The sequence below is a fragment of the Herpailurus yagouaroundi genome, unplaced genomic scaffold, assembly GCF_014898765.1.
Source record: "Herpailurus yagouaroundi ecotype Mexico unplaced genomic scaffold, PumYag 163, whole genome shotgun sequence".
Classification (NCBI taxonomy): domain Eukaryota; kingdom Metazoa; phylum Chordata; class Mammalia; order Carnivora; family Felidae; genus Herpailurus; species Herpailurus yagouaroundi.
Window position 1 is genome coordinate 423,800 of NW_024412404.1, and position 72,089 is coordinate 495,888.

The 72,089-nt window shown below is 37.2% G+C and overlaps 1 long non-coding RNA gene across 1 annotated transcript; it reads left to right on the plus strand.

The window, feature by feature from the left end:
* The first annotated feature begins 11,096 nt into the window (after positions 1-11,096).
* Positions 11,097-39,376, plus strand: LOC121036655 (uncharacterized). Its single transcript, XR_005793424.1, has 4 exons — positions 11,097-11,577; positions 11,813-11,922; positions 12,668-12,736; positions 37,945-39,376. It is a non-coding gene; the product is annotated as an uncharacterized LOC121036655 (long non-coding RNA).
* Positions 39,377-72,089: the final 32,713 nt, after the last annotated feature.

Sequence of the window (72,089 nt, forward strand, 5' to 3'; positions counted from 1 at the left end):
ATACCCTATGTCTTTTGGTTGGCGCATTTAGTCCATTTATATTCAGTGTTATTATAGAAAGATATGGGTTAGAGTCATTTTGATGTCTGTAGGTTTCATGCTTGTAGCAATGTCTCTGGTACTTTGTCTCACAGGATCCCCCTTAGGATCTCTTGTAGGGCTGGTTTAGTGGTGATGAGTTCCTTCAGTTTTTGTTTGTTTGGGAAGACCTTTATCTCTCCTTCTATTCTAAATGACAGACTTGCTGGATAAAGGATTCTCGGCTACAGATTTTTTCTGTTCATCACGTTGAAGATTTTCTGCCATTCCTTTTTGGCCTGCTGGCCTGCCAAGTTTCAGTAGAGAGATCCATCACTAGTCTTATCAGTCCCCCTTTATATTTTGGAGGGTGTTTATCCCTAGCTGCTTTCAGAATTTTCTCTTTATCTTTGTATTTTGCCAGTTTCACTATGATATGTCGTGAAGAAGATCGATTCAAGTTACATCTGAAGGGAGTTCTCTGTGCCTGTTGGATGTCAATGCCTTTTTCTTTCCCCAAATCAGGGAAGTTCTCAGCTATTATTTCTTCAAGTACACCTTCAGCAGCTTTCCCTCTCTCTTCCTCCTCTGGGATACCAATTATGCGTAGATTATTTCTCTTTAGTGCATCTTTAGTTCTCTAATTTTTCCCTCATACTCCTGGGTTTTTTTATCTTTCTTTTTCTCAGCTTCTTCTTTTTCCATAATTTTATCTTCTAGTTCACCTATTCTCTCCTCTGCCTCTTCAATCCGAGCTGTGGTCATCTCCATTTTATTTTGCAGCTCATTAATAGCATTTTTTAGCTCCTCCTGGCTGTTCCTTAGTCCCTTGATCTCTGTAGCAATAGATTCTCTGCTGTCCTTTATACTGTTTTCAAGCCCAGCAATTAATTTTATGACTATTATTCTAAATTCACTTACTGTTATATTGTTTAAATTGTTTTTGATCAGCTCATTAGCTGTCATTATTTCCTGGAGGTTTTTTTGAGGGGAATTCTTCCATTTAGTCATTTTGGGTAGTCCCTGGAGTGGTGCGGAACTTTGGGGCACTTCCCCTGTGCTGTCTTGAATAACTTTTGTTGGTGGGCGGAATCGCAGTCAGACCTGATGTCTGCCCCCAGCCCACTGCTGGGGCCACAGTCAGACTGGTGTGTACCTTCTGTTCCCCTCTCCTAGGGGCGGGATTCAGTGTGGGGTGGCATGGCCCATCTGGGCTACTTGCCCATTGCCAGGCTTGTGGTGCTGGGCATCTGGTGTAGTAGCTGGGGTGGATCAGCAAGGTGCACAGGGGCAGGAGGGGCAGGCTCAGCTCGCTTTTCCTTAGGTGATCCACTTCGGGAGGGGCCTTGCGGCACTGGGAGGGAGTCAGTCCCGCATGGAGGATGGATCCGCACAAGCACAGCGTTGGGTGTTTATGTGGTGCAAGCAAGTTCCCTGACAGGAACTGGTTCCCTTTGGGATTTTGGCTGGGGGATGGGTCAAGGAGATGGTGCTGGCAAGCGCTTTTGTTCCCCACCAACCTGCGGTCTGTTTTCCGGGGCTCAACACCTCTCCCTCCCATTGTCCTCCAGCCCTTCCGCTCTCTGAGCAGAGCTGTTAGCTTATAACCTTCCAGATGTTAAGTTCCACTTGCTGTCAGAACACACTCCATCCGGCCCCTCCGCTTTTGCAAGCCAGACTCAGGGGCTCTGCTTTGCCAGGAGACTGCCCTTCTGCCCCAGCTCCCTCCCGCCAGTCCATGTAGCGCGTACCGCCTCTCCGCCCTTCCTACCCTCTTCTGTGGGCCTCTCAACTACACTTGGCTCTGGAGAATCCATTCTGCTCGTCTTCTGGTGGTTTTCTGGGTTATTTAGGCAGATGTGGGTGGAATCTAAGTGATCTGCAGGACACGGTGAGCCCAGCGTCCTCTTATGCCGCCATCTTCAAGCCAGCACTGTGACTCTTGCAGGTATTTCCAGTGCTTAGCAGTGTAAAAGGCACCTGTGTCACTTTTAAGTATGCTGACCTCCTCAACAAGTCCTTAGCTTGGGATGAACGCACTTCGCTTCCCCAATTTCTCTAATTCTTAAATTGTGCTCTTTTGCCTTAATCTCACTCTTTTTTTCTGCTTCATTCCCTATAAGTTTGTCCTCTATATTGCTGATTCTCTGTTCTGCCTCATCCATCTTTGCTGCCACTGCTTCCATCCGTGATTGCAGCTCAGTTATAGTATTTTTAATTTCATTCTGGCTATTTTTTACTTCTTTTATCTCTGCAGAAAGGGATTCTAATCTATTTTTGACTCCAGCTAGTATTCTTATTCTCGTGATTCTAAATTCTGGTTCAGACATCTCATTTGTATCTGTGTTGGTTAAATCCCTGGCTGTCATTTCTTTGTGCTCTTTCTTTTGGGGTGAATTCTGTTGTTTTGTCATTTTGATGGGAGAAAAGGGATTAATAAGGTAGAAAAATTAAAATAAAAAATATTAAAATTAAAAAAATATTAAAATTAAAAAATTAAAAACACACACACAAATGAAATAGATGATGCTAGATTCTAGGTGTGTTTTGGTCTGGGTGTTGAAAGTGGTTTGACAGATTAGGGGAAAAAAAGAGGGGGAGAAAAAAGGGAAATCGTTTGAGAATTTGAAAAAATGAATACACGAATAAACGAAGTAGGCTAAATGAGATAATAGGAGTAAAATAGAATTTGAAAAATAACATAAAAGTAAAGAATAAAGTAGAAAAATTAAAGAAAATTTATAAAAATTAAAAATAAATTTGAATCTTTTCTTTTCCTGTACTCAAGATAAATAAAAGAAACAAAAAAGAGAAAAAAGATTTTAAAAAAGAAAGAAAAAAAGGAAATCGTTTGAAAATTTGAAAAATTGAATACACTGTAGTAGACTAAAATAAAATTATGGAAATAAATAGAATTTGAAAAAATTTACATAAAAGCAAAAATAAAGTAAAAAAATTAAAGAAAAATATTTTTAATAGAAATTTAAAGTAAAAATGAAGTTTTTCTCTTTCTGCATTCAAGAAAAAGGAAAAAAAGGAAGTTGTTTGAAAATTCGAAAAGGTGAGTACACTGAAGTAGACTAAATAAAATGATGGAAGTAAAGTAGAATTTGAAAGAATTTACACAAAAGTAAAACATATAGTAATAAAAATTAAAGAAAGGTATTTTTAATAAAAATTCAAAGCAAAAATGAATTTTTTCTCTTTTTGTATTCAAGAAAAAGAAAAGAAGTGTAAAAGATTTAAAGGAAAAAGAAAAAAAAAGAAAGAAAATTGAATAGATGAACCTAACAGATTGAAGTAGGACTGAAATTGCTTCGTTTTCCCCTAGAAGTCAGTCTATGTAGCTCTTTATAGTCCGTAAATTAAGCCAGGGGTGAGACTTCTTGAAGAGTGATGTTGGCCCAGTTGGGTGGGATTCAGTGTAACAGCTCCGCTCTCCACTAGATGGCGCTGCTATCCTACTGGGGTGGATTGTTGTGGCACTGGTAGGAGCGTATGCGCATGTTCGGGAGCGGTGAAAATGGTGCCACCCAGCTACCAAGTCTGTTCTCCCGGATCAGCAATCATGCACCTGTCATCTGTCTTTAGCTCTTGTCCACTCCCAGCTTTTTCACTTTCTGTGGCCAGGCCCCAGGCAGTACCTTTCTCCCAAGTTTTGTCTCAGATGCAGCTATTTTCTCCGGCTCCTTACTTCTGAAGGACTGCGGCTTTGACCCCTTCCGCCCCACTGAGGGAGGGTCTCACCAAGAAACGGCTGAATGCTGGCTGCACCCAGGAACGCTTGCTGGACCTTGCTGCTGTCGGTGCCCTGAGACTGCGGCCAGGTGCCAGCCCAACCCAGAAAAATTTCACAAGATAGTGTAGCAGCAGCAGCATTTCAGGGATTATGAAAAATCACAACACACATCTGGTACCAGGCTTCACCCTTAACGACCTTGCCCCAGCACCAGTGAATGTAGCTGTTTTCTGGGGTCTACTGGGACCACGTGGCTTCAACAATCTCTACCAAATGACCTTCCAGCAGTGGAACCTTTTTTTCCTGTGTGGCCCGAGAACCTCCCAGACCCCACTCTGTTCCTGGGGATTCACTCTTTCCATCAGAGTACCACCAGGTATCAAACTGTGGAGTTGCAGCCTTTGCGCTCCCCTTGTTTACAGTCATAATACAATTTAAACCCTCTCCTTCCTCCTTTCTCCATTTTTAGTTTAGTCCCTGCAGCTGTTTCCAATTTTCCACTTTCTCTCCAGCTGCTTTTGGGGTGGGGTGCTTTTCCCATATTCTCTCCCCCTCCCAAGTCTCAGTCCTCTCTCCACTCACAAAAGCAGTTCCCTACCTTTCATGGCTTCTCGCTCCCCATGTTCAGCTCTCTGCACTGTGTACCTGCTGAACTCTGTGGTTCAGGTTGTGCAGATTGTTGTGTTAATCCTCTGATCAGTTTTCTATGTGTGTGGGATGGGCTAGTGTTGGTCTGGCTCTATTTCATGGATGTGAGACACACAAAAAGCTTCCATGCTGTTCTGCCATCTTGGCTCCTCTGGCACCTTCATTTCTATGTGGTGTTTGTTCCCTGCCACCCCTCTCTACCCTGAATCCTGGCACTGCCTATTGCATTGTTTTCTGGTTGCAAGTGTAATATAAGTGTTTCCAGCATCGTCCTCATACTACATTCAAGTATTTTATTTATGCTATTTTTCCTTTATTACACAGTGAACCCATGGCATCTTTATCTTTGTACTGTCAGATGCCTGACACCATATGTGACTAGTAAAGCTGTGGTGAAAGGAAGGGTGAAGAGCAACTTCCATCTTCCCCCAATATGTATTAAATATCTGTTGTTACCTTACCATTTGGCAACAGCTAAGAATGACAGCTGCCAAATGGTGTACAAGAATATGTCTAAATGTTCCATGGGGTGTAATAAATTACACTAGTGTAGAACCATTCTATTTAACCTTGTAAAGAGTATTCACAATTATCTTCTTTGACCCTCACAAGTGTGAAATAGGCAAATTAGTAGCTTTAGCCCTGCTTCACATATAAGTAAATACATGTAAATTTAGCCCGAGAGACTAAATAATTATCTAAGACTATATGGGAGTGTTTGGCCAAATATGGGTTAGAGTCCAGGTCTCTGGACATTTAAATCCAGGCTCTTTTCAATACACCAATGGTTCTCAAAATCTTGGTCTTAGAGGCTGCCACTGAATGAAGATATGAAATAAGATGGAGGGTGAAAGACCAGGGATCCGAGCCCCGCAGTTTTGCTTTTTCCCTTTCACATATTAGTGCTGCAAATAATTTTTCATTTGGAAAGTAGCTCTGTTGCTGTTAACAACATGAATCCGCTAGTCATTAAGCATGCATTTGCTTTCTGGTGCCATGTGATATTTCAGGTTTATTTTGTACACTCCTTATCCTAGACCCGGTATCAGACATTTCTCCAGGTAGCTCTGTTCCTTTTAGCTGGGATTGAGATTTAGTATATAACGTCTGGGCTCTAAGTGTGCTCATTGCTACTGGGGCCTCATTGTTTCTAGCTACCAGGAAATTCCCTTAAAAAAATCCCGAGTTCTTGCTGATACTTCGAATTCAGATCTAATACCACAGGGTTACTTGCTATCTTCTCTCATTCCATTTTGGTATGTCTCTTTTTCCATAGTGAAAACCCTGCTTCCCAAGCAACACCACAAACATTTATACATTTGCTCTATTCTACACTGCACACAAAACAGTTTTAGAGCAGTACCGTTATTCAAAACAAAACTAAATCGAATTCCAAATTTATTTGCAGCACTTTTTTATCCTCTATCATACAAAAGGTGAACAGTCAGGTAATTCTGTTTAAAATTTACTTGAGGGGCGCCTGGGTGGCTCAGTCTATTGAATATCTGACTCTTGATTTTGGCTTAGGTCATGATCCCAGGATTGTGGGATTGAGTCCTGCATTGGACCCTGCACTGAGCATGGAGCCTGCTTAAGATTTTCTCTGTCTCTCCCTCTGCCCACTCCCCTGCTTGCACCCTTGCTCTCAAAAGTTAAAAAAAAAATTTACTTGAATTATTTTCCCTGTGTGGTTAAGTGTTCTATCAATTTGACTTATAGGTAGAGTCATATGTTTCTGTTTGTGTTCAATTTTAGAGTTTGGGTTTTAAAAAAATCATCTTTACTTAACTTTAAAAATATTTATATGTTGACAGAATATATATATTTACTATATATTATTAACAATATATAATAAGATGAATCATTAATAATTAACTGTTAGCTCAAAGAAGTCATGATCTCTATTTCTTCACTCTTCATCCAGTTCCCAACCACTCTACTCCATGTAGATAGATAATCATTTTCATCTGTTGGTTATCTTTTCTCTGCTTCTTTTACAACAATAACTATATACACTCTACTTTCTCTTCTTATAAAAATGGTAGTGTACTCTGTTATATCTAGCTTTAAAATTTTTTAAATACTTTCAAATTTGTCAGTTTATAATTTTGTGTTTAGTACTTTTTGTTTCTTGTTTAGAATTCTTTATCAGCCAAAAGGTCATGAATATTTTCTGGTATAGTATCCTCTAAAATTTTTAAATTTTTGCCTTTTACATTTAAATCTTTAATCAGTATACAATTGACTGCATGTGTGGTATGAGAGAGTAATCCTTTTTTTTTTTTTTTTTTTAGTGTAGATATCTATTTTTTACCCACTGGTCTTCAATGTCAGTTCAGTTCTATATCAAGTATCTACACTTTCATGAATCTGCTTCTGGGCTTTTTATTTTGTTTTATTTTTCATGCCATCTATTCCTGAGAAAAAAATCTCTTATTTTTAAATTTCATATGTATTTTCTATTCTAAAGTTTTTTATTAAAAAAAATAGTTACTATTTCTCTGCTGGAGGATTTTCTACTTTTTCATTCATTATGAATATGTTTTCATCTATGTTCTAGTTTCTTCTAGTTTCCTCTAGGTACAATAACATTTTTTATAATTCCAACATCTGATCTATTAGTCTCCACTAATTGCCTTTACTCTTCAGTATGCATTATTAAATTATTCTATTTTTATATGTCTAATAATTTTGGATTATATCCTAGACACTGTAAATGATATTTTGTAGTTTCTGAATTCTGTTATATTCCCCTGAAACTGTTGGTTTTGCAGGCAATTAATTTTGCTGACCTCATACTCCTAATCTGTCTACCTTGCAGGTGAAAATCTCTGTTTAACCCCTTTAGCCTTAGCAGGAATACTTAGTCTCCTTCATACATGCACAGTTTAAGGGTCAGCCAGAGGTTTGGGGAAAATTTATATGCAGAATTTGGGACTCTCCCATTCTGGATCTTCCCTTTCCTGGGTTTCTCCCCTTACTTTTCAGCTACTGTGTTTGCCCCAAACTGTTATTTTGTTTTCAAGCCACTAAGATTATAGGCTTCTACTTGAGTTTTAGTGAACTAATGCTTGCCCTCAAATAAAAATCCATTTTCAAATGGAAAATTCAGTTCATTTATCTTCATCTAAGTGTAAATTTCTCTCCAGTTTCCACCTGATTTTAGTTGCTTTTCAGTTATTTCAGGGAGTTTTTTTTTTCTTTAATAGTTTTTACAGAATTTTAGTTGTTATATGTGGAGGGTTAGCCTGATAGGAGCTACTCAATCATTACTGGGAGCAGAGTACCCACATTATTTTATTTATTTTGGCTTGTAAATTAGTCTTCTATCTTGTATAACAAATTCCTCACCTTAGTCTAATTCTTCAGAAGTGTCTTAGCTATTCTTGTGTGGAACCTAAAGTCTTACCAAGACACTCTTCTATCTCCCAGGAACAAATGGAAGGATTTCAGAATGAGACATGTCAAAAAAACATAAAGCTGCTTATGTTTTATACATGCATCTCTAATATCAGGGACGATGGCAATCCAAGGCACAGACATGATATACATGTACATGTCTGGTGGGTTGAGGGAAGGTTGTTTGATTACCAGGACTGAATATTTAAGAAAAATAAATATTAGTTGAATGGACAAACACCTGTGAAGTCTGAAAATGGAGATATGGGTGAATTAATGGGTGCAAGAAGCGGGTGAACTGAGAAGCTAAACTAAAGCATATTAGTGAGGGTGCAGAAAGAGACCAGATTTGAAAGAGAATTTAAAACTGATAAGCCAGTATTTGGTGAAATGGTACTGAAGGAGATATTTATAAGGTTAAGAAACATTTTCTCCCGTTACTCAAATCACAGCATGTGTTAACTTCTTACTTTGTTTACACATGTAACAACACTATAGAGGGTAGAAAAAAATCACTAAAATTTTACTACTTTTATAAAACTACAAAATTTTATATTCTCTTTCAGACCTTACTCAGAAACAAATGTGTATTTTTAATAGATGTAATTATACCCCAAGTTAAATGTCTTTGACACATCATAATTTTGTATTATTTCTATCATCTCACATGAATAGGCTATTTTTATCTTGCTGATCTTTATAATTATATTCTTCTTAATGCCTGCATTCCATTTTTTTCATGTACCTTGGCTTTTTGAACCATTATTCCATTTGTTAGGCATTTATATTGCTACCATGAATAATGTTCCATGACCATGTTTATATATATAGTCTTTCCCTTTTGTGGAGGATAGATTGTCAGCAGTAAGATATTTGTGATAGAGTAGACACATTTAATATTGTTTCATGTATCTTAATATTTACTCATTATAGACCTGGCATTACAAAACATTTGGAGTTATGTGTGTGAGAATCTTTGTATTTCAGATCATTGCTGAAAGCAGGGACTTTGCCTAGTTTATGGTTGTAGCATCTAGTATAGTGCATATTATTAGACTAATAATAACTGTGTTTTAAATGAATAAATCAGTGGATGAATGAGTGATTAATTCAGTTGTCAGATAAAGAGAGTTTCAATTCATTTCTTGCCATCTGGATGAAGTTTGATTTCAAGTGTACCCTATGATATTGGCAAGATCTGGAGAGCTATTAAGATAAAGAGTTACTCCTGTGATCTGGATCTTAGAAAAGCCTGGAATGTTGCCCTGAGAACACAATCTGCAACAGTGACTGTCTGGGATGTTTGCTTTTGCTTTCTGGATGACTACACACCCAAGTATTTCCATGGGCTGCTTTCTGAAAAATGGACTGTGATCTTTTCTTTCTAAAGGAAACTTTCCCATTATTTTTTACCTCAATGCAACAGGCCCTTGCAGGGCAAATTAAACTTGAGCCACAATGTTTGGATGTCTGGATTTTATTCTCTCCTGGGCTTCAGAAAACAACTAAGTTCATGATCAACTTAAACTAGATCACCCTGTTTCATTGTTTGGTGTTTTTGTTTTGTTTTGTTTTGTAAAGGGAGAATAATTTTTATTGAGATCAAAACGTAAAAAAATCAGTTTGTTTTTGGATTTAGCTAATTAGCACCATATAATAATGCGATAGAGATCTTATATCAATGCCATTTGTCTTTTACCAGCTATAATAATTACTATTTATGGTGCTTTGTGATTTCCATATATTACTACACATAATTTAATTATTACAGCAACCCAATGAAGTAGATATCATTATGTGCATTTTCTGAATTAGGAAAGTAAGGTAAAAAGTCTTAAGTCACCTTTCTATGAGCACATGGAAGTGGGGGGGGGGTCAGGGTTCAAAGCCGATTCTGTCTGATACCAATGTCTATGCTTGTATATCCATTTAAAGCACTTTTATGTAAATTCTACTCTCTAATTCATGGTTACAACACCAGAAGAAGACTGTTATTTGTCTTGTCTGCAAAGGTGGAGAGAGATTTGGGGATTATGTTCTTTCCCATCCAAGTTTTCGCAGGAATGAATGATCATAGCTAGGATGTGAATGTGGACCTTCTGGTTCTTCATCCCATACTTTTCCACTGCTCCCATTCTAGATCTTCTTTCTGAATCCTTCACTCTATAGTGGAAGAAACTGGGTCCCAGAATATTGTGATGATTTGCTAAAGTCATATGGCTAGTTAGCAAATTAAGACTACAGGCCATATTTTCTGCCTTTGAAGCTAGTGTCATGTCTTATCCCTTATGTCTATGTGGCAAACAAAAGCTTGCTGTTAAAGAATGTTCAGTGTGAGTTATATTCCAAACTAGAATGTACATTAACATAGGCCCTCCAATGCAGAGACCTTTAATTCATCATTTTCATTTTGTTAAAATGTCCTCCATCATTTGAGCTATCTAGTCAATCTGTTAATCATCAAATATACACTGAATGATTAGTATAAATGTGCCTAGCACTAGAGATCAGTCCCTCAGTGGGGTCTCTGTCATCAGTATATGAAAAGTCTCAGGATTTGCAACTCTTCCTCCCCCAGTATAGACCTCAAAAGAGCCAAAGTAAATAAAATTTTCTGCCTCAACAGCTGTATTTATTTTGGGCTGTTTCTCCACCTACAATGTCCATTTTCTGTCCTCAGAGCTTCTGAACCTGTTTATTTTCAACCTCCCAGAGGCAGCCAGCTGTTGTATTCCTGTGTCATGGCACAAAGAAGTCAATAAGTTCTTCTGGAGGGAAGCAAGCCATTTCAAGGGATTAAAGCATATAACCCAAAGGGGAGTTTACCAATTGTGGCTATTTCCTGAGCAAGACACCAACCCTGCTCTCAAATATCTTACTCAAGTAGCTTAACAAAATATAATTGGAGACAGAACTTGAGCACTAAAAATTACACAATAAAATAAAAAGAGTCAAGGAGTAATATAAGCTCTGGGCTTAAATGGTATCGAGTGAATGTGGTTAAATAGAGTCTCCTAGTTGGTGGTCTGGACTAAGCTTTTTTTGTTTTAGTTCCAAGTTGTTTGTGTATGCTTTTTAAATTTATTTTTTAATTATTTTAATGTTTATTTATTTTGGAGAGAAAGAGAGAGAGAATGAGTGATGGAGGGGCAGAAAGAGAGAGAGAGAGAGACAGACAGACAGACAGACAGAATCTGAGGCAGGCTCCAGGCTCTGAGCTGTCAGCACAGGGCCTGATGTGGGGCTTGAACTCAAGAACCATGAGATCATGACCTGAGCCGAAGATGGACACTCAGCGGACTGAGCCACCCAGGTGCCCCCGAGTATGTTTAAGTGAGCCAACAGTTAAAAGTTGAGAACGTTTACCTAAAAATCCAAATATATGACTTCTTTTAGGAAAAATCAGATCTGTTAATATGGGGCAACTATGGGCTGGAGTGGTAGGTGTGTTAGATGAAACACACACTTCCTGGTTTGCCACAGTCCTCAGCATTTACTATTTTCTTCCCAATGTTGAGGCCAACTTTTAATTGCTTTGTATCCGGAAAATTGCAGTGTTCTTTTTCTTATACTCATTGACTTCAGTTATGTGCTGGGCCCACAGGCATGTAAGTGTTCCATTCCTGCCAGAGCCATCGCATGCTGTGAGTTCAGAGGATGATGAGACCTTGAATGGCTGGAGTGGATGTCACACTTGTTAGGTGGCTGCTATAATGTGATGAGCACTGTGTAAGCATGGTATCTCACTGACTACTCACAGAAGGCTCCATCAGGTAGGTATTATCATTCTTATTTTAAAAATGGAAAAAGTGAGACTCACAAAGGTTTGTGGTCAGTCAGAAGTCATCTAGTTAGTGAGTAGTTAGGATTCAAAACCATCTGGATGCAGGTAAGTTCATCTCCTTAGATGCTGCTTCCCAGAGAACTAGGAAGTAATAAAACTGGGTTCTGAACCCAGACTGTCTGTCTCCAAGCCTAGTGGCCATTTTAAATGTTATTCTCTTCCAGAGGCACAGGCCCTACTGTTTGCAAATGGATAGCAAGCAAATATCTCATGACGAATCAAGAGGAGCAAGAAGAAAGAAACATTTCTCCTGGGAAATGACTTACATGTCCAGGTATAGGCTCTGAAATACATTGTGACAAATAATACATTGGGATAGTCTTTAAATTATAAATAGGCCAGCCCATAACCGAGCAGCTGGATTTGTGCTTCTAGGGTAGATAGAAAGTTTTGGCCATTAGCAGAGTATTAAGCTACTTGAAAGCACCATTAGGTATTTCAATGTGAAAGATCAAATCCTGTGAAGAATCTCAACAAAGACTACACATTCCAAATAGCCTAGGAAGATAAAGGAGAAGTAAAACCTATATTCTAGATCTTGAAGGGCAGATCTAGGTCAACTATCCCCTGGGTAGGGGCTGGACCGCAAAGAAATTCAAGTCCTATGTCAAAACTCATCACTTTGCCTTAAGCTTATTCTGGGCACTGGAAATTCAAAAGATTTAAATGTTACTTATTCCGTTTTCTACTTAAAAAAAAAGTTTTGGTAAGTTGCAAATATTGGATTTAAGTCCAGGATTTCTTGGGTTATTTCCATTATATGCTGCCTTCCAGAAAACAGATGGTAGAGAGGGGAAGGGAAGGCATTACAGGTACAGGCTTGCTGTGTAAGGAAATTTCAGATTCTGTTTGGGTAGAGAAGGAAATAAAATAGCAGAGGTTGAAGCCTCTGACAACAGTTACCAATTCATCACTTACTGTTACCACAGATTGCAGAGGACTGACAAGTGGTCCCCACTGAGGTTCCCAAGGGCAATATCTCTAATGACCACTCTGCCTTTTAACTTTTCTTTCCCCAGTCATGCCATTTAGTCCCACCTTCAGGACCCACCCAACTCCAGGCTTCTGGGTCAATTCTCTTGGTCAAGGTAAGTTGCAGGCTAATATGTAAACCACAAACAATCTTTGAGTAATGTTAAACAGCAACAAAACCCAAAATGATAATTCTATAACAGTAATAATAGCAATTACTTTTATTGAGCTATTTTTGTGTTCTAAACACCTTGTTATGTAATTTATATATTTTACTCCATTTAATTATTATATCAGCCTGTGAGATATATATCATAATGAGACAGTTCTCTGTCAGTCTCTTACATTTCTGCACATCTTGTGAGTGAGGCACTGGTTCCCATTTGTTTCAGACTAATTTTTGAAGGATGCTTGTACAGCAAATAGTTTTGGAAGATAGAGATAATGTCTTCTGTCAGGTTTCTTTTATTTATTTGTTTATTTTATGTTTTTAGTGTTCTTATTTTATTTTTGAGAGAGAGAGAGACAGAGCGTGAGGAGGGGAGGGGCAGAGAGAGAGACACAGAATCGGAAGCCGTCAGCTTCTGAGCCGTCAGCACAGAACCCAACGCAGGGCTTGAACCATGAACCGTGAGATTATGACCTGAGCTGAAGTTGGACACTTAACCAACTGAGCCACCCAGGTGCCCCTTCTGTCAGGTTTCTTAAACTCAGCGTTCCCCTTTTGTAAAGAACCCTCTTTTTGCAGCTCCCTTTTGGAAATGGGCCTTGGAGACTAAGCACAGATATGCTGGCTCTGTGGCTACTGCTGTTGCCATAAGTCATATACTGTTCTTTGTCTCTGAACCAGGGATTTTGTGTCTTCTAGCATCCATTAAACTGTAGCAGGCTAATCTATTAGCATGCAAGTTGGGTAGCATCTTAGACCCCCACATTGTCCTTTGAAAGAGTTTTTTCCCCTTAAAACAACTTTATTTGAAGACCACCCCACATGGAAAACCTGTATCACTTGCCATCATTAGAAAGGAATCATAAAAATAAATTGATTGCAAACTAAACAGTATAACTGAAGTTTTGCTTTGTAAGGTAGCTGGAATGTTCCAAGCCTGCAGACTGCTCTGTCTTTATTTTTTTAATTAATTAATTAATTTTTAAATTTACATCCAAGTTAGTTAGCATATAGTGCAACAATGATTTCAAGAATAGGTTCCTTAATGCCCCTTTCCCACTTAGCTCATCCCCCCACCTCCCACCACCCTTCCAGCAACCCTTTGTCTCCATATTTAAGAGTCTCTTACATTTTGTTTCCCTCCCTGTTTTTATATTATTTTTGCTTCCCTTCCCTTATGTTCATCTGTTTTGTATCTTAAATTCCTTATATGAGTGAAGTCATATGATATTTGTCTTTCTCTGACTGACTAATTTTGCTCAGCATAATACCTTTTAGTTCCATCCACATAGTTGCAAATGGCAAGATTGCATTCTTCTTCACCCTGAGTAATACTCCATTGTATATATAAACCAAATCTTCAACCATTCACCAGTTGATGGACATTTGGGCTCTTTCCATACTTTGGCTATTGTTGATAGTACTGCTATAAACATTAGGGTGCATGTGCCCCTTCGAAACAGCACACCTGTGTCCCTTGGATAAATACTTAGTAGTGCAATTGCTGGGTCGTAGGGTAGTTCTATTTTTAATTTTTTGAGGAACCTCCATACTGTTTTCCAGATTGGCTGCACCAGCTCGCATTCCCACCAGCAGTGCAAAAGAGATCCTCTTTCTCCGCATCCTCGCCAACATCTGTTGTTGCCTGAGTTGTTAATGTTAGCCATTCTGACAGGTGTGAGGTGGTGTCTCATTGTGGTTTTGATTTGTATTTTCCTGATGATGAGTGATGTTGAGCATTTTTTCATGTGTCTGTTACTCATCTGAATTTCTTCTTTGGAGAAGTATCTCTTCATGTCTTTTGCCCATTTATTCAGTGGATTATTTGCTTTCTGGGTGTTGAGTTTGATAAGTTCTTTATAGATTTAGATACTAACCCTTTATATGGTATGTCATTTGCAAATATCTTCTCCCATTCTGTCGGTTGCCTTTTAGTTTTGCTGATTGTTTCCTTCACTATGCAGAAGCTTTTTATTTTCATGAGGTCCCAATAGTTCATTTTTGCTTTTGTTTCCCTTGCCTCTGGAGACGTGTTGAGTAAGAAGTTGCTGCGGCCAAGATCAAAGAGGTTTTCGCCTGCTTTCTCCTTGAGAATTTTGATGGCTTCCTGTCTTGCATTGAGGTCTTTCATCCATTTTGAGTTTATTTTTGTGTATGGTGTAAGAAAGTGGTCCAGATTCATTTTTCTGCATGCTCTTGTCCAGTTTTCCCAGCATCATTTTCTGAAGAGACTGTCCTTATTCCATTGGATATTCTTTCCTACTTTGTCAAAGATTAGTTGCGATATGTTTGTGGGTCCACTTCTGGGTTCTATATTCTGTTCCATTGATCTGAGTGTCTGTTTTTGTACCAGTATTACATCTTGTAAGTACAGGATTGTGATGCCTCCAGCTTTGGTTTTCTTTTTCAAGATTGCTTTGGCTATTTGGGGTGTTTTCTGGTGTTATTTTGATAGAGATTGCATTGAATATGTAGATTGCTTTGGATGGTATTGCCATTTTAACATTTGTTCTTCCAATGGGGGATGTTATTTTTTTTTTAATATTTATTTGTTGTGGGGGGAGGGAGGCAGAGAGAGATGGGGACAGAGGATCTGAAGCGGGCCCTGCACTGACAGCAGAAAGCCCTATATGATGCTCGAACCCATGAACAGCGAGATCATGACCTGAGCTGAAGCCAGAGGCTTAAACGACTGAACCACCCAGGTGCCTCTGAAAGATGTTATTTCCATTTTACAGGATAGAAACTGAGATTTTAGAAAGTGTTTTAAATTGTAGTGTTTATTATGTCTGATCTTATACTTCAGTATTCATCTTGATATTCTGCCTTGTTATAAAAATTAAATCCCCAATTTGGAACATACTTCTGGCCCCCAAGTCCTAGTTTTATTCTCTATTCCTGATATAGTCATCTATTCATTGATCCCAATGTTTATTCAGCTCATAATATTGATTTTGTTTTCATCAGTTATCCTAGGGAATGGCATCTTTCTTGGAACCCAAATTCCCATTACTAATAATATCATGGTGGAAATTAAGTAAAAATAATGGATGTAAAAGTATCTAATACAAATGATTCTCAAACCTTAGGTTGCATCTGAAATACTGGAATATTTCTTTTATATACAGATCCCCAGGCCTCATACCAAGGGATTCTGAATCAGCAGATTTAGCTTAAAATCAAAACTCAGATTTTGTTTGTTTGTTTGGTTTTTACAAAAGTCTCAAGTAATTCTGGTACATGTGGATCCTTGGCTTCTTTGAAAAGCATTGCTCTATGGGACAAAATGAAGGTCCTTTAAAAGGTAACTTAGAATTTCCACTACTTACTCCTCTTATGTAATTGTTCCTTACTCTGTGCTTTACATTCTAGCTACTACTACTATCTCAAAATTCTTTCTACTTCTACTCTTCTGTACTTTGACAGTCTTTCTTCTCTACCTAGAATAATAACCTCCTACTCATTCTTTAGGTCATGTGTCTCCTCCTCTAGGAAGCCTTCCCCATCTTAAGAGGGTATATCATTTCTCTCCCAAAAGTTTTCTGTGCTTCCCTCTATCATTTACTTCTACCTTTTATTAAAATCATGTGCCTGTCTCCACCACCAGAATATAAAATCCTTGAGGGTAGGTAAAATGTCCTTTTGACTTTTATACTTTATATGGGAAGACTTTATAGGATACCACAGTATCTGGTTCATAATAGGTACTCAACTTTGAAATCCAATTTTGTTGGGGCGCCTGGGTGGCGCAGTCGGTTAAGCGTCCGACTTCAGCCAGGTCACGATCTCGCGGTCCGTGAGTTCGAGCCCCGCGTCGGGCTCTGGGCTGATGGCTCAGAGCCTGGAGCCTGTTTCCGATTCTGTGTCTCCCTCTTTCTCTGCCCCTCCCCCGTTCATGTTCTGTCTCTCTCTGTCCCAAAATAAATAAACGTTGAAATCCAATTTTGTTGAATGAATGAAAGAATGAATAAGTTGCAGAATTAATTAAGTCATTTGTTTGCAGATAACTTTTGATATAAAATCCTATTAATGGTACATTCTTGATTTTCTTAAAAATATTTATTTCATCTGAGATAACATCAGGAATGTGAGGAAAGGGATATAATACAAGAAGTAAGATTTTAGCATGGCTAGAGAGAATAACGGCAATATACCCCAGCCTCATTTTACAGAAAAGGAAACTGAGGTTCCGAAAAAAAAAGTGAGTAACCCAACATCACACAGCTTGTTAGTGGCAAAGCAAGATTGGAAGCTTTATCTCTTTCCTCTCAGTCTTAATCTATCTATCTATGTATCTATCTATCTATCTACCTACCTATTCATTCATTCATTAAAATTTTTATTATAATCACCAGGTGCTCATCACAAGTGCACTCCTTAATCCTCATCACTTATCTCACCTATCCTCCCACCCACCTCCCCTCTAGTAACCATCAGTTTGTTCACTATAGTTAAGAGTGTGTTTCTTGTTTTTCCTCTCATTCTTTTTTTTTCCTTTGCTTGTTTGTTTTGTTTCTTTAATTACACATGTGTGTGAAATCATATGGAATTTGTCTTTGACTGACTTATTTCACTTAGCATTATACTCTCTAGCTCCATCCATGTTGTTGCAAATGGCAAGATTTCATTCTCTTTTATGGCTGAATAATATTCCATTGTGCACACACACACACACACACACACCACATCTTCTTTATCCATTAATTTATTGATGGATACTTGGACTACTTCCATATCTTGCCTATTATAAATAAGGCTGCTATAAACATAGGGGTGAATGTATCACTTTGAATTAGTGTTTTTATATTATGTGGGTAAATTCCCAGTAGTGCGATTGTTGGATCACAGAGTAGTTCTAGTTTTAACTTTCTGAGGCACTTCCATTCTCTTTTCCACAGTGGCTGCACCAGTTTGCATTCCCACCAACATACACGAGGGTTCCTTTTTCTCTGTCTCCTTCCCAACACTTGTTTCTTGTGTTGTTGATTTTAGCCATTCTGATATGAGGTGATATCTCATTGTAGTTTTGATTTGCATTTCCCTGATGGTAACTGATGATAAACATCTTTTCATGTGTGTGTTAGACATCTGTGTGTCTTTTTTTTTAAATGTTTTTATTTATCTTTGAAGGAGAGAGAGAGATAGAACATGAGTGGGGGAGGAGTAGAGAGAGAGGGAGACACAGAATTCGAAGCAGGCTCCAGGCTCTGAGCTGTCAGCACAGAGCCTGATGTGGGGCTCGAACTCGTGAACTGTGAAATCATGACCTGAGCTGAAGCCGGACGCTTAACCGACTGAGCTACCAAGGCGCCCCCTGTATGTCTTTTTTGAAGAAATGTCTGCTTATGCCCATTTCAATGGGATTATTTGGTTTTGGGGTGTTGAGTTGTTTAAGTTCTTTACATATTTTGGATATTAACCCTTTATTGGATATGTCATTTGCAAATATTTTCTCCCATTCAGTAGGTTGCCCTTGAGTTCTGTTGATTGTCTCCTTCTCTATGTAGAAGATTTTTATTTTTATATAGTCCTAATAATTTAGTTTTGATTTTGTTTTCTTTGCCTCAGGAGACATGTCTAGAAAGAAGTTGCTACTGCTGATGTCAGAGATTACTGACTGTGCTCTTTACTATTTTTAAAAATGATTTTAGGTCTCACATTTAGGTCTTTATCCATTTTGAATTTATTTTAGTGTATGGTGTAAGAAAGTGGTCCAGTTTCATTCTTTTTCATCTAACTTTCCAGTTTTCCCAACACTATTTGTTGAAGAGACAGCCTTTTTCCCATTGGATATTCTTTTCTACTTTGTTGAAGATTACCTGACCATGTAGTTGTGGGTTTATTTCCTGGTTTTCTATTCAGTTCTGTTGATCTATATGGCTATTTTTGTGCCAGTACCGTACTGTTTTGTTCACTACATCTTTGTAATATAACTTGAAGTCTAGAATTGTGAGGTCTCCAGCTTTTCTTTTCTTTTTCAAGCTTGCTTTGGATATTCGGAGTCTTTTGTGGTTCCATACAAATTTTGGATGCTTTGTTCTAGCTCTGTGAAAAATGCTGTTGGTATTTTAAAATTTTTTTTTAATGTTTATTTTTGAGAGAGAGAGAGAAACAGAGCATGAGCAGGGGGAGGGGCAGAGAGAGAGGGAGACACAGAATCTGAAGCAGGCTCGAGGCTTCAAGCTGTCAGCACAGAGTGCCATGCAGGGCTCAAACTCATAAACTGTGAGATCATGACCCGAGCCAAAATCGGATGCTTAACCAACTGAGCCACCCAGGCGCCCCAAAAATGCTGTTGGTATTTTGATAGGGATTGCATTAAATGTGTATATAGCATTAGGTAGTATAGACATTTTAACCATATTTGTTCTTCCAATCCATGAGCATGTAATGTCTTTCCATGTCTTTGTGTCATCTTCAATTTCTTACATCAATGTTTTCTAGTTTTCAGAGTACTATTCTTTCACCTCTTTGGTTAGGTTTATTCCTAGGTATCTTATTATTTTTGGTGCAATGGTAAATGGATTTTTTTTCTTAATTTATATTTCTGCTGCTTCATTACTGGTGTACGGAAATGCAACAGATTTCTGTATGTTGATTTTGCATCCTGTGATTTTACCAAATTCACTTATACATTCCAATAGGTTTTTGGTGGAGTATTTTGGGTTTTCTATGTATAGTATCATGTCATCTGCAAATGTGAAAGTTTTACTTCTTCCTTACTGAATGCTTTTATTAATTGTTTGACTGCTTTGGGTAGGACCTCCAGTATAATGTTTGATAAAAGTGGTGGAAGATAAAGAAGACATCCTTATCTTGTTCCTGACCTTAAGGGTGAACTCTCACTCCCCCCCCCACCCCCATTGAACATAATGCTTGCTGTAGGTTTTTGATAGATGGTGAGGTATGTTCCCTGTAAATCTACTTTGTTGTAGGTTTTTATCATGAATGGATGTTGTACTTTGTCAAATGCTTTTTATGCATCTATTAAAATGATCATATGGTTTTTATCCTTTCTTTTTTTAAAAATATTTTTTAAAGTTTATTTATTTTTGACACACAGAGAGAGCAAGCATGAGCTAGGGAGGGGCACAGAGAGAGGGAGACAGAATCGGAAGCAGGCTCCAGGCTGCCTGTCCAAGCCTGATGAGGGGCTTGAACTCACAAACCATGAGACCATGACCTGGGCCGAAGTCAGACGTTTAACTGACTGAGCCACCCAGGTGCCCCTATCCTTTCTTTTATGGATGTGATGTATCACATTGGTTAATTTGCAAATATTGAACTACTCTTGGATCCCAGGAATAAATCTCCCTTGGTCGTGGTGAATGATTTTTTAAAAATATATTGTTGGATTTGGTTTGCTAGTATTTTGTTGAGGATTTTTGCATCTATGTTCATGAGAGATATAGGCTTGTAGTTCTCTTTGTTTTTGGTGTCTATCTGGTTTTGATATTAGGGTGATACTCACCTCCTAGAGTGAATTTTGAAGTTTTCCTTCTTCTATTTTTAGAATAGTTTGAGGAGAACGGGTATTAACTATTCTTTAACTGTTTGGTAGAGTTCATCTGTGAAGCCATCTGGCCCCGGACTTTTGTTTGTTGGGAGTTTTTGATTACTGATTCAATCTCCTTGTTGGTAATCAGCCTGTGCAAATTTTCTATTTCTCCCTGCTTTAGTATTGGCAGGTTATATGTTTCTAAGTATTTATGCATTTCTTCTAGGGTGTCCAATTTCTTGGCATATAGTTTTTCATAATATTCTCTTACAGTTGTTTGTATTTCTCTGGTGTTGATTGTCATTTCTCCTCTTTTATTTGTGATTTGTTTATTTGAGTCCTTTCTCTCTCTTTCTCTTTCTCTCTCAGTCTAAGTAGAGGCTTATCAATTTTCTTGATCTTTTCAAAGAACTAGCCTCTGGTTTCATTGATGTGTTATATTTTTCTTTGGTTTCCATATCATTGATTTCTGTTCTAATCTTTATTATTTCCTCCCTTATATTGTTTTTGGATTTTGTTTGTTCTTCATTTTCTAGCTCCTTTATATGTAAGTTTAGGTTGTTGCTTTGAGATTTTTCTTGCTTCTTTATGTAGGCCTGTATTGCTATAAACTTCCTTCTTAGAACTACTTTTGCTGTATCTCAAAGATTTTGAACTGTTATATTTTCATTTTTGTTTGTTTCCATGTAATTTTAATGTCTTCTTTGATTTCTTGGTTGACCCATTCATTGCTTAGTAGCATGTTATTTAGCTTCCACGTATTTATGGTTTTTCCAATTTTTTTCCTGTGGTTGACTTCTACTTTCATAGTATTGTGGTCAGAAAAGAGGCCAGCTATGACTTTGATCTTTGTGAACTTGTTGAGGCTTGTTTTGTGACCTAATATGTGATCTATTCTGGATAATGTTCCATGTACACTTGAAAAGAAATGTGTACTCTGATGTTTTAGGATGGAATGTTCTGAATATATCTGTTAAATCTATATGGTCCAGCATGCCATTCAAAGCCAATTGTTTCCTTGTTGATTTTCTGTGTAGATAATTTATCTATTCTTGTACGTGGGGTGTTAAAGTCCCCTACTATTATTGTATTACTATTGATAACTTCCTTTATGTGTGTTATTAACTGTTTTATGTATTTGGGTGCTTTCATATTGGATGCATTAATATTTACAATTGTCATATATTTTTGTTAGATTGTCCCCTTTATTATTATATAGTCTTGGTTTCTTGTTATAGTCTTTGTTTTAAAGTCTATTGTTCCTCGGGGCACCTGGGTGGCTCAGTCGGTTGAGCGTCTGACTTCAGCTCAGGTCACGATCTTGCGGTCCGTGAGTTCGAGCCCCGCGTCAGGCCCTGGGCTGATGGCCCAGAGCCTGGAGCCTGCTTCCGATTCTGAGTCTCCCTCTCTCTCTGCCCCTCCCCCGTTCATGCTCTGTCTCTCTCTGTCTCAAAAATAAATAAATGTTAAAAAAAAATTAAAGTCTATTGTTCCTGATAATACTGCTACCCTGGCTTTCTTTTTACATTGATTTTCATGATAAATGTTTGTCTATCCCCTCACTTTCAGTTTGCAGGTGGATTTAGGTGTAAAATGTGTCTCTCATAGGCAACATATAGATAGGTCTTGTTTTTTACCCTTTCTGTCAACCTATGTCTTTTGGTTGGAGCATTTCGTCCATTAACATTTGAGATAATTATTGATAGATATGTATTTACTATTTTTTTCCTCTTTCAGCTATTTCTTTTTAATTACAGTTTTGGTTCAATGACAATCAATTTCACAACATGAGAAAGTACTATGAATCAAAGCAGAAATATGGAAATACAATATACAATCCAAAATAGATATACAGCATTCATGTAGGAAACAAAATGAAATTTTCATTGGCACAAATAGTAGCTTGGGATCTGTTGGGTATAGTTGTTCTGGTGTAGGTTCCTAAAGATAGGAAACAATAGTATTGGTTATCATTGGTTATCAAGATTACTGTGGCCATATTAGATATTAGAGCATCTTAGCATCAATATGTGACCATGTGAACAGAAGACCTTACAGTATCTATATATAAAGCTTTATGTGCACTGAGACAGTTGTGAAAAGAGTTACTTTCCAGAATCAAGCCCACTTTAGGCTTAAGACCAAGTTTTAACTACCTAAAATTATTGACTAACAGAAAGTGTTCCAAATGTGGTTATTCTAATTCAGAATTAAAAAAAAAGTATTTGCAAAAAGAGTATAAAAGCTTTTCTGAATTTAATGTAAGCCTCCAGTCTTCACTTTACAAATACTTGATTTACAGTTTTGGCTGCTGCACATATTTTGCCTTTTTAATTTTAAGATTTGTCAATTTTACCTTCAAAACAGATCACTTTTTAAATTGTAAAAAGTTGGGCTTGAAAACAGTATAGCTGACAGCAGAGAATCTCTTGCTACAGAGATCAAGGGACTAAGGAACAGTCACGAGGAGCTGAAAAACGCTTTAAATGAAATGCATAACAAAATGGAAACCACCACGGCTCGGATTGAAGAGGCAGAGGAGAGAATAGGTGAACTAGAAGATAAAGTTATGGAAAAAGAGGAAGCTGAGAAAAAGAGAGATAAAAAAAATCCAGGAGTATGAGGGGAAAATTAGAGAACTAAGTGATTCACTAAAAAGAAATAATATACGCATAATTGGTATCCCAGAGGAGGAAGAGAGAAGGAAAGGTGCTGAAGGGGTACTTGAAGAAATCATAGCTGAGAACTTCCCTGAAGTGGGGAAGGAAAAAGGCATTGAAATCCAAGAGGCACAGACAACTCCCTTCAGACGTAACTTGAATCGATCTTCTGCACGACATATCATAGTGAAACTGGCAAAATACAAGGATAAAGAGAAAATTCTGAAAGCAGCAAGGGGTAAACGTGCCATCACATAAAGGGAGACCTATAAGACTCGTGACTGATCTCTCTTTTGAAACTTGAAGGCCAGAAAGAATTGGCACGAGATTTTCAGTGTGCTAGACAGAAAAAATATGCAGCCGAGAATCCTTTATCCAGCAAGTCTGTCATTTAGAATAGAAGGAGAGATAAAGGTCTTCCCAAACAAACAAAAACTGAAGGAATTTGTCACCACTAAACCAGCCCTACAAGAGATCCTAAGGGGGACCCTGTGAGACAAAGTACCAGAGACATCACTACAAGCATAAAACATACAGACATCACAATGACTCTAAACCCACATCTTTCTATAATAACACTGAATGTAAATGGATTAAATGCGCCAACCAAAAGACATAGGGTATCAGAATGGATAAAAAAACAAGACCCATCTATTTGCTGTCTACAAGAGACTCATTTTAGACCTGAGGACACCTTTAGATTGAGAGTGAGGGGATGGAGAACTATTTATCATGCTACTGGAAGCCAAAAGAAAGCTGGAGTAGCCATACTTATATCAGACAAACTAGACTTTAAATTAAAGGCTGTAACAGAGATGAAGAAGGACATTATATAATAGTGACAGGGTCTATCCATCAGGAAGAGCTAACAATTATAAATGTCTATGCGCCGAATACCAGAGCGCCCAAATATATAAAACAATTACTCATAAACATAAGCAACCTTATTGATAAGAATGTGGTAATTGCAGGGGACTTTAACACCCCACTTACAGAAATGGATAGATCATCTAGACACACGGTCAATAAAGAAACTAGGGCCCTGAATGAGACATTGGATCAGATGGACTTGACAGATATATTTAGAACTCTGCATCCCAAAGCAACAGAATATACTTTCTTCTCGAGTGCACATGGAACATTCTCCAAGATAGATCATCTACTGGGTCACAAAACAGCCCTTCATAAGTTTACAAGAATTGAAATCATACCATGCATACTTTCAGACCACAATGCTATGAAGCTTGAAATCAACCACAGGAAAAAGTCTGGAAAACCTCCAAAAGCATGGAGGTTAAAGAACACCCTACTAACGAATGAGTGGGTCAACCAGGCAATTAGAGAAGAAATTAAAAAATATATGGAAACAAACGAAAAAGAAAATACAACAATCCAAATGCTTTGGGACGCAGCGAAGGCAGTCCTGAGAGGAAAATACATTGCAATCCAGGCCTATCTCAAAAACAAGAAAAATCCCAAATACAAAATCTAACAGCACACCTAAAGGAAATAGAAGCAGAACAGCAAAGGCAGCCTAAACCCAGCAGAAGAAGAGAAATAATAAAGATCAGAGCAGAAATAAACAATATAGAATCTAAAAAAACTGTAGAGCAGATCAACGAAACCAAGAGTTGGTTTTTTGAAAAAATAAACAAAATTGACAAACCTCTAGCCAGGCTTCTCAAAAAGAAAAGGGAGATGACCCAAATAGATAAAATCATGAATGAAAATGGAATTCTTACAACCAATCCCTCAGAGATACAAACAATTCTCAGGGAATACTATGAAAAATTATATGCCAACAAATTGGACAACCTGGAAGAAATGGACAAAGTCCTGAACACCCACACTCTTCCAAAACTCAATCAGGAGGAAATAGAAAGCTTGAACAGACCCATAACCAGCGAAGAAATTGAATCAGTTATCAAAAATCTCCCAACAAATAAGAGTCCAGGACCAGATGACTTCCCAGGGGAGTTCTACCAGATGTTTAAAGCAGAGATAATACCTATCCTTCTCAAGCTATTCCAAGAAATAGAAAGGGAAGGAAAACTTCCAGACTCATTCTATGAAGCCAGTATTACTTTGATTCCTAAACCAGACAGAGACCCAGTAAAAAAAGAGAACTACAGGCCAATATCCCTGATGAATATGGATGCAAAAATTCTCAATAAGATACTAGCAAATCGAATTCAACGGCATATAAAAAGAATTCTTCACCATGATCAAGTGGGATTCATTCCTGGGATGCAGGGCTGGTTCAACATTCGCAAATCAATCAACGTGATACATCACATTAACAAAAAAAAAGAGAAGAACCATATGATCCTGTCAATCGATGCAGAAAAGGCCTTTGACAAAATCCAGCACCCTTTCTTAATAAAAACCCTTGAGAAAGTCGGGATAGAAGGAACATACTTAAAGATCATAAAAGCCATTTATGAAAAGCCCACAGCTAACATCATCCTCAACGGGGAAAAACTGAGAGCTTTTCCCCTGAGATCAGGAATGCGACGGGGATGCCCACTCTCACCGCTCTTGTTTAACATAGTGCTGGAAGTTCTAGCATCAGCAATCAGACAACAACAGGAAATCAAAGGCATCCAAATTGGCAAAGATGAAGTCAAGCTTTCGCTTTTTGCAGATGACATGATATTATACATGGAAAATCCGATAGACTCCACCAAAAGTCTGCTAGAACTGATCCATGAATTGAGCAAAGTTGCAGGATACAAAATCAATGTACAGAAATCAGTTGCATTCGTATACACTAACAATGAAGCAACAGAAAGACAAATAAAGAAACTGATCCCATTCACAATTGCAACAAGAAGCATAAAATACCTAGGAATAAATCTAACCAAAGATGTAAAGGATCTGTATGCTGAAAACTATAGAAAGCTTATGAAGGTAATTGAAGAAGATTTAAAGAAATGGAAAAACATTCCCTGCTCATGGATTGGAAGAATAAATATTGTCAAAATGTCAATACTACCCAAAGCTATCTACACATTCAAAGCAATCCCAATCAAAATTGCACCAGCATTCTTCTTGAAACTAGAACAAGCAATCCTAAAATTCATATGGAACCACAAAAGGCCCCGAATAGCCAAAGTAATTTTGAAGAAGAAGGCCAAAGCAGGAGGCATCACAATCCCAGACTTTAGCCTCTACTACAAAGCTGTCATCATCAAGACAGCATGGTATTGGCACAAAAACAGACACATAGACCAATGGAATAGCATAGAAACCCCAGAACTAGACCCACAAACGTATGGCCAACTCATCTTTGACAAAGCAGGAAAGAACATCCAATGGAAAAAAGACAGTCTCTTTAACAAATGGTGCTGGGAGAACTGGACAGCAACATGCAGAAGGTTGAAACTAGACCACTTTCTCACACCATTCACAAAAATAAACTCAAAATGGATAAAGGACCTGAATGTGAGACAGGAAACCATCAAAACCTTAGAGGAGAAAGCAGGAAAAGACCTCTCTGACCTCAGCCGTAGCAATCTCTTACTTGACACATCCCCAAAGGCAAGGGAATTAAAAGCAAAAGTGAATTACTGGGACCTTATGAAGATAAAAAGCTTCTGCACAGCAAAGGAAACAACCAACAAAACTAAAAGGCAACCCACGGAATGGGAAAAGATATTTGCAAATGACATATCGGACAAAGGGCTAGTATCCAAAATCTATAAAGAGCTCACCAAACTCCACACCCGAAAAGCAAATAACCCAGTGAAGAAATGGGCAGAAAACATGAATAGACACTTCTCTAAAGAAGACATCCAGATGGCCAACAGGCACATGAAAAGATGTTCAGCGTCGCTCCTTATCAGGGAAATACAAATCAAAACCACACTCAGATATCACCTCACGCCAGTCAGAGTGGCCAAAATGAACAAATGAGGAGACTATAGATGCTGGAGAGGATGTGGAGAAACGGGAACCCTCTTGCACTGTTGGTGGGAATGCAAATTGGTGCAGCCACTCTGGAAAGCAGTGTGGAGGTTCCTCAGAAAATTAAAAATAGACCTACCCTATGACCCAGCAATAGCACTGCTAGGAATTTATCCAAGGGACACAGGAGTACTGATGCATAGGGGCACTTGTACCCCAATGTTCATAGCAGCACTCTCAACAATAGCCAAATTATGGAAAGAGCCTAAATGTCCATCAACTGATGAATGGATAAAGAAATTGTGGTTTATATACACAATAGAATACTACGTGGCAATGAGAAAAAATGAAATATGGCCTTTTGTAGCAATGTGGTTGGAACTGGAGAGTGTGATGCTAAGTGAAATAAGCCATACAGAGAAAGACAGATACCATATGGTTTCACTTTTATGTGGATCCTGAGAATCTTAACAGGAACCCATGGGGGAGGGGAAGAAAAAAAAAAAAAGAGGTTAGAGTGGGAGAGAGCCAAAGCATAAGAGACTGTTGAGAACTGAGAACAAACTAAGGGTTGATGGGGGGTGGGAGAGAAGAGAGGGTGGGTGATGGGTATTGAGGAGGGCACCTTTTGGGATGAGCACTGGGTGTTGTATGGAAACCAATTTGACAATAAATTTCATATATAAATAAAAAAAAGAAAAAAAATAAATTGTAAAACGTATTCAACATAAGCAAAAATTAAAAAAGCATTTTTAAATTAGTTGAGGTCAATGTACTTCTACTCTTTGGAATCAGTTTAGCTAAATGAATCTGGCACTATTGTTGAATAGGAATAGGTGATGAGTATGTAAGCAAAATTTGGATTCCAACACATCATTGCCCTGGCACATGTAAATTACTATATAAAAAATCAAATGCAATGTGAAATTCAAAGCCTCAGAGACGAGAGTTCAGTTCCCAAGAAGGAATGATAGCTTAATAATATAAAACTTTATCTAGAGTCAATAGGCATTAAATTAATATGTTGAAACAATGCATTGAGGATTTGCTATAACACCTGGAAGTTCCTTCTAATGTGCATATAAATAAAATCATGGAAGCTTTTTGTATTACCTGAGTTATGGTCTTAAAGATTTAATGAACCAAATGAAAACTGAATCTGTTTATATCCTATCCTTTAGATACAGGTAAGATAAAATGTATTCTCATTTTCAAGGTAGAATTTTGTATGTCCATAATCTTAAGCCACATTTAAAGAAATCACCTCTTAACTAATCTTGGATGTTGTCTTCTTGTACATGAAATTCCAGTAGATTTAGTAGATATTCATCATCTAGTCAACCCCTTCACATGTCTTCAATGAAATTTGGAATCCTCAACATTTATTGAAATGTGGAGTTAGCAGATTCAATGAAGATCTGTTTTTTCCTTATCACACTGGATATCTGGACACCATTTGGATTGGGTTTAGAATATTGGGTGGTACAGATGTTTTTTTGGCCTGAGTCTCTTAGCAGTAGAGATGTAGAAGGAAGAATGAGATCACGAAGAGACTGGCTGTGGACTGCAGAGCACTGCCAGTTGCTGTGGACAGGCATTAGCTGGGAGCAGTTACTTGAAAGTGTTACAACAGTTGTTTGATTTGAATAAATCTATGTGGGTTGTACTAGTGCCAGAAGCAGCAACACCAGTCTGAGGCTGGCCACCACCATTCTGCCCATGTCCACTCTGTCTGCATGGGTGTGTGGTTCACCTCATTGGATGCTGGGCAAAAAGGAAATTGTTGGCTCAGGGCAGGTGCTGGCAAGGTTGTATTTATTGCCATTTATTAATTGTTTTGTGGTCATTTCTGAAGATTTTCTCTGATCCTTTCTTGTCTTTCTCTCTCATGGTTTGTTGGTTTTCTTTAGTGATGTATTTGCATTTCTTTCTCTTTATTTTTTTGCATATTTGTGGTTTTTGATTTGTGGTTACCATTAGGTTTGCATATAACATCTTCTGCATATAACAGTTGGTAAGAAATTGATGGTCGTTTAAAGTTTAAACCCATTCTTTACTCCTCTCCATGTTTTATGTATATAGTGTTATTTTACATCCTTTTTTGTGAGTTCTCCGACTGATTTTTTACAGAAATATTCAGTTTTACTGCTTTTATGTTCCTTACCTTCATACTGTCACTTTTGGTCTTTCCTTTCCACTCAGAGTCCCCTTTCATATTTCTTGCAGGATTGGTTTAGTGGTAACAAACTCCTTTAGGTTTTGTTTGTCTGGCAACTCTTTATCTCTCCTTTTCTGAATGATAGCCTTGCTGGATAGAGTATTCCTGGCTGCAGATCTTTCCCATTCAGCACTTTGAATATATCATACCATTCCTTTATGGTTTGGAAAGTTTCTGCTGAAAAATCCTCTCATAGCCTTATGGGGTTTCCTTTGTATGCAATTGTCTTATTTTGTTTTGCTGCTTTTAATATTATCACTATATTTTGCCATTATGATTACAATATATCTTGGTGTGGACCTGTTTTTGTTGTTTTTGTTGGAGGTTGTAGCCTCCTGGATCTGGATATCTGTTTCCTCCCCCGGATTAGGGAAGTTTTCAGCTATTATTTCTTTAAATAAATGTTCTGCCCCCTTTTCTCTCTCTTCTTCTTCTGAGATTCCTGTAATATGAATGTTATTATGTTTGATAGAGTCATTGAATTCTCTAAGTCTATTCTCATTTTACATAATTCTTTTTTTCTGTCTTCTGTTCAGTTGGATTACTTTCCATTACTCTGTCTTCTAGGTCATCAACTTGTTCCTCTGTTTCTTCCAGCCTGCTGTTCATTCTATTAAGCATGTTTCTCATTTTATTCATTGAGCCCTTTATCTCTGCTGTTATTTCTTATCTCTGTGTTACCTGCTAATAACTCACTCATGTCCTCCCATGTCCTCCACTCTTTTCTCCAATCTAGTGAGCATCCTTATGATCATTGCTTTAAATTCTTCATCAGGCATGTTACTTAAACCTGTTTTGCCATGGCCTTGTCATGTTTTTCATTTGGTACAAATTCCTCTGTCTTTTCATTTTATCTCAGTCTCTGTATCTGTTTCTATGTGTAAGGAAAGTCTGCTATGTCTCCTGTTCTTGAGGGTAATGACTTATGAAGAAGTGGTCCTGTAGTGTCCTGCAGTGTAGTGCCCCCTTTCCTCAGGGCCTGGCACTTCTGAGAATGTCTCCACTGGGTGCTGCATAGGCTCTCCTGTTGTGTTATGGCTGCCTTCTCCTTCAGGCCAGTCATCTGCAGAGGCTCTCTTTCCCTGCTGTAGGTAATGTCTGGTCCCTGACCTGAATGTGACATATTTTAATTAGGTGTTGTCTGGTCTGCTTGTGCAATGAGACCTGTCCCTGCTGCCACTGGAACTGAGGCCTCACAAAACTTCTGGGTAAGGAGACATAGTGTTGGCAGGCATTCAGGCCAGTCTTCTGGAGTAGGGGGCCTGCTGCACTGGGATTGAGGTAAATGTGACTGGAAAGGGCAGTTCTTCCAGAGCACAGGGGGCAGGGCTTGGTGTAAGCAAGTTAGGTAGTGAATGTAGGCATTGCACTGGTTCCTACAGGTGACCCTGTGCTTATGCTTTGGAGCAGGGATGGAAATGGTGCCTGCCAGTTCCTTTGTACCCAGTGGGGCCTCTCCATGAATGCTGCCTCTGGAAGATGCTCCAAGATGAGTGACTAAGCTCCCACTGTGTGCCTTAGGTGTTCCTTAGATTGCTGTTTCCATACTGTATGTCTGTGGGATGTTTGCCCTGCTTTTTCTTCAAGAGCAATCCAACATCCTCCAAACTCTTCCAGGACCAAACATGCTCACTTTTAAAACTCCAGGCTTTAAGTACCATTGATGGCAAGAACTCATGAAATTTGGCTCCTCTAGCTTTTCAAGCAAATTGTTATGGGGATTCATTTTCCCTGTGTGGGTTCTCTGCCAGTCCACAACCATGGCTCCCTCCCCACCACAGCAGCCATGATCTGTTTCTCTCCCAAGCCATGTCTCCACATTTCCTGCCTTCTTTGATGTGGCCTCTTCTCTACCTTTAGTTGTAGAGCTTGTTCTTTCAGTCTTTATATAGATTTCTGGAGGTATTTAGGATGACATGATAGTTATCTAGTTGTATTCATGGGATGAGGCAAGCCTAGGGTCTTTCTACTCCACCACCATCTTCCCCTTCCCAAGTTGTTTAAATTAATCATAGTCCTTCCCTTCCACTAAGTTACAGACCTACTCAAAGTCCAGGTAAAGTTTTCATCATCTTGGCTTTTTTTTTTTAACCTCATCCGATATTGGTGCTGTTATTTCATACTATCTGAATAATTCTTATGCCATGTTTTCTTCATATAAATTTGCTTTCTTTGATATACATCATATTAGGGTATTTTAAAAACATTTATTGTGTTTATTCTTACTATTTAATTAAATTTTTGTTTTCATATCCTGTGAATCAAATTTGCCTCCTCCTTTTGAATGACTGACTTTGATCTGATGGATTTTTCTAGAGAAATCTCTCCTTGACTAGTGTTTAGGGGATGGAAATGTGGTATATTAAAAAATAAAACCCTTCTTTTCCCAAAATTATGCAAAGCACAATCAACTCCATGTGTGTTCCTCCTTTCACTTTTATAATTAGATGCAAAAAATATTTAACATCCCATTGAGTCCTCCAGTTTAAATCAGTCCACATGATAAATTTCATTGGGGTGTTTAATTTGCCTTGCAATGGAAACCTTTATCTTTTCCCTGTGTCTTGATTATAGTTTAGTAAAATAAAAAAGAGGCCCTTTGAATTGATTTTGTGCAACATGGTGTCCTAACCAGGTCTATTAATAATTTGTCAGGTAAAGATCTTGTTTCTGTTTATCAAATAATATTTTGGAGACCATTAGGGCTAGACCTGTGCAGTAGTCATAAAGTCCTTCTTGAGTTCCAGCTAGGAGCATGCAGAAAATTGTTGTTGCTATAACTGCTCAAACATATGGCTAGGTTCAGGGGAATCTGCTAACTTCTTGTGTTGTGTCCAAAAGTTTCCAATTATCAACAAAAGATGGCATACCAGCCCAATTACTCCTGATATATTCCAGTCAAGGACTCCAAGTAATCACAGTTGTGTGGGTGTATGTGGTCTGAAATAACAGGAATCAGTGAAATTTTCAAGCATAAATACACTGTGGAGATCATTTACATATCACAACCAGACAAATGCATCCCACTGAGCTGAATGTGCTTTCGACAGGAAGCAGGAATTTTGGGCCACCTCCCAACCCCTGATTCACAGCCTTTGTAAACTATTTGAGATACATTTTGTTTCCAGTTTTGCAACAAACTTCTCCAACAGCTTATTTGCTTCATATGTCAACAAACTTGAGAAAAGTATTGCCTCTTATGTAAGATAATGAGAAATGTGAAAAGCTATTGTTAGGACCTGGTTACCCCCAAAACTTGGACAAAGATATTACAGACTGTGACATGGAAGCAGGCCTATCTTGATGAACTTTAGTATGCATCTTCAATTCCTAGATAACTCTTACACTCACTGGAATGAGCGGGCTGGAGATCTTTTCAAAAGTTGCTTATATTTAGTGACTCTATGAGCCAAAAAATAGCAAAGTAAGAAAGGGAAAAAGGACTTGGCGTAGCTTCAGGAAAATACATACTGTCTGCTTTGAAGGCAAATCATCCCCAGAGATGAGGCTGCAGGGAGATCTCTGAAGGCAAATTCCTGACTGCCCAGGTTCTGTGGCCACAAACAGCATTGCCTTCATCTAGTCATATCAGCAAAAACTACCAAACCTGTCAGTGAAAGTAGCCATAATTCAAGCTTGATCTTCCCCAAATGCAGCTCAGATCATGTCACTGAATTTCTATTGCTTTGTCATCATTTATAAAACCACATACAGAAATACCTGGGTGATTCAGTCCATTAAGTGTTGACTTCTGATTTTTGGCTCAGGTCATTTTCTCAGTTTTGAGATCAATCCCTGCGTCAGTTTCCACACTGGGTGTGGAGCCTGCTTAAAATTCTCTCTCCCTTTCCCTCTGCCCCTCCCTCACTCAGACACTTGCATGAACTTCTCTCTTAAAAACAAAAACAAAAAACAAGTGCAAACTCCTCAGCATGGTTCTTAATGCCCTTATAATAATTTTGCAATCTTCCATTAATCACAAAGATTTTAATAAAAACCAAGTTACTGGCTAATCCATGAAATAGCTATAGTCTTTTCTGTTTTGTTGTCTTTGTTCATGTGGTACTATAAATATTATTGATAACAATACTGTTATTAACTGTAGCATTGAGTACTTGACTGTGTGTCAGGCACCATGTGATGACTTTCCATGCATTGTCTTATTTAATTCTTGTTACTAATTAGCTGCTTAAGACCATAGAAACTGCAAAAAACAAACAAACAAAAAACAAGACAAAACAAAAACAAAACAAAAAACAACCACAGAACTTCAAATGACAGAGTAAGGGCTTTGATTCTCTCATGTCACATGTCTGATGTAAGAGACCTCATTATACTGCATCTGAACTTTTGGAAATAATCATATCTCCAAGTGGGTTCATTTTCTCTGCATTTTTAAATAATCACTAAGCAATATTTCTGATTCCCTACTCCACTATAAGGTGAGCTGGTGGAGAGTGAGGATCACAACTGTGCGTTTTCTGTGTTCCACACAATACCATAGTAGGTATATAGTAGGTCTTCCATTTGTTCTAGGCAAAGCCCCTGATTAGCCAGGGAGCAGAACAGGATTCCAAAAAGCAAAGTGGATTAGACCAAAAGGAGGATTTGGTGAGGTTGATCTCTAGCATCCCAGCCTTCTTTCTTTTCTTCCTGCTGAGAGAAGGTTCCATTCTCCAGGGCACCACCAGAACTAAGAGACAGAGGATGTAAGGGTTCTATCAGGGCCAGGCATTTTGTGCTGGAGCTGGTTTGTACTAGCTCTTGAAGGTTAGTAATAAGTATGTTTTCTAAAACATGAAAGCTTTAAATTGGATACATGGGAGTATTTGTACCATGGAAATTAGCAAACACTACAAGTCCGTTCTTCCTGTGCCCCTCCAATACATTAGGTTTGCCAATACACTAAGACCTGCCCCAAATTGAGAGAGACCCATGATCCCAATTGCCTTTTGCCTTTTCCCTGCTCCCTTTGACCCTCTTAACTTTTGCATCTACCATACTCTGCCTGGTGATATGAAGAATACCATGATTACAGCTATCTAGTTCCTCACTGAGGAAATAAGGGATAGAATAACATGAATAATTACTAAGTATCTCATCTGGTCTTTTATCTTCATTTGTTTTTAAATTGAAAATATGCATATTTCATATATGGAAGTACAGAAAAAAATGTAAGTGCCAAGAGGACAGAGACTTTACTTTTCACTACTGCTACCTCCATGCTGCTTAAATGAAGTGTGAGCCATGTGATAAGTGTTAAACAGTGAGTGAACAAGATTACACATAGAAAAATGACAAGAATATAATAAAATACTAATAATGCTTACCTCTGAATAATGTGTTCGTGGATCATTTTAATTTTCTTTTTTTCTTTTTGTTTTGGGTGGGGGCCTTATATATATTTTCACACATTGGCTTATAATGTGCATGTATTACATTGAAAGCCAAATAGAAATAAAAGAAAAAAACAACTGAACTTATGCAAAATTACAAACATTAACAAGAAGTCACAGAGACATGTCTTACTGGTATACTTAATTCCAGGAGAGTTTTGTGGGAAGACTTCTTGAACAAAGTGAGGCTTCTTGAACAAAGGAGGTTTAAAATCTCCTTCCCTAGAGTCATGTTAAGCTAACTATCACAGGGGAAAAACAGGTAAAATAGTTCCCACTATGGGCTGAATGGCATCTGATGATGCTATCCCTCCCAGGCATCAAAAATCCAAACTGATGGATTATTCAGTAAATTATTCTATAGATTTACCAATTTTTCATTTGCTTCTTTACCGATTACTAAGAAATGTACATTAAAATCTCTCATTATTGAGTTGTTGGGTTCTCTTTCAAAGTGCTTCATTCTGTGTAATTTTTCAAATCTATTTTCCAGATCACTAATTTTCTCTTCGTCTGTTTCTAAACCAATGTTTAAACTTCCCTATGAGGTTCATTTTTAATTATTAATTTTTTTATCTTTAAACATTTTATTTGTTTTTTTTTTCCACTGGCCTACCAATGGCCTACCAATGTTCATACCTTAAATACTGCTGTAAAGTTCTTTATGCTTAATTTTATATTTGATATCTAGTAATTCCATTATCTTCTGTCTGTTTAGGGGTGATTCTGTAGAATATTCACATCATGACAATGATTATTTGTTTCCAAATAGGCTTAGAGACTTTTAAAATCCCTCTGGGGTATCTTTGAGGTCTGCCTTTAAGATTTTAAAAATTTAATTCAAGAAAGAAAAGGCTTTTGCTTCTCTTGGGTGTTTCATGGCACCATCAACCTGAGAGTGCTTGAATAGTATGGGTTCTAACTCCAAACCTGTGTGAAGGTGGGCTCATTGTGAATTACAAATTATAAGGGGAATTTTTTTCTCTCTTATTTTGCTCCATATAAAACTAAGGATAAAACAGCACAGTATTCCCTCCACTCATTCCTTTATTATTTTTACCCATTATTCCATTATCTTCTAGGGGCTACTGAATTTATACAGTGGTCTATAACACAGCCTCCCACATTGCACTGGTTTCAGGATTTGTCTTTTGCCACTTGAGCATAAACCATTAAACCCAAATTGTTAGCTACTAGAGACTTGTAAATGAGCCTCTAGTACTTGCTTCCTTCTTTGGATTGTACTTTTTTGTTATTTTCTCTTCTTTCCTGCTGGTTCAGCTTTGAATTTAAAAATATGAATGTTATATTTTAGAAAAAATGTATTAGATGTTCTGTACCGGGATGGCTTCTCTGGAAGCCAGATTGCCTTAATGCCAAAAAATGGTTTCCTGTGTCTGGACAAGAACTTGCTACAATAATTAAGAGGAATCACTGTTCATTACCCTTCCCCTCCTCCACAAATTTTGTCCATCCTCATCCTGTCCTCAACATCTCATCTCTTTCAAACAAAAATAATAAAATCTCACATTTATTTGAACATTTGTGCCAGTATTGCTCTATGTTCTTCACATGATTTGTTTCACTTAGTTGCAAAGGTCCTGTGATATAGGTAAGATTTTAATCTTTATCTTAGAGGAGCCTCAGGTTCTGAGAGGTTAAGCTCATGTGCCCATAGAAATCTGCATGCTTGCTCTCCAAACTATACTATCTGTCATGACTGACTGATGGGCAAACTAATGTGAAATTCCCAAGTAAGTGTTTTGAACTCGAATACGTTTAGGAAACACAGTTAATGAAAATTAAAGGGGTTTATTAGCAGAGGAATCTCAGAGACTTTAATATATTAAATATGCACTGTGAGTCTTTAAGGGAGTAAATTGCGTAGTTTTTGCTAAACTGTTTTGACCACACAACTCTATTTTCCAAGGGAACATCTCCAGCATCTGTAGGGCCATAGAAAACATCTTGGGAAATGCCCTAAAATAGTGAAATGTATCCCGTTTCTTGAATCATCAGAAGTATACATTACCCTGTCTCTTTTCTTTAATCATCAAAAGTTTGGAAATTCCAGAGGAAGGTGAAAAATAGTCTTTAAGCTTTACAGTAATGATAATAATGATAATAATTCCAAAACAGGTACCCACCTTGATCATTCTAATCATACAGATTTGTCTTCAAATGACTTTTCCAATATTTACAAGCAGACTCAGATGACTTACCACCAAGGGCATTCAAAAGGCTGTCATAGGGGCGGCTGGGTGGCTCAGTCGGTTAAGCGTCCGACTTCAGCTCAGGTCACAGTCTCGCGGTCCATGACTTCGAGCCCCGCGTCGGGCTCTGGGCTGATGGCTCAGAGCCTGGAGCCTGCTTCGGATTCTGTGTCTCCCTCTCTCTCTGCCCGTCCCACGTTTATGCTCTGTCTCTCTCTGTCTCAAAAATAAATAAACGTTAAAAAAAAATTATCAAAAGGCTGTCATAGTCTATGGTTACTGAGGGGGATTCCCTCAGTAACTGAGGGAACTGACACAACTGGCACAACTGAAGCCTCAGGAAGACTTTAAATGGTAACCTTCACTAGGAGATACACATTCAATGATGCTAAAATCCCAAGCAGTCTTATCCAAAAATATACACAAAAATGTTAACAGTGAATATCACTGGGTGGTAGATTTATGAATAATTGTGTTTTTTCTTTTAATTTGTCTTGTTTAAAAGAATTTAACAATATTATGTATTATTTCTAGAATAAGAAAGGTATTTTTGAAAAAGGAATTTTACAACTACTTAAAAGTTCAAATAAGCTTTAAAAATTGAGGAATTTGATTCTCAGAGAGGAAAGGAACTATTTCAGTCACACAGTTTGTTAGAAGTCAAATTGGAATTCTTGACTCCTTGACTAGGCCCCTCCTCAGAATAGTATACATTACCCTAAAGTCACTGAGAGTGAGCCACCGTCAGGGCTTTCTTTCCTCAGGAAAGGAGTCCGCAAAAAAGGAGAAACATGGGTGGGTCTTCTGGGAAGTTGGGTCCCCCTCCTTCTCTGGACAAACGGGAAGGTTGTGCTGACAATTCTATGGATTCTCTTGCCTATGCTTCAGGATTTTCTGCTATTTTTCTCACTAGGGCAGTATTATGCAAGAAGGAGGAAAGACTCCCTATAATAGTGTGGGAGAATTCATCTCTCTCAAGGACACTATCCTGTAATACATAAAGCATTGTTGCTGCTGTTTTATTCCAACCTGTTTATTGCTATTGAACCCCCCAGAAGACAAGGAGAAAGAATGTCCCTTGGCTTCCCCTCTAGGGAAGAATGACGAGAACCACCTAATGTGAAAGTTTGGGAAATCTTTGACTGCTGAGGTTGTGAGATTGGGAGGTCTGTGGTGATTCTGGAATTCATTTTACAGAATACACAATGAAGTAATTGATTCACTGCTTTTAATTAAAATTGCATCTTTGTGGTTTTTCTTGTAGAAATAAGAGCTCAGAAGGATGATGGTATAACATTGGAGAAAGGGTGTTGGAACCTCACTCACCTATATTTGCCTTCCTGTACAACTTGAGCAGAAGTTGGAAAGTGGAGGATGAAATGAGGACTGGAACAAGCAACCTTTCTCACAGTGACATAGAATTGGAAAAAGCACTCAGAAAGGCTTGGTATCAACATCTTAATTTTTATTGGGGAAACTAGATTTTACAGATGGGGAAATGTTAAGTATTTAAATGTTTATTGAGCATCTGGTATATACTAGATACTGTGCTAAGCATTGAAGGTACAGCAGAAAACAATGTAGTTGAGTCCCTTCCTTCTGCAATTTAGAGCCCCAGAGAGGTGAAATGACAAAACAAACCCTGAACCAGAATCTATATCTCTTAGGTCCCAATTGATTATCTTTCTTACATTTTCCATCTAATATGCTTTAGGAACCTAAGATTTTCTTTATGATTTTGGGCAACTCACTAAACAAGTAGGCTTCAGTTTTATGAATACATAAAAAGAAACTTGTATGTTTCCTTGTTCACTTATTTATTTACCAAATATTTACTGAGAACTCTCTGTATCCCAGGCATAAAGCCCACTGAATTCACAGGATAGAACCTTTTTTACTTAGAGCAAATTTACATATGTCAGCAATGCTTTCCAAATAGTAATGAACAGGTAGCTGGAAATTCCATGGTTAGCTGTATTTCCTTTAATAGGATTCAAAGTTGGCTTACTCTCCCAGGTACCCTAATCCCAACCTGGGTTTCTTCTCCCCTTTTTCCTTCCCTCTCTCTTTCTTTTTTCTAACCATCTGCCAATTTCCTCTTCCTTCCTTCCTTCCTTCCTTCCTTCCTTCCTTCCTTCCTTCCCTCTTCTTTTTATCCATCATATTTCCATCTGAAGTATAAACATTAACACCAGTGAATTGATTTACAGTAAGAGATTTCAAAGTCATAAAGCCAAATACTTTCACTGGCACAGTTAGTATATTCTTGCTTTGTAGCTACTGTACATTGTAACTTTTATTTATTGTTCCTAAATAAAAACTTTTCCTGTTTCAAGATTGTATTTAACATATGGGACAAGAATACTGGATTATATTATATTCACCACTGTATCAGGAAAATGTGTTACTGGCATTAACCCCCAAATTAGCAAGGGCAAGAAGGATAAAAAGGGAAAATGCAAGAATGTATGACTGATTTTTGACAAGGCCAGATAAAAAGGAGGAAAAACGCACTGGTCTTTATCAAGGAAAAAAAAGTACTGGTCCTTATCAGGGCAAATAGTGTTATCTCCCAACGTACACAAGAATTTCCAATATTAACTAACCTGTATCCTTCAAAATACATTTTCTCATAGCTGAAGAATCACATTCATGTTGGTAGCTGATTTATAAGGGCAAGAATGTGGTTTCTTGGATTATTGCCTCATTAGAATGGAGAAAGCATAGAAATAAGTGGTGCTTATCTTTTTGTTTTTGCAGTTAACTTGCATGTAAGTTTTTCTTTCAACTTTCAGGTTAATGAAAAGTACTTACTTGAAGTTAGCAAGCTTATGGGAATACTGCTAAACACTGCATAACAGCCCTTTCAGGCTCTTATTTCAATAAGTAAACAAGATGAACTTGCATATTCTTTTTGAAGGTTATTAATATATTAGAGACTGACCACCCCATTGAGATGTTCCTCCCATTAATCTGGGACCTTTCTTAGGCACTCTGCATTCATTCACTGTTCATGGTGTGTGTATGTGTGTGTGTGTGTGTGTGTGTGTGTGTGTGTGTGTATGTGTGTGTGTTACCTGGCACTGGAGGCTTTCAGCAAGTACAGTTTATGACTCTATGGTCTAATTGGTGGAAAGGGCAAATCCTGGCTGAAGAAACACAAAACTGGCTTACTTTCTTGGCAGGATCTTGATGCTGCCAGAACTTGTTTTTTCTTGGACTGGAAGCATTCTCCTGAAGACCACGGGCATGTCATTAAGGCATTTTCGCATGGGTAGAAAAAAATGATAATTGTTCTAGTCCCATTCTATCCCAGAGTAGAAGGATCACAACCAGACAGTAGGCTGGGAAGAAAACTAATCTACAGAAAGGCCCACCTGATACTCCATTTCACTGTGTTTTTACTCTTTTACTTAATAATGTCTATATTTGTTTCCTCTTCTACAACACTTTGCAAATGCAAAGTTTTTTTTGCAGGGTGCCACAGGTTAAGTGCTTAGTATCTCTTAGTTATAATTATTATTATTTAACTACTAATGCCACTACACCATAATGATACTACTGCCAGTATTTCTATAATTACTACATTAGGTCATCACGGTATTGCATTTGTACACTTAACAACTACAATATTATTTCAAATGTCACAGAACTATGATGTTTAAGAAGTCTTTCTTTAAGTAACAGAAAACTCAATTCAAACGGGCTTACAAAAAACTTAGAAGAGTTCCATGACTAGTAATACAGTGAGCTAAAATAACCTGAAATCTTCCCACTATAGACCGAAAGAAATTCTGGATACATTTTTTTTCCAGGTTTCAAACTATAAATCCAATTAAAAATTAGTTTTGGACTATTCATATTATCTCTATTATCATGGATACGTATTTGTGGTTTTTGAGGAATTGGTTCATTTCATCTAAGTTGTCAAATTTTTGTCTGTAGAGTTGTTCAAAGTATCCCTTTTATCCTTTTACAGTCTGCAGGGTCTCTAGTGATATTTTCTTTTTCATTTCTGATATTTGTAATTTGTGTCTTCTTTTGTCTTTTGGTCAGTTTTGTTATAGGTTAATTTATATTTTTTTGACCTTTTTACACAACAAGATTTTGGTTGTTTTGACTTTATTGTTTTTTGTTTGTTTATTCTCAATTACATGGGCATCTGCTTTTATGTTTATGATTTCCTTCCTTCTGCTTAAATTAAGTTTATTTTGCTCTCCCTTTTCTAGTTTCTTAATGTTCTTTCTGTAAGGATTTGATGCTATAAGTTTCCTTTGCAGCACTGCTTTACTCATCACATAAATTTTGATATGTTGTATTTTATTCATTTTAAAATATTTTTTAATTTCTCTAGGGTGTTCTTTGATGTATGGATTTATCTAAAAGGGTATTCTTTAATTTCCAAGAGTTTGGAGATTTCTTATTATCGTTCTATTATTATTTATATTTTAATTCTATTATATCAGAGAACATACTTTATGTGATTTCAATTCTTTTAAATGTGTTAAGGTTTGGGGCGCCTGGGTGGCGCAGTCGGTTAAGCGTCCGACTTCAGCCAGGTCACGATCTCACGGTCCGTGAGTTCGAGCCCCGCGTCAGGCTCTGGGCTGATGGCTCAGAGCCTGGAGCCTGTTTCCGATTCTGTGTCTCCCTCTCTCTCTCTGCCCCTCCCCCGTTCATGCTCTGTCTCTCTCTGTCCCAAAAATAAATAAAAAACGTTGAAAAAAAAATTAAATGTGTTAAGGTTTGCTTTATGACCCAGGATATGATCTGTCTTGATGAGTGTGCCATGTACACTTGAAAAGAATGTACATTCTGCTGTTGGTAGTGGAATGTTCTAAAAATTTCAATGAGATCCAGTTGGTTGATAGTGTTATTCTGTTCATCTACAATCTTGCTGATTTTCTATTAGTTCTGTCAATTACTGAGAGAGCAACTTGAAGTCTCCAGATATAACTGTGGATTTTTGCTCTTTGTCTTTAATTCCCTCAGTTTCACTTCATGCATTTTGAAGCTCTGTTAAAGGTAAAAACATATTTAGGATTGTTTTGTCTTCTTGGTGAAATGAAACTCTTATCATTATGTAATGCTCCCTTCATCTCTAATGAATTATTTTGCTCTGCAGTCTTCTTTGTTTGATATTAACATAACCACCTCAGCTTTCTTTGGCCAGAGTTTGCAAAGACTCTCTTCTTCTATCCTTTTTCTTTTAACCTACCATATCATTACATTTGAAATAAGTTTCTTAGAGACAGAATATAGTTTGATCATTTTTGTTGTTATTTTGACAATCTGACAATCTGTCTTTTTCTGATGATCTCTGTCTTTTAGCTAGTGTTTCTCAATTGAGGATGCTTTTGATACTTCCTTTATAGTTGTGACAACCAAAAAATTCTCCAAATATTGCCAAATCTCTCTTTTTCTTTCTCTTAATCTCTCTCTGTGTCATTTATTTACTTATTTGCCAGATATCTCTTGATGGGAAAAATTGCTCTCAGTTGAGTCATTGCCCTAGAGATTTCAACATGCACCCTACACTTGTTATAGTCTACTTTACTGGTACATTTCCTGAAGAATGTAAGAATTTGATAACTTGATTTTATTTGCCCTGTCTTACCTTTTGTGTTACTGTTGTCATATATTTTATGCTATATGTTCTACACTTCAAAAGACATTGTCGAGGCCCCGGGTGGCTCAGTCGTTTAGGCATCAGACTCTTGATTTCTGCTCAGGTCATGATCTCACGGTTATGGGATTGAGCCCTACATCAGGCTCCATGCTGGGTGTGGAGCCTGTGTAAGATTATCTCTCTCTCTCCTCTCTCTCCCTCTCTGTCTGCCCCTTCCCCTCAGTTTCTCTTTCACACACAAATAAAATAAAACAAAAGACATTATCATTGTTGCTGTAAACAGTATTTTTATATTTATTCACATATGCTTTTTTAGTGCTTTTCTTTTCCTTCAAATTTCTGTTTCTAACCAAGAAAATTTTCCATTTAGATAAGGAATCCCTTAGAGTATTTACTTCAGTGGTGTGTTACTGGCAAAGGATTCTCTTTATTTATTTTTTATTTTTTTTCTGTATCAGAAAGATCCTTTATTTTCACTTCTATAACCATACACACTTTCTTCCCATCCATAACCCTTCCTTAATCTTTGGCAGCCCTCAATCTGTTCTGCATTTCTATAATTTTGCTATTTCAGGAATGTTATAATAATGGAAGCCTATACCAGGTAAATTTTGGGGATTGTTTTTTCTCATTCAACCTAATTTTCTCTGGAGATTCATCCAGGTTACTGGATGCACCAATAGTTCATAGTTCATTCCTTTTTATTGCTGAACAATATTCCATAGTATCTACTGAGAGATATCTGCATTGTTTCCAGAGTCTCTTTATTTCTGCTGGAAGGAAATAATTTCACTAGCAATTCTGGTTCAGCAGTTTGTTTGTTTTTTCTGTCACCACTTTAAATGTCATTATATTGTCTTCTGAGTTTGATGGTATGTCAGTTTGAGTTCCACAAAAAGAAAAAATAATGATAGGATTAAAAATGCAACAGATGTATTTAGGGAAAATGCCTGTGAAAGATAAAATGAGAAAGGGAAGAGTAGAGTAAGGAGAACCTTCAGACAACCAGGAAGTTGTGGCATCCATGAAAGAAGAGAGGAAGGATTTGGTCAGAAGAAACTCAGACTATAGAACAGTTCTGAGAAATGCTTAGACAGGCCAATGGAGATCTCCCAAGCGAAAGCTGTTAGAAAACTCTTTGACCTGGTTCTATTAACTGTGCTTATTCATTGGTTGGAAGCAGCCCAAAGGAAGTGTGATATGACATGAAGATTTCATTGGATCCAAAAGTGCAACAGCTGTCCATCAGATATGGTGCCTGCAACAGGATATCTTGAAGGAAGATCTAAATGACACATTTCAATGGCCACCACATATAGTTTCATTTGAAAAGTTAGCTGTCAATCTTACGGTAGCTCTCCTTAATACAATGGGTATTTTTACTTCTGGCTGCTTTTAAGAATTTCTCATCTTTGTTTTGTAACAGTTTCTATAATGTGTCAGTTATGGTTTTCATTGTATTATCATGTTTGGGGATTGTTAAACTTCTTGGAAATGGTGGGTTTATGTCTTTCATCATTATTGGAAATTCTCAGTCCTACGTTTTCAAATAATGTTCCTGCTCCATTCTCTCTTCCTTTCTCTCCTTTTGGACCTCCATTATATGTATATTACAGTGTTTGAGTATGTCTCACATTTGGACATACTCTTGCTTTCCAGGTTAGTTTCTGTGGCTCAATTTGAATAGTTGTTATCAATCTTCCTTTGAATTCATTGATCCTCTCTTCTATGTCCAGTTTGTTCTTAAACCCATCCAATGAGTTCTTAAATACAGAAATTACATTTTTCAATTCTAAAATATCCTTTTGTTTTATTTTGTAGATTCTGATTCTTTGTTGAAATCTTTTAATATTTTCTGTGTGTTTCTTTGACAATACTTACTGTATTATACTTTTATTACAACTTCATTATCTCAATCATCTGTGGGTTTGTGTTTATTTTATTTTATTTTTTGGTTATTGATTACCTTTCCTGTTTCTTTGAATGTATGGTACATTTTACTGTATGCTGGGTATTGTATATAAGAATTGTAGACCCTTATGATGATATCTTCTACCAGAGAGAGATCCTTTATTTCTTTGTGAGGCCAATGGGGCCAGGGGATAATTACCTCAACTCAATCATATATTGATTTGCAATGTTAGCAAGATTTAATACACCCCTGGTTTGTCTCTATTCTTTAGATACAATATTTCCAGGCTTTTTATTGAGAGCTTGGAGTGTTTATGTCTTATCAGCCCTAAGAAGGGCTTTCCCTCTGAACTTTTAGTTCATCTGATTATCCATGGCTCTTTTATGTATTTAACATGTGTCTTTCCATTTGTCCATTTGTTTTTAGTTGTTGCAGCAAGAGCTTTGACCTTCTGTGACCTGCTATCCAGGATCAAAAGTGTATTTAATCTGTTATTCTTACTAACAATATTGTATCAAAAAATCTTATACATACTCCATTACATACAAGTGCCAGTACAGTTATAAGATAAATTCTTAGAACAGAGATATGTGCATTTTTAATTTTGGTAGACATTGCAAAATTGTTCCTCTTGGAGATTGTACCAATTTACACTTACACCACCAATATATGAAAGTGTTTTTTTTTTTTTAAGTGGGTATTTCACAGCACCATTACCAATATGGTGTGTTAATTTTGCATGCTTGTGAGCACAGGAGTAACATGATCAGAGTTTTACATAAGAATGTTAATTCAGAGGGGTAGCTAGGTGGCTCAGTCAGTTAAGCATCCTACTCTTGATTTTGGCTCAGGTTATGATCTCACAGTTTGTGAGTTTAAGCCCCACATCGGGCTCCCTGCTGACAGTATGGAGCCTGCTTGGGATTTTCTCTTTCTCCCTCTCTCTCTCTCCCTTTCAAAATAAATAAGTAAACTTTAAGTAAAAAAGAATGTTAATTCAGTGACAATTTGATAGAAGGGTCAGAAAAGACAAAGGATAGAGTTTACTTCTCTCATAGTTTTCTTTCTGTTTCTAGTGACCTACTAAGTAAAAGCTAACTGTATTCATGCTTGAAAACATTCTCCAACTTTTCCTATCAGGCTTTTTAAAAAATTTTTAATTTTTTTAAATTTTTTACACTGGAATGTTGATGTCTCAAAGTCCTTTCATGGGCTCAGTACAGATGTTAGGAGATTTTTAATGGCTGCACTATAGTGCATCTGTTTTTCACACCAATCTCAGCTTCTGAGTCAGGAATGCCTAGTTTTGTGATTTAAGAATAGAAGGGACAGACATAGCTGTGATTTCTCCTTAGGACTCTAGCAGAGGAGACAATCTGGGGACAGTAAAGAATATGAAATGATGTCTCTGTTAAGAAGAAATCTGTTCCTGCCTCATTTTTGGCCCAAACAGCTGTAAGCCTGATAAAACAATATTGCATGTTAGTTTCAGGAATGTAACTCAGCCATTTCAGTGTTTCCTTTCTGAGTCTCTGTGGACTTCTAACCCTCACTTTAACAGTAAGGTTATATTATCCTCATTTTCTCCTGCCATCACTCGGCTGTTTTTCTTTCTCCTGGGTTCAGTGAGTCATTTCCTCAAGTTTTCCCTGGTTTGGCTTCAACAATTTAGGATAATCATCAAGAGCTGTCCTCTTTTCCCCTTCAGGCTTGAATTCCTCTGAATGTTAGAGACCCTTCACTTCCCAGGATCTGAGGTGGGTGGGCTCCACCTAAATCCTTCCTTAAATCTTAGTGTGTGTGCTAGAAAGTCCAACAGACAGATCATGACAGATCATGAGAAAAAGGCAACAAAATGAGCATTTCAGGGGAAGATGAAGGTTGAGAGAGAGACAGAGACTGACTCATGCTTCATCCAAGTTGATATGAATGCACTATTAAAATATTTAAACTATTTGATGTTTCTTTCAGAATAACATGAAAACATTCAATCCTTTGTGAGAAACTTGATATGGCTTTCTATTCTGCCTTCCAAGTGTCTATATTCCTGTACCTGGTGTAGTTGTTAAGCACTTTGGTCCTGAAGTGAGACAGCATTAAGGTTCAAATACTGACATTACCACCTTCTAACTGTATGACCATTGGAAAGTTATTTGACTTACATGTATTTTTTTTTCCTTATCCAGAAAAATAGCGTAATAGTATTCATTGTCCAGGACTGGTGGAGTGATTAGATAAGGAAAATTGCATAAGAAGTGCTTAATCACTTGCAGCCATTGTTAGTATCATTCCTGTGGGAATTTAATTTATGCTTCACATTTGATCATATGTTTTCCTGAGATGTTCACATGGTGTTTAATAAATAACTAGGTCCAGATAAGGTATCAATAAAGTACAGTCTACTGGCGAAGTCTGACCCACACCCTGTTTTTGTAAATAAAGTTTTATTGGAACAGCTATATCCATTTGTTTATATGTTGTCTATGACTGTGTTTGGTGTATAATGGCAGAGTTGAGTAGATGTGACAAAGACTATATGACTCTCAATGCCAAAAATATTTAGTAGATGGCCCTTAATAGAAAAGTTTGCCATTCCCTGGTATAGAGAGTCATATTTTAAGTGTTTTAAAGTACATAAATAGTTTTGGACAAGTTTTGTAATTCTGTGTCTCAGTTTCTCTAACTGAAAAATGCATATATTAGATAAGATGTTTAGGATCTTTCTAGAAGTATTCAGTTATCATTGAACTCATAGCGTCTGGGAATTTCCAATTGGTTTGCTCTTTCTGGTGGGCTCTTCTATAAACTGTAAGAAGAGATACAGAGCAGAAAACAAATCCTCAGTAACTTAGATGTCAAATATTGTGGTAAATCATGAGTATCATTTATTCCAGAGAGACAGAGACAGCAGTTTTGTAAGACTTTAACTTTTTTCTCTGGCTAGGTGCATGAGATCTTAGTAATCACTGGACCTCTTCCTGGCTGATTTAACAATTTTCCTAATTCTTTGGCTTAAAAAAATCATTCTTTCTGTCTCCCCACTGCTTGCCCTCCATACCATTTCCTTTCCAGGTTTGCCCCTGCCTTTTTGTCTTCCTCCAGTGTGACTCCTTTCTTTCTCCAGTGTTTTTTCAGCTCTCTGTTCTCCACCCTCTCTTTCCTTCAAATGTGTTGGAGGTGGAGGCAGATTGCCAAGCCTCCCAGCCATCCTCAGGCAGGATAACTGTACTGCTTCCAGCTGAGCATCCAGCTGGTGGTGGTGGGGGAGCTGAATTTCAAGCAGTGAGGTAGGGGTTGGTGGTGGTGGGAGGAACAGACCAGCAAGTTATATGAAAAGGAAAATGCCACCAACTGGTAATCTGTGTCCTTTGAAGTTTAGGGTTGAGAAGGCTGGGAGATGTTTCACAATTTCCAGTGGGTACCTACAGAAGAGCCTTGGACTATGATTCAGGAGTCTGTTTCAGCTCTGCATAAACTAAGTGTAGTGTCCTTGGGTTGGTCCTTTATCTTCCCTAAGCCTTCGTTCCTCTTTGTAAAATGAAAATATTTGTTTTTCTGCTTTTCTCACAGGGTTTTATGATGGTCACATGTATGTGAAAGAGTTTTTTTTTTTTAATAAATTTTTGATTTATGTTTTTGCCATTTCAAAATTGCCTTGTGTTTACATGATAGATGAGCATCTATCATTCTATGGCACTCAGCAGCATCCACCTTCAACAGAACCCTGTTTCAGGAGAGTTGACCTACTACCATTTTGTATATAATCTTGTTGAAAGGGAAAATCTAGTTGGCTGTGCCCCGAAGACCCAGATTTTTCCTTCCATGCCTTCTGTGGCCAGAAGGTAGGCAGTGGCATCAGCTCAGCCCATGGAAGCCCTCTGCTGGGACTTTAACTTTTGAGTGTGTGAAACTGGTGATTGAGGAAGGGGTTGGCATTCTCTTATCTGGGTACCAGCATCCCTGCCAGATTGTTGCACTATAAGAGTGATCCTATAATTCCTGCTTTCTAGCCCCTGAAGCTGAATTGGTTTTTGCCTATTTCCAAGACTGGTTCTCCAACTTTTCCATATTATTTTTAATGAATTTGCCATTGTTTGAGTTAGCCAAAATTTACCTCTGTTACCTATAATCAAAAATCCCACATGTCCCATATTCAATGTGGAAAACCATTTATGGAATGCTTATGTATGGGGCCATGTCCTTAGGCCTCTGCTTACATTATTTAAATGAATCTTTACAAAAACATTAAGAGATAAGTATTATTATTTATAAATGACATGAGGAAACGGAGGCTCTGTGAAGCTGGAATACCTACCCATATTTGTTTAAGGAGCCAGCGTTAGAACTGGATGTTGGAACCAGGGTTTGAACCAAGATGTCTTTGACTCCAAATATTTTAATCCTCATGCCATGTGAAAATGGTAAATAGTGGACATTTTATTTTGTAGCTTGTGTTTTGTGGTTAGCAATTTATTACAAACATCCATGTGTAGATAATATTCCTGAACATAAAATGGCCACCTGATAGTCCATTGCTTGAATAATCTATTCACTGGCATTTATCTAACCAAATTCATACTGATTGAATTATGAGATGCACTTAATGAATATCTTTAAAAATTACTTTTTGTACTTATGGTAAATTTTCTCCTTAAAATAAGTTCTTAGATGTGAAATTTCTGGGTTTAAATCTCCTGCATAATATTAAGGTTTTTGATACATATGGATGCATTGCCCACCAGAGAAATATTATCAACTTTTGTTCCCAAAAGGGCTTCTTAGATGGGAAAAGTGCTAAAAAGTGTAAAAGGCAGACTAATGAATGCCACCTCTATTTAAAGAAAGCATAAAGTGCCTTTTAAAATTATATTTACTATAACAAAATAATGTAGAAATAAAAATAAGTATATAAGGGTCCAAAATTTGGGTACAACCTGAAATAAGATTAGTATTCAAAGTGTAAGCACCAGATTCCTATATGGATCCTGGAAAAAAATTACTTTCATACTGAGGTTTTATTTTTAGGAGCCAAATCAAAGATGAAAGTAAAAGGATGATGATGATGATGATGATGGAGAAGGGGAGGAAAAAGAGGAAGATAACCCCAAAGTGCAAGTCTGGGGGGTCAAAGTAGCCGCTTACATTTACTTTGTTTCTGAGAATTTGTCTCTGCATTCCTGTAGGACACAAAGGAAAGTGAAGTTTCTTTTTAGACTTTTGGTAGCCCCTGGGCCACCCAGATTTACATATTTAAGGCAATAAACAGTATTAACAAGTATGATTTGAAGGGAACAAAACACTTCTTTATATACAGTTCTTTTTGTTCTTCAATAAATGCACACTCTTTTGTTTGTTTGTTGTTTATTTGTTTGGTAAGAAAGCCTATGTGAAGGTGAAAATCTAACAAAAAAAATTTATTGCCGACCACGAAAACACTAGCTATAATTACTCATAAATTTTATTTCAGTCAGTTAGCAAGAGAATGAGAATGAGATATAGGACTGAATTATTTTCAAAGGGACAAGGGAGCTAGAAAAGTCAAAATTATCATGCTTGGAATCAGGATTACTTCTAAGAAGTTTTGGAGACATTTGAGAACCAAGGAGAGCTTGAGACTTCAAGGAGCCTGGAGTGAAGGTGTTAAGAGCCATTGATGGAAAGTGGGATGTGTAATAGGGATAAATGAAAATGAACCTAGCGCCACGTGATAGTGCTATATAGGTATGTCATAGAAAATGCCAATAATGCAGGAAGTGAGAGTCTCCCAAGAACTCAAACATTCTAAGGGGTGCCTGGGTGGCTCAGTTGGTCGGGCAACTGACTTCGACTCAGGTCACAATCTTGTGGTCCATGAGTTCGGGTCTGTGCTGACAGCCTAGAGCCTGAAGCCTGCTTCAGATTCTGTGTCTCCCCCTCTCTCTCTGCCCCTCTCTCTAAAATTTCCCTCTCTCTAGAGGGAGGGAGAGAGGGAGAGAGAGAGAGACAGAGTGCAAGCAGAGGAGGGGCAGAGAGAGAGGGAGACACAGAATCCGAATCCTATGCTATACTTTTCATTTCCATGACTTATTTCTTTTGTAACTGGAAGTTTGTTAAGTACCTCTTAATCCCCTTTATCCACTTCACTCATCTTCCTGCCCAACTCCCCTGTATTTTTTCTCTGTATTTAAGAGTTTTGTTTTTTTGTTCATCTCTTTTTCTTTTTGTTCATTTGTTTTGTTTCTTAAATTCCACATATGAGTGAAATCATATGGCATTTGTCTTTCTCTGTCTGGCTTATTTCACTTAGCATATGTCCTCTAGGTCCATCCGCATTGTCGCAAATGGCAAGATCTTATTCTTTTTTTATGACTGAGTAATATTCCTGTGTGTGTGTGTGTGTGTGTGTGTGTGTGTATCTTCTTTACCCATTCATCTACAAATGGACACTTCGATTGCTTCTGTATCTTGGCTCTAGTAAATAATGCTGCAATAAACGTAGGGATGCATGTATCTTTTTGAATTAGTGTTTTCATTTTCTTTGGGTAAATATCCAGTAGCAGAATTACTGGATCATGTGGTATTTCTTTTTTTGTAATTTTATTTTTTTAAATTTACATCAAAATTAGTTAGCATATAGTGAAACAATGATTTTTAGGAGTAGATTCCTTAATGCCCCTTACCCATTTAGCCTGTCCCCCCTCCCACAACCCCTCCAGTAACCCTCAGTTTCTTCTCCATATTTATGAGTCTCTTCTGTTTTGTCCCCCTCATGGTTTTTATATTATTTTTGTTTCCCTTCCCTTTATGTTCATCATTTTATCTCTTAAAGTCCTCATATGCGTGAAGTCATATGATTTTTGTCTTTCTCTGATTGACTAATTTCACTTAGCATAATACCTTCCAGTTCCATCCACATAGTTGCAAATGGCAAGATTGCATTCTTTTTAAAATCTTTTTTTTTTTTTTCAACGTTTATTTATTTTTGGGACAGAGAGAGACAGAGCATGAACGGGCGAGGGGCAGAGAGAGAGGGAGACACAGAATCGGAAACAGGCTCCAGGCTCTGAGCCATCAGCCCAGAGCGCGACACGGGGCTCGAACTCACGGACCGTGAGATCGTGACCTGGCTGAAGTCGGACGCTTAACCGACTGGGCCACCCAGGCGCCCCATCATTCTTTTTGATTGCCAAGTAATACTCCATTGTATATATTGTATACAATATATATTGTGTATATGTGTGTATATATATGTATATATATGTGTGTGTGTGTGTGTATATATATATATATATATATATATATATATATACCACATCTTATTTATCCATTCATCCATCGATGGACATTTGGGCTTATTCCATACTTTGGCTATTGTTGATAGTGCTGCTATAAACATGGGGGTGCATGTGTCCCTTCATAACAGCACACCTGTATCCCATGGATAAATGTCCAGTAGTGCAATTGCTGGGTCATAGCAACTAAAACTATTTTTAGTTTTTTGAGGAACCTCCATACTGTTTTCCAGAGTGGCTGTACCACCTTGCATTCCCACCAACAATGCAAAAGAGATCCTCTTTCTCCGCATCCTCGCCAACATCTGTTGCCTGAGTTGTTAATGTTAGCCATTTTGACAGGTGTAAGGTGGTCTCTCATTGTGGTTTTGATTTGTATTTCCCTGATGATGAGTGATGTTGTGCATTTTTTCATGTGTCAGTTGGCCATCTGGATGGCTTCCTTGGAGAAGTGTCTATTCATGTCTTTTGCCCATTTCTTCACTGGATTATTTGTTTTTTGGGTGTTGAGTTTGGTAAGTTCTTTATAGATTTTGGATACTAACCCTTTATCTGATATGTCATTTGCAAATATTTTCTTCCATTCTGTCGGTTGCTTTTTAATTTTACTGATTGTTTCCTTCGCTTGTGCAGAAGCTTTTTATTTTGATGAGGTCCCAGTAGTTCATTTTTGCTTTTGTTTCCCTTCCAGAGACGTGTTGAGTAAAATTGCTGCAGGCAAGATCATGTGGTGTTTCTATTTTTAATTTTTTGAGAAATCTCCAAGCTGTTCTCCATAGGGGCTGCACTAATTTATATTTCCACAACAGTGCTTGAGGGTTCCTTTTTCTTCACATCCTCACCAATACTTATTTCTTGTTTTTATTCTAGCCATTCTGGCAGGTGTAAAATGATGATACCTCATTGTAGTTTTGAATTGCATTTCCCTGATGATTAGTGATGTTGAATATCTTTTCATGTGTCTATTGACCATCTGTATGTCTTCTTTGGAAAAATGTCTATTCAGGTCCTCTCCCCATTTTTAGATTGGATTATTTGGGATTTTTTCGTGTTAAGTTGTATAAGTTCCTTATATAGTTTGGATATTAACCCCTTATTGGATATATCATTTGCAAATATCTTCTCTCATTCAGTAGGTTGCTTTTTCATTTTGTTGGTTTCCTTCACTGTGCAAAAGCTTTTTATTTTGGCATAGTCTTAGTAGTTTATTTTTGCCCTTGCCTGAAGAGATATATCTAGAAAAATGTTTCTATGGCTGATATCAAGAGAATACCGCCTATGTTTTTTTCTCTAAGAGTTTTATGACTTCATATCTCACATTTAGGTCCTTAATCTATTTTGAGTTTATTTTAGTGTATAGTGTAACAAAGTTGTCCAATTTCATTCTTTTATAAGTAGCTCTTCAGTTATCCCCAAACCATTTGTTGAGAAGACTTTTTCCCACTGCATATTCTTGCTTCCTTTGTCATAGATTAATTGACCATATAAACACAGGTTTATTTCTGGAATCTCTGTTCTTTTCTGTTGATCTATGTGTCTATTTTAGTGCCAGTACCATAATTCTTTCATTACTGTACTTTTGTAGTATATCCTGAAATTTGGGATTGTGATACCTCCAGCTTTGTTCTTTTTTCACAAGATTGCTTTGGCTATTTGGTGTCTTTTGTGGTTCCATACAAATTTTAGGATTATTTGTTCTAGTTCTGTGAAAGTTGCTCTTTGTATTCTGATGGGGATTGCATTAAATTTGTGGATTACTTTTCATCACACAGACATTTTAAGAATATTCGTTTTTCTAATTCATGAACATAAAATATTTTTTATTTGTGCCATTCTCAATTTCTTTCATCATTTTTCATAGTTTTTAGCATATAGATCTCTTACCTCCTTGGTAAAGTTTAAATCTCGGTATTTTATTATTTTTGATGCAATTGTAAATGTGATTGTTTTCTTAATTTCTCTTTCTGCTGCTTCATTATTAGTGTATGGAAATTCAATAGACTTATGTATATTAATTTTGTATCTGTAACTTTCTGGAATTCATTTATCAGTTCTTGTAGTATTTGGGGGGAGCCTTTAAGCTTTTCTATATATAGTATCATGTCAGCTGCATAGTGAAAGTTTTACTTTTTCTTTACCAATTTGGATGCCTTTTTCTTGTCTGATTGCTGCAGCTATGGTTTCTAGTACCATGTTGAATAAAGTGGTAAGAGTGGATATCCTTGTCTTGTTCCTGATATTAAGGTAAAGGCTCTCAGTTTTCACCATTGACTATGATATTAGCCATAGGGTTTTTATACGGCCTTTATTCTGTTAAGGTGTGTTCCCTCTAAGCCTACTTTGTGGACTTTTCATCATGAATAGATGTACTTTGCCAAATGCCTTTTTTTGTACCTTTTGAAATGACCATGTGGTTTTTATCCTTTTTTAAATTAATTAATTTTTTAATTAATTAATGTGATGTATCTAATTCCAGGAATAAATTCCACTTGATTGTGGTGAATGATTTTTTAAAAATGTATAGTTGAATTTATTTGCTAATATTTTATTGAGGTTTTTTGCATCTATGTTCATCAGAAATATTATAGTTTTATTTTTCTCTGGTGTCTTTGTCTGGTTTTGGTAATAGGGCTATCCTGGTCTTGTAGAATGAATTTGGAAACTTTCCTTCTTGTTCTATTTTATGGAGTAGTTTGAGAAGAATAGGTATTAATTCCTCTTTGAATGTTTGTAAATTTGTCTGTGAAGCCATCTTGTCCTGGACTTTTGTTTTTTGGGAGTTTTTTGACTACTTATTTAATTTCTTTGCTGGTGATCAATCTGTTCAAATTTTCTATTGCTTCCTGATTCAGTTTAGGATGATTATATGTCTCTAGGAATTTGTCCATTTCTTCTAGGTTGTCCAACTTGTTGGCATGTAATTTTTATGATCTCTTTGTATTTCTGTGGGTTGGTTGTTAGTTCTCTTCCTTTATTTCCAGTTTTATTTCAGTCCTTTCCTTTCTTCTTCATGAGTCTAGCTAAAGGTTTATCAATTTTGTTTCTCTTTTCAAGAACCCAGTTTCTGGTTTCACTGATCTTTTTAATTGTTTTATAGTCTCTATTTCATATCCTTATGCTATAACCTTTAATCTAATCTTCCTTCTACGGGATTTAGGCTTTGTTATTTTCTTAAGCATCTTTAGGTATAAGTTTAGGTTGTTTATTTGATGTTTTTTCTTGTTTCATGAGATAGGCCTGTATTGCTATGAACTTCCCTCTTAAAACTGCTTTGCTCCATCCCCCAAATTTTGAGCCAGTGTGTTTTCATTTTCATTTGTTTCCATGTATTGTTTGATTTTCTCTTTGATTTTTTGGTTAATCCATTCATTGTTTCATAGCATGTTATTTAGCCATCATGTATTTGTGTTCTTTCCAAATTATTTTCCCTGTAATTGATTTTTAGTTTCATACTGTTGTGGTAGGAAAAGATGCATGATATGATTTTAGTCATCTTGAATTTATTGAGACTTTTTTGTGGCCTAAAATGTGATCTATCCTGGAGAATAGTCAACGTTTATTTATTTTTGGGACAGAGAGAGACAGAGCATGAACGGGGGAGGGGCAGAGAGAGAGGGAGACACAGAATCGGAAACAGGCTCCAGGCTCTGAGCCATCAGCCCAGAGCCCGATGCGGGGCTCGAACCCACGGGCCGCGAGATTGTGACCTGGCTGAAGTCGGACGCTCAACCGACTGCGCCACCCAGGCGCCCCAATCCTGGAGAATATTCTATATGCTCTTGAAAAGAATATGTATTAGTTTTTGGATGGAATGTTCTTTATATATTTGTCAGGTTCATCTGGTCTAATGTGTTGTTTAAAGCTGCTGTTTCCTTGTTGATTTCCTGTCTGGATGATGTATCCATTGATGTAAGTGGGGTGTTTAAGTCCACTATTATTACTGTATTTTTGTCAATTTCACCTTTTATTTCTGTTAATATTTTTTATGTCTTTAGGTGCTCTCATGTTGAGTGAATAGATATTTACAATTGTTACATCCTCTTGTTGGACTGTTCCCTTTATCATTACACAGTGTACTTCTTTGTCTCTTGCTACAGTCTTTGTTTTAAAGTCTATTTTGACCAATATGAGTACTGCTATCCAGCTTTATTTTCACTTCCATTTGCATGGTACATATTTTTCCATCCTTTCACTTTCAATCTGCATGTGTCTTTAGCTCTTAACTGAGTCCCCTGTAAGCAGCATATACAAGGACTCTGGTCAAGATGGTGGAGTAGGAGGATCCTGAGCTCACCTTGTCCCTTGAGCACATTGAGATAGCAGCTACACTTGTATAACTAACCCTGAAAGTGACCCAAAGCCTGGCAGAAGAGATCTTCCACATATAATTGTAGAGAGGAGACCACATTGAGAAGACTAAGAAGGGCAGCAACATGGTCAGGAACCAAACTCCTGGTGAGACTAACCATAAACAGGAGGAACACCACAAGCACAGAGAAGCGAAAGGAGCAGACCCCACATCAGGCACTTCAGGCATGGGGAACCCACACGGAGAAGACAAGTCTCCATATAATTTAGGATTTAAGTAGGGTTTAACTTTGTGTGTTTTTAAAATCGGGTGGGGTTAGGGTGTTTAACTCTGGATAATTTAAAAATCAGTGCACTTATTTCTGGGAGAACTATAGGAAATTGAGTCTCTGCCTTTAAAGAGCCAGCATAATCTGCCTGAGACACAGCATAGAATGAGCAACCTGAAAAGCATCTAAGGTATAAGTGAAGGAGATTTATTTACTAATCTCAGAATGTGTGCTGGATGGGCAGGGATTTTTATAAGACTTCTTAAGAATAAAAGTGCTGGTGGATGCCTTCTTTTCCCCTCCTTCATCTAGATAGCTGAACACTTTTGGGAATTAGCACGAACACTCTCCCACCTATCTTGCTAACACCACATGATTCACCCCATGTTCCCCTGGGGACCCACCCCATCCAACTTGTGTGACTCAGCATGTGTCCTGTCAAGGTGGTCCCTGCTTTGGCACACCTTGTAAGCAGCCCTGGCAGGGACGGGCACCACTCCAAAGTGATGCCCACATTAAGGAGAAGAGGAGATAACCACACACACCAATGAACATGAGCCTTTTAGCTGGAAGCACAGGGAGAATGCCCTGCAGTTTGGTGTAACTGCAGTCCCAGTAGATGGACTGAGAGCAGATACCTGGTCTAGCTGCAGGCTCTGCCAACAAATGAAAACTGTTCAGAGGGCAATTCAGGGAGAGTGCCCTGCAGTTTGGTGTGCACACAACTTCAACAGACAGAGTACAGAAAGGTAGACTGATGGATGACATTATCCACCTATGAGCCCATGTTGGCCTCAAACCTTCCCCTTAACAGTGCAGGGACCAAACCCTGCTCAGCATGCCCACAGCAGACAAAGTGGGCCATTGCAGATAACTGAACTGAAGGCAAACCTAATGCACAGTAGGGTGCCTGTGTTAAGGTGCATGAAATCCACATAGAAGACATGCCTTAAGCAACTGGCTCTGGTGAACAGGGGGCATTGTGCTATAGGGTACCACAGGACCACTTCATTAGGTCACTACTTTTGACATCAGGAAATGTAGCTGACCTTCCTAATACATAGTAACAAACACAGACAAAATGAGGAGAGAGAGGAATATGTCCCAAATGAAAGAACAAGACAAAGTCACAGCAAAAAAGCTAAGGGAAATAGAGGTAAGCAATATGTGTGATAAAGAATTCAAAGTAATGGTCATAAGGGTACTGGACTTCAGAAAAGAGTGGACGATCTCAGTGGGACCTTCAACAAAGAGATAGAAAATATAGAAAAGAACCAGTCAGAGGTGAATAATTCAATAACTGAAACAAAAAATACACTAGAGGAAATCAATAGCAGATTGGAGAATGAAGAAAAATTAACCAGTGATCTGGTAGGCTAATGGAAAGCAATTAAGCTGAACAGCAAAAAGCAAAAAGAATAGTAAAAATTGAGACTAGGTTAAGGGAACTCAGCAACATCATCAAAAGTAATAGCATTTGCATTATAAGGATTCCAGAAGGAGAATAGAGAGAAAAGGGGGCAGAAAACTTATTTGAAAAATAATAGCTGAAAATATCCTTAATCTGGGGAAGGAAATAGATATCTAAATCCAGGAATCACAGAGAGCCCCTAACAAAACTAACCCAAGGAGGTCAATACCAAGGCACATAATAATCAAAATAGTAAAAAGTAGTGATAGAGAATTTTAAAAGCAGTAGGAGAAAAGAAAACAGTTACATATAAGGGAAACCCCATAAGGCTATCAGTTGAATTCTTCAGCAGAAACATTACAGGCCAGAAGGGAGTGGTATCATATATTCAAAATGCTGAAAGGAAAAAATCTGAAGCCAAGAATACTTTATCTAGCAAGGATACCTTTCAGAATAGGAGAGATAAACTGTTTCCCAAACAAACAAAACTAAAGGAGTTCATCCCCCCATTAAACCACTCTTACAAGAAATGTTAAAAGGAATTCTTTGGATGGAAAGAAAAAACCATAACTAGAAGAAAATTATGAAAGGGAAAATTTTTGCAGGTAAAAGCAAATATATAGTAATAGATTAATCACTAATGTATTAGTGCTTTTAGAATATATTCAAACTTAAGCAATCATCAACTTAATATAGACTGCTATATGCATATGTTGTTATATATTAACATGGTAATGGTAACCACAAATCAAAAAACTATAACACACAAAAAAAATAAAGGAATTTAAGCATAGCACTAAAGAAAAGCATCAAACCACAAGGAAGTGAATAAGAGAAAAAGAGAGGAAAAGAACTAGAAAAAAATCAGAAAACAAGTAATAAAATGGCAATCAGTACATACGTATCAATAATTACTTTAAATGTAAATGGACTGAATGTCCCAATCAAGAGATACACAGTGAGTGAATAAAGAAGCTATTCAATTATTTTACATTTATTTTTTTTAATGTACCTTAGAGATCACTGAACCCAATGTCTTCATTCCACTGATGAAGAAATGGGCCTCAGGTATTAGGTTACTTTGTCCCCATCACATGGTTTTGGGGAGCAGTGGTCTGAATGAGCCTACAGAGCACATCTATGTGTTCATCACTTCCCACAAATTATTTACAAATTACAGTGTGTTGGGGGTCCCAGAATTGGCATATGTTTAGAGCTGGAAGGACCAAGAGTGATGAGAGCTGCGCCCTGTGAAAAAGTGCCCCTTGGTAACTTACTTCACAGAACAAGAAGGAAAATGGAGGATAAAGACACTGATCATGGACTAAGGCAATCAGTATTAGTGTGGTTTGATTTTTCTGACTGGACATCTTTCTCTTTCCTCTTTCTTTCTTTCTTTCTTTCTTTCTTTCTTTCTTTCTTTCTCTTTCTTCTTAAATGTCTGTGAGAGTTATGATAAAATAGTGAATTTAGAGGCATCAATGATGGCAGCAGAGTAAGAGGGTGCTAGGCTCATCTCATCCCATAAACACAACTAGATAACTATCAGATTAATCCTATATACCTCAGAAATCAGCCTGAAGACTGACAGAACAAACTCTGCAGCTAAAGGGAGAGAAGAGGCCACATCAAAGAAGGTAGAAAGTGCAGAGATGTGGTTTAGGGGAGAGATGGGTTGTAGGTGCTGTTGAGAAGAGGGGGCTGTGGTTGTGGAGAAGAGCTAGAGAGAGGAGCACCCAGGAGAACACACAAAGAGAACATTTCCCCACAGTCATTGGCTTGGAAAATGAGAGGGGCTGGTTTTTGTAAGTTTTTGCAACTAGCAGGGCTTAAAGCCTGGAGTGTAAAGGTCAGTGGCTTGGCTAGGATAGAGCCCAGAGGGCACTGCCCTGCTTCCGGAGAGAAGGCAAGCAAACAACCTGGGGGCAGAGTGGCTACAGTGATCTGCAGAACACCTGGGGTACATAGTGAGGAAATTATTCACTCACCTTGGAGAGAGTCGCTGGGAGGCAATGTTCACAGAGATGTCTCTCTTGGAACAAGAGAGCTGGCTAGCATTATTTCCCTCCTCCATACCTCAGCATAAACACAGAGCCACCTGAAGGAAGCAGCTCAGCATGATACTGGCTGCTTAACTTCTTTATACCCAGCCCCATTCCCCTGTGCTCTGGTAGGACTGCCCTTCTCAGTCAAGCTTACCTCCGTTCCAGTGTGGTGGTCCCCTCCCCCAGATCACCTGGGCCCCTGTCCACACTGTGTCTTCCAAACAGAGAGTTCTGTGGGGCCTCAATTCTGTTGGAGATGGTGTCAGGTCTCATTTCACAAAAAGACCAACTTAAGTATGCTTCAAGTAAAAAATGTTCTTGTTGAAAAAACAAACAAATACAAACAAAAACAAAAAACAAAAGGATGCAGTTGTTCTTGTGTCAGAAAGGTTAGGTAAGATACTGTTTGAGAAGTTTACATTTGATTTTTAAAATTTGGAGTCGATGTTGACCTGGACACAAGCAGATTTGGTGGCATTGGAGGACACTGAAGGCAGATTGCATTTGGTAGATGAATAAATGTAAGGTGAGGAAAGAAAGGCAACAAATATGGACCTCTGTTTGTACCAGTATGGTTATGAAGAAAAAAAGAAAAACCAATATGGTATCCAGAGAAATAGATTAATAAAGATTTTGTTTAATAATAAAAAAAAATAGTGAATTTAGTTATCCCTTTGTATGATTCTTGCCTTCTTGGTCACAGAAGAGATAACTGTTATCCTGTGTTCTCTCCCTACACTTGTGGGGATGAGCCAGAGTTGCACTTATTTAAGTGTAGAGTTGGGTTCAAGTGGCCTGAATGAGACAGAATGGCCATCTTTTTCCCTCCTGAAGGCTATGAAATTGTCCCACCTCATTTTTAGCTCTCTCACTACAATTGATATTGCATCCTCCCTTCCCCACAATTTTTGCTTTCTCCTATTTGAATGATATTCTGATCATCCTCACATCAAATTGGGATATATCTGAATAGTGCCCTCAGGGTCTCTTGTTCAGTGACGCTCTTTTTTCAGCCTTGGTACTGCCATTTTAGCCATGTAATTTTGGGAATTTTTTTAAGTTTATTTATTTTTATTTTGGGGGAGGTGAGGGGCAGAGAGAGAGGGAGCAAGAGACTCTCAACCTGATGTCAGCACAGAGCCCAATGTGGGGCTCGATCCCACAGATCATGGGATCTTGACCTGAGTCAAAATCAGAAGAGTTGGAAGGTTAATGGACTGAGCCACTCCGGTGCCCTGATTTGGGGAATCTTGGACTGTAGTTTGCACTATGGCATAGTTTGCATTATCACACATAGGGCTTTTGAGTAAATTAAATGTAATAATGCACATAAAGTCTTTTCATTTCTTGATGTCAGACACAACCAATATTGAAAAAAAATGGTAGCTACTTTTATTATTTTCTTGTGGTAGCCACCCTTCTCCTTCATCAAGTGCAATATTATAATTTTTCACCAGTATAGCAAATTTATTCTATATATATATATATATATATATATATATATAGCTTTTAATAGTAATTAGTGGTATTTGTGTGCTTTTAAGTTGTTACTCCCCCAAGAGTGTTTTTATTCTTTACTTCAATTTTTTTTCAGACTGTAATGACCCTTTTTATATTGAAATAAGTTATGTGAAGTAATTTCATGAGGTGTGTTGGTGGAGAGGTGCAGAGGAATGTCATCATATCCACGTTCTCTCCTACTTCCATCTTCAGTTAAAGCTGATCCTATTGTCTACATAAGCTTTCCTCTGGTTCTAAATTCCCACTTGTGCCAATACCAGTCTTGTGTACACTGATTCTACCTCTTGTCTTCCTGAAGGTCAATCTCATTTAACTCCTCTGTTCTAGAAAAGCATTCTAGGCTTTTACAGGCAGAGAAACTTTCTTTTTTAACTAGTACCTCCTTCCTTTCTGCTGATGATGGTACCCCAGCCAAACTACAACTCAGATGTTTCCATCTCAGATAACCCTTTCACATAGTTAAAATGCTCTTTAATGCTCTTTTTTTTTCTCTCCACCTCTGTACAATAAAGCATACTCTTTTCTTTTAATCATGAATTTTAAAATGATTTGGATCATAAACAATAAGTACAGGAGACTGTGATAAAACAACAGTATCCAGGAAAAGGAAGTTTCAAAGATTTTTGTATTTTTATCACTTTTACTCAGATTGTAAAAGTAATGCTTGGTGGCTTTAAAAGTTTGAAGAGTATAAAAATGTATTGAGCAAAAGAGAGTCTCATATAACCTCACCTACAAGAGACAACCACTGATAACAGTTTGGGGCATTTTGGTTCAGTTGTTTGTCTGTTTGTTTTCTGGCAATGTTAACTTCAGAGCTGTAATTAAGCATAATGGAGAACGGTTGGTTTCCTGAAACTCTAAAAAGCCTTTCAAAAAGCCCAGACCTACTTTTAAAAATCAGCATAAAGCTTCCAATAAAATCTGTTCTTCCTCCAACCAAGCATCCAAATACATAACAAGAATTATTACTCAATTTACTGTTTTGTTTAATAATTACCACTACTACAGTATTGTATTGTATTTTCTTAATAAACAAAATGGATTTCAGACCCCCAATAGGTAACGAATCTTGAAATTAGTTGAAATCTTGAAATAGGGCCTAATCTTGAAATTTGTCCACCATTAAAATGTTATTTCTGCAAGAAATGTGTACCAAAATAGTTTTGGAAGATAATTTGGGAACAGTTAATATTTACTTCCAAGTGAATGCAGATTTTGGTCAGATGCAAGCAGAAAAGGACCCGATTTGGACCAGATTTCACTTCGTTAGGTGGTAAAGAAACCTGGCTTAGTATCAAGTTCTGGCTTAGATGACAAAACCTTGGGCAAGTCATTAAACTTGGCTTGGTTGTTTGGATCTTGCTGGGTAATATTGTAGAGGATATCATCTTTATGCATGAATATTACATTGTGGCTGCCAGGAAGGAAACAAATAATGGCTTGAGAATGAAAAAGGTACTGTTTTTTTTTTTAAGTCGTCAAGTTATTTTATTTTATTTTTCTTAATATGAAATTTATCGTCAAATTGGTTTCCATACAACACCCAGTGCTCATCCTAACAGGTGCCCTCCTCAATGCCCAACACCCACCCTCCGCTCCCTCCCACCCCCCATCAACCCTCAATTTATTCTCAGTCTTTAAGAGTCTCTTATGGTTTGCCTCCCTCCCTATTTTTCCCCCTTCCCCTCCCCAACTTTTTTTCCCCCTTCTCCTCCCCCATGGTCTTCTGTCAAGTTTCTCAGGATCCACATAAGAGTGAAAACATATGGTATCTGTCTTTCTCTGTATGACTTATTTCACTTAGCATAACACTCTCCAGTTCCATCCACGTTGCTACAACGGGCCATATTTTATTCTTTCTTATTGCCACGTAGTATTCCATTGTGTATATAAACCACAATTTCTTTATACATTCATCAGTTGATGGACATTTAGGATCTTTCCATCATTTGGCTATTGTTGAAAGTGCTGCTATAAACATTGGGGTACAAGTGCCCCTAAGCATCAGCACTCCTGTATCCCTTGGGTAAATTCCTAGCAGTGCTGTTGCTGGGTCATGGGGTAGATCTATTTTTAATTTTTTGAGGAACCTCCATACTGTTTTCCAGAGCAGCTGCACCAGTTTGCATTCCCACTAACAGTGCAAGAGGGTTCCTGTTTCTCCACATCCTCTCCAGCATCTATAGTCTCCTGATTTGTTCATTTTAGCCACTCTGTCCGACGTGAGGTGATATCTCAGTGTGGTTTTGATTTGTATTTTCCTGGTGAGGAGTGACATTGAGCATCTTTTCATGTGCCTGTTGGCCATCTGGATGTTTTCTTTAGAGAAGTGTCTATTCATGTCTTCTGCCCATTTCTTCACTGGATTGTTTTTCGGGTGTGGAGTTTGGTGAGTTCTTTATAGATTTTGGATACAGCCTTTTGTCTGATATGTCATTTGAAAATATATTTTCCCATTCCGTCAGTTGCCTTTTAGTTTTGTTGATTGTTTCCTTTGCAGTGCAGAAGCTTTTTATCTTGATGAGGTCCCAATAGTTCATTTTTGCTTTTAATTCCCTTGCTTTTGGAGATGTGTCAAGTAAGAAATTGCTGTGGCTGAGGTCAGACAGGTTTTTTCCTGCTTTCTCCTCTGGGTTTTGATTGTTTCCTGTCTCACATTCAGGCCCTTCATCCACTTTGAGTTTATTTTTGTGAATGGTGTAAGAAAGTGGTCTAGTTTCATTCTTCTGCAGGTTACTGTCCAGTTCTCCCAGCACCATTTGTTAAAGAGTCAAGTTATTTTAGAAAAAAGACTATTTTAGGGCTAAAACTGTCAAAGGGCAGCAAATTAAAAACAACTGAGTCATACAGGCAACAAAAGTGAAAACCTTTTCAAAGGCAGCATGGTCTGCATTTTTGTACTTTGCACACTGGTTATCTCTGCTCTCCCAGAATTTTGACTTATAGGTAGTTGATCACTCTGGCCATGAGCTGGACACTGACTCAGATTTTAATGTCCTTTGAAACTTGGTTTCCCCAGCTAATTAACCTAGTCTTTCAGTGTCCCAATTTCAAATTCACTGGATGCAAAAATCTGATTGGCCCAGGTTGTGTCAAATGCCCATCTATCATCCAATGACTTTTGATAAGAGGTGCAGTAGTGACTGGGAGTGGAAATAGATTCTCTTGGAAAAAGTTGTGGCAGCAATGGCTGCCATCTTTGATATAACTTAAGAGAAATAAAATGGGGCTTTATATATTCTAGTTCTACTTCTTCTTTGGAGGGTTTTTATTTTATTTTAATTCAAGTCAACAAATAATCAAATCTCTTCAATTCTAAGACATCTTTTTTCAATTTTTTTTTCAAAATTTAATGTATGTGATATCCAGTCATGCCTCACAATCAATGTGTTCATTTGATGGTTTATATTGTAGTATTTCTCCTTCTTCCTCCCCGACAGCCAAAAACTATTATTAAACTGGTGAGATTTTAAAACCAAGGAATTACCAAATATATTATTGACAGAAAACCAATTGCTCTCCATGGAGGTCATAATAAAGTTGCCACTAGATATCGGGCTGGGTTAGAAGGTGGGGAAATATTCTGCTATCTTATTTCCACCACCCCTTAAGTCCTGCACCAAAAGAAAAAAGACGCTGTATTCCTCTTTGCTGTAAGAAACGAAGTCCACGGAAGAGTCTGAGGTGGTCTCAGGATGTATAGCCCTGGGAAGCAAACACTTATTTTATAGAATAATAACTATCATTGCTGACTGAACAGGAAGTAGACACTAGAGCACGTGTGGGCACAAAATGTAGCTTTGTATGCATCCAAATTCCAGGTAATTGCCTTGTCTAATTCACTCAGAAATTTAAGAAAAGAATGCTTCCTTTGGAACTGAAGTTCTTTCTACTTGGTTTCAGCCCAAAGGTGAGAATTTTTGGAGGTTAAATCTTTTCAGATATTTTCTGAGGTGTACAAAGAGGAAAAGCTAAGTCATTCTCTGTTATGCATACTTCTAGCTTCTGTTACCCAAATGTGTTTAAACTTTAATATTTTTATTCTAGTTTGAGAATCCACGATGTGCTCAAAAAGTAGCTTATGGAAAAAAATTCATCTCAAATCTGTCCTGAAAATAGCTATATTTGCACTTGCTTAGAAGTAAACTTTTCAAACTATGTGAGAGGTATACATAAGATACACCTATATATAGAAACTCATCAATTGAAAAACTGGCAGAGAAAATCTGTTAAAGTTGCAGAAAAAAACCTTGAATCAAGTTAAAAATATATAGTTAACCTTAAAGCATACATGGATTGGAAAAACAGAGCACTCACACTAATTATTGACTGCACTATATAGTGGGTCAACTTTGATGTGTATGGTTGCTTAAATTGCTTCTTCTTTCTCATTTATTAGAGGATCATAATATAAGAATGTATTTCAAAAAATTGCTGCGAGCAATAAATAAATCAGGTAATAAATATAAAGCACATACAATAGTGAGTGACACATTGTAAGCTATCAATAACTATTTTCTATTAATTACACTAAAACGACCTTAAGCACATAACATTTAATTAAGAACTAGACATTGCCGTTTTAGTGATCACTCAGATTTTAACTCATCATTTTCAAACTCAGTAACATCTTTTTTTTTTTACATTTTTTATTTTTTTAATTTTCTTTTTTCTTTTTTAAAATTTACATCTAAATTGGTTAGCATATAGTGAAACAATGATTTCAGGAGTAGATTCCTTAATGCCCCTTACCCATTTAGCCCATCCCCCCTCCCACAACCCCTCCAGCAACCCTCTGTTTGCCATATTTATGAGTCTCTTCTGTTTTGTCCCCTTCCCTGTTTTTATATTATTTTTGTTTCCCTCCCCTTATGTTCATCTGTTTTGTCTCTTAAAGTCTTCATATGAGTGAAGTCATATGATTTTTGTCTTTCTCTGACTAATTTCACTTAGCATAATACCCTCCAGTTCCATCCACGTAGTTGCAAATGGCAAGATTTCATTCTTTTTGATTGAAGAGTAATACTCCATCGATGGATGAATGGATAAAGAAAATGTGGTATATCAATAACATCTTTTTTATTTCAGTGATTTCAAGTTTTTCCTTGCAGTGAGTACAAGTTCTCGCTGCCAAATTGCAGATAGATTGGACGACTTGAAAGTGGGAGAGTTTTTGAGTATGAGCATTCCATATGCACAGTAAAAATTCCATGATTCTCACTAGACCATACATTTGGAGATACTCTTCTGACATTTGATATGGAAAACAAATCAAAACAAAAGATGACTCATGTCGGAACAGTAGACTCTGTTGGCTCCTGGGCCCATCCGTGCTCCCCAGTCTCCTAACTCCAGTGTTAGCTTTGCCTAAGAACTAAAAAAGCATGGGTATCACTAATACCACCATTTAAAGAACTTTAAATAGTTTAATACATTTATTTTGTATGATGTATGGAACAAGGCAGCCACTGAATTTGATCAATGTGTTAATAAATGAAGGACAAATTTCCACTACAGATGAATGTTGATTTCCTATCATATACGTTCCTAAAATTTGTGCTATATATTATTTTTTTACTAAATGGAATACGTGCAGTATTGCCTTTTCATAGACATAGTTTCAGATAACTTTACTTGTCTACAGACATTTAAAACTTAAGGTTTAAAGTGTTTTTTCCCTTTTCTAATTTTGTGACCTACTAACCCTCTCTCTCTGTCAAGAAGTTCATGATATGTGGGCATCTCTTTTGAATTAGAATAACCAGCTCCTCCAATTTTAATTTCCAAGTAAAAGGTTGTCTTAAAGTAGGGGCATACTTATAAATATATTAATTTCACCATTATAAGGCAAATAGAAAACAAATTTCAAATGTACATAATGTCTCGTTTTATAACCTAAAAATTTGTGGTTAACAACAGTATCATCCTGACAAAATAAAAGATGAAAATTTGGGGTAAAATTTCTTAAATGTAACAAAAAACCTTGTTACATTTATGACACAAAACCAGGGTATCTATTTTCACTTGGCATAAATAATATATATTGGCTGGCTAGCAATAGTTGTAATTATGTGGTACACAAGAAAGAATTCTGCTGATGCCAAAAACAGAAAAGTGGGTGAAGCAGACCAGAAACCATGCATTGGGTAAACAGATTCTCAGACAAGTGAATTTAGCTGATTTTAAGAAAGCAATTTCTTTTACTTTCAGTTTTATGAGCTTTATGAATAGATCCAAACTCTTTATTTAAAAAAATTGAAGTACTAAGGGTGAGTGTCACATATTTAATTCCATGAAATTGTGTAGTCACATGTTTAACAGAACAAATTGACTACACTTGGGATACTATTTTCAGGACTTTAAATACTAACCAACTTAAAGCTAATCTTTGTGTAAGTTATAAAACAGGATAGGGAGCTGGTTGGAGCTGAATTATGACATTGATATCTTGAGGGTTTTGTTTGTTTGTTTTTAACTTCTTGAGAGAAAAATTGAAGTCAATTTAATTCTCTTTGCTAGGAAGACGCATTATAATTATGATTTTAAAAAGTGACCATCTGGGACAAAATGTATATGTATATGTTTAAAGTTAAAAATTTCAGATAATCTGTATTTTCTTAGAAGATAAAGTAGAAAATACAAATAAGCACCCTCCAATTTTTAATCTATAATCTTATTTACCCAGAGATAATCACTGTTATTGGTTAATTTTAATACATATACATCTATACCTTCATTCCCCCACCATTTAAAAAATAGCATTTATTTATTTCTTATTTAACTTAAAAAAACTTTTTAAAATTTCAGTATAGTTATCATATAGTGTTATATTAGTTTCAGATGCACAATACAGTGATTCAACAATTCCATACTACACTCAGTGCTCATCACAAGTGTGTACTCCTTAATCTCCATCACCTATTTAACCCATTCCCTCAACCTGCTCTCTGGTAACCATCAGTTTGCTCTCTATAGTTAAGAGTCTTTCTTGGTTTGTCTCTCACTCTCTTTTTTCCCCCTTTCTTCCTTTATTTTATTTCTTAAATTACACACGAGTGAAATTATATGGTAAAATTATCTTTCTCTGATGGATTTATTTCACTTAGAATAATACTGTTTAATGCAAGATTTTATTCTTTATTATGGCCTAATATTCCATATCATATCTATCTATCTATCTATCTATCTATCTATCACATCTTTATTTATTCATCTGTTAATAGACACTTGGGCTGCTTCCATAATTTGGCTATTGTAAATAGTGGTGCTATAAACATAGAGGTGCATGTATTTCTTTGAATAACTGTTTTTGTATTTTGGGAGTAAATTGCTGCATTGTGAGGTAGTTCTATTTTTAACTTTTTGAGGAGCTTCCATACTGTTTTCCACAGTGGCTGCACCATTTTGCATTCCCACCAACACACATGAGGGTTCCTTTTTCTCCACATCCTCACCGACACCTGTTGTTTCTTGTGTTGTTGATTTTAGCTAATGGAGGTGAGGTGATATCTCACTGTAGCTGTGATTTGCATTTCCCTGAAGGTAAGTGATGATGAACATCTTTTCATGTGTCTGTTGGCCACCTGGATGTCTTTTTTGGAGAAATGTCTGTTCATGTCTTCTGCTCATTTTTTAATTGGATTATTAAATTTTGGGATTTGGAGTTTTATAAGTTCTTTACATATTTTGGGTACTAACCCTTTATTGGATATGTCATTTGAAAATATTTTCTCCCATTCAGTGGGTTGCCTTTTAGTTTTGCTGACTGTTTTCTTTGCTGTGCAGAAGCTTTTTATTTTGATGTAGTCTCAATATTTTAATTTTGCTTATATTTACCTTACCTTAGGAGAAGTATCTAGAAAAATATTACTACAGCCTATGTCAGAGACATTACCTCCTATATTCCTTTCTAGGATTTTTAAGGTTTCAGGTATCATATTTAGGTCTTTAATCCATTTTGAGTTTATTTTTGTGCATAGTATAATAAAGTGGTCCAATTCATTCTTTTGTATGTAGCTGACCAGTTTCTCCAACACAGTTTTTTGAAGAGACAGTCTTTTTTCCATTGGATATTCTTCTATGCTTCAACAAATATTAATTGGCCATACAGTTGTGAGTTTATTTCTGGGCTTTCTATTCTGTTCTACTGATTTATGTGTCCTTTTTTTTTTCTTGTGCTAATATCACACTGTTTTGATTACTACACCTCTGTAGTATAACTTGAAGTCCAAAATTGTGATGCCTCCAGCTTTGCTTTCCTTTTTCAAGATTGCTTTGGCTATTTCGGGTCTTTTGTAGTTCCAAATGAATTTTAGGATTTTTTTTTCTAGCTCTATGAAAAATACTACTGGTATTTTGATAGGGATTGTATTAAATGTATGTATTGCTTTGGTTAGTACAGGCATTTTAACAATATTTGTTTTTCAAATCCATGAACATGGAATGTCTTTCCATTTCTTTGTGTCATCTTCAAATTCTTTCATTCATGTTTTTATAGTTTTCAGAGTACTGTTTTTTCCCCCCACCACCTCTTTGGTTAGGTTTATTCCTAACTTTCTTATTTTTGGTGCAATTGTAAATGGGATTGTTTTCTTAATTTGTCTTCTGCTGCTTCATTATAAATATGTAGAAATGCAGTAGATTTCTGTACATTGATTTTGTATCCTGTGACTTTCAGGATTTCATTTATCAGTTCCAGTAGTTTTCAGGGGAGTCTTTAAGGTTTTCTATATATCTATATCATGGTATCTCTACCTAGTTAAAATTTTATTTCTTCCTTACCAATTTGGATGCCTTTTATTCCTTTTTATTGTCTGATTGCTGTGACTAGGACTTCTGATAGTATGTAGAATAAAAGTGGTGAGAATTGGGATGCCTGGGTAGTTCAGTGGCTTTGTGTCTGACTCCTGGCTTTGGCTCAGGTCAGGATCTCACAGTTTAGTGAGTTTAAGCCCCATGTCAGGCTCTGTGCTGGCACCACAGAGTCTGCTTGGGATTCTCTCCTCTCTCTCTAACCTTCCCCCACTCATGCTGTCTCTGTCTCTATCAAAATAAATAAAATAAACCTAAAAAGAAAGTGGTGAGAGTGGACATCTTTTTCCTGTTCCTGACCTTAGTGAGAAAGTTCTCAGTTTTTCCCCCTCTGAGTGTGATGTTCACTGTGGGTTTTGATATGGCCTTTAAAATGTTGAGGTATGTTCCTTCTAAACCTACTTTGCTGAGGGCTTTTATCATGAATTGATGTTGTACTTTGTCAAATGCTTTTTCTGCATCTATTGAAATCATCATATGGTTTTCATCCTTTCTCTTATAGATGAGATGTATTATATTGATTGATTTCCAAATATTGAACCACCCTTGCATGCTGGGAATAAATCCCACTTGACTGTGGTGAGTGATTTTTTTTAATGTATTGTTGGATTTGGCTTGATAGTATTTTGTTGAGGGCTTTTGCATCTATGTTCATCAGAGATATTGGCCTGTAGTTCTGTTGTTTTGTGGTGCCTTTATGTCATTTTGATGTCACAGTAATACCGGTCTCATGGAATGAATTTGGAAGTTTTCCTTCTTCTGTTTTTTGGAATAGTGTGAGAAGAATCAGTTTTAATTCTTTAAATGTTTGGTAGAATTCACCGATGAAGCCACCTGGTCCTGAACTTTGGGTTCTTGGGAGTTTTTTGATTACTGATTCAATCTCTTTGCTGGTAATTGGCCTGTTCAAATTTTCTGTTTTTCTCCTATTTTACTTTTGGTATGTTATGTTTCTGGGTATGTATGCATTTCTTCTAGTTTGTCCAATTTGTTGGCTTATGTTTTTTCATAATATTCTCTTACAGTTGTTGTATTTCTGTGGTGTTGGTTGTTATTTCTCCTCTTCAATTTGTGATTTGTTTATTTGAATCCTTTCTATCCTTTTTTTTTTAATGAGTCTATATAGAGGTTTATCAATTTTGTTGATATCCTCAAAGAACCATCTCCTGGTTTCCTTGATATGTTCTATTGTTTCTTTGTTTTCTATACCATTTATTTCTGCTCAAATCTTTATTATTTACTGCCTTCTGCTGGTTTGGGTTTTGTTTGTTGTTCTTTTACTAGCTCTTTTAGGTATAAGGTAAGGTTGTTGATTTGAAATTTCTCTTGCTTTTGAGGTAGGCCATTATTGGTATAAACTTTCTAGAACTGCTTTAGCTGTGTCTCAAAGATTTTGAACCGTTGTATTTTCAGTTTTGTTTTTTTCCCATGTACTTTTTAATTTCTTCTTTGATTTCTTGATTGACCCATTCATTGTTTAGTAGCATGTTATTTAACCTGCATGTATTTGTAGTCCTCCCAGATTTTTTCTTGTGGTTGTCTTCTAGTTTCACAGGGTTGTTGTCAGAAAAGATGCCTGGTATGACTTTGTTCTTTTGAATTTGTTGAGGCTTGTTTTGTGGCCTAATATGTGATTTATTCTGGAGAAGGTTCCATATGCACTTTAAAAGAATGTGTATTCGGCTGTTTTAGGGTGGAATATTTTGAATATATCTGTTAAGTCCATTTGGTCCAGTGTATCATTCAAAGCTGTTGTTTCCCTGCTGATTTTCTGTTTAGACTATCTGTCTATTTTTTTTTAAGTTTATTTATTTATTTTGAAAGTGTGTGTGTGTGTGTGTGTGTGTGTGTGTGTGTGTATGGGGGGGTAGGGCAGAGAGAGAGAGAATCCTAAGCAGGCTCTATCAGTGCAGAGCCCGAAGTGGGGCTTGGTCCCACCGAATCATGAGACCTTGACCTGAGCCAAAGTCAGAAGCTTAACTGACTGAGCCACTCAGGTGCCCCTAGATAATCTGTCCATTGATGTAAGAGGGGTGTTAAAGTCCCCTACTACTATTGTATTGCTATCAATTAGTTCCTTTCTGTTTGTTATTAACTATTTTATGTATTTGGGTGCTTCCATTATTGGTGCATTAATATTTACAATTGTCATAATCTTTTTGTTGAATTGTCCCCTTTATTATTATATAGTGTCTTTCTGTGTCTCTTTTTACAGACTTTGTTATAAAG